This window comes from Lutra lutra, chromosome 9 (assembly GCF_902655055.1).
Source record: "Lutra lutra chromosome 9, mLutLut1.2, whole genome shotgun sequence".
Lineage (NCBI taxonomy): Eukaryota > Metazoa > Chordata > Mammalia > Carnivora > Mustelidae > Lutra > Lutra lutra.
In genome coordinates this window covers 31369277-31440574 of record NC_062286.1, presented here as the reverse complement: position 1 = coordinate 31440574, position 71298 = coordinate 31369277, and the positions used below count along the sequence as shown (strand labels likewise).

Here is a 71298-nt window from a genome sequence, read left to right as displayed (position 1 = left end):
TGATGTTACCCCTTTTAAAGAACTCTACCACAGGCCAAACTCCGAACACAATCATTGTCCCATAGCTTGGCACAGTGTTCGTGTTTGTTGAAGGCCCATTAACTAGAACACTTCTGTTCTGCTTAATGAAAGCTCATTTCTGAGAGACAACAGAGTGTGTTTTATCATAAACTGAGTGCTATTTAAGCACTTCCTGAGCTCAAAGAAATGCAGTACAGGATTGTGGCTTGAGGGTCAGATGTGAAAATTATAGTTAGCTTGGGTCAACATGGCTACTCTTTCTGGTGGACTATTTCTGGTTGCCAATCATGTTTGCGCACAGACACAGAGACGGCAAAAAGGACTCCAGAATTTCGGCCCAATGACTGTTAAACTAGCTCCTTAATTGGAAAATGGCAGAGGAAAAGAAATAAATTTAACTTGCCTTTCTGATAGGAACTGGTAACCAAATGGCCGCAAATGATTAGTAAAAATCTATTGCTACTTACACCAGGACAAGTGGGTGTTCGCGGTAAACCAGGAGGCATGGCCGCCCACCAGCAGCTGCTCTCGCACATCCCACAAGCAGCAGCACAGCAGAATTGCCTGGGGGTAGGGGACAGATGGTGGCGGCATGGAACATGAGGATTCCTAGGCCCCATCCCCAGAGACTCTGACTCAGTAGGTTCGGAATGGGCCCAACAATTGGCCTTTTTCCTAACTGCCCAGGTTTATTTTCCTGTCTGCCTGCCTGCCTGCCTGCCTGCCTGCCTTCCTACCCTCCCTCCCTCCCTTCTTTCCTTCCTATCATCTATCTCTATCATCTATTTAAATTTCACTCAGTTAACATATAGTGCATATTGGTTTCTGGAGAATTCAGTGATGCATCACTTACATACAACACCCAGTGCTCATCACAGCAGGTGCCCTCCTTAATCCCCTTCACCCATCCAGCCCATCCCCCACCCACCTCCCTCCATCAACCCTCAGTTTGTTCTCTATTGTTAAGAGTCTTGTGGCTTATTTTCCTCCCTCCCCTCTCCTTCCTCTTACCTGATGTTCACCTGTTTTCTTTCTTAAATTCCACATATGAGTGATCATGTGGTATTTCTCTTTCTCTGACTGACTGATTTCACTTAGCATCATACTCTCATACTCTCTAGCTCCATCAATGTGATTGCCAAGGGCAAGATTTCACTCTTTTCGACGGCTGAGTACTATTCCATTGTGTATATATGCCACATCTTCTTTATCCCTTCATCAGTCGACGGACACTTGGGCTCTTTCCATAGTTTGGCTATTGCTGATAATGCTGCTCTAAGCACTGGGGTGCATGTGCCCCCTCCAAATCTGTATTTTTGTATCCTTTGGGTACAAGTCTAGTAGGGCAATTGCTGGGTCATAATGTAGCTCTATTTTTAACTTTCTGAGGAACTGCCATACTGTTCTCCAGAGTGTGCCCAGGTCATTCTGATGCTGGAACGGGTGAGGGAATCAAGCTTGCCCAAAGCCATTTCTGTTGAACCACCACTGAGCAGGGACTGGTTAATCTTTGTGGATATATTTAACTGAATCTTTCCTCCTTCCTTCCTCCCTTCCTCCCTCCCTCTCCTCTCCCTCCCTCCCTTTCTTTCTTTTCTTTCTTTCCTTCTTTCTTTCTTTCTTTCTTTCTTTCTTTCTTTCTTTCTTTATTTTTTCCTCCTCTCCTCTCCTTTCCTTTCTCTCTTTCTTCCCCTCTTTCTCCTTCCTTCCTTCCCTCCATCTCTCTCTCTCTCTTTCCCTCCCTCCTCCCCCTCCTCCCTCCTTTCCTCCTTCCATCCTACCTTCTTTCCTCTTCCTTCTTCCCTCACTCTCTTTCTTTCTTCCTTTCTTTCTCTCCCTTCCTCCTCTTCTGTTTTTCTAGTTAATCACTCAGAAATCCATCAAATGTCCCTTAAAGGAGATAGGAAAATGCAGTGGTTAAATGAATGGCTTTTGCAGTCTGATAGAAGTACTTTGAGTACCAGCTTTATTTAGCACTTACTAGCTGTACGATATTAGATATGTTTCTTAACATCTTTAAATCTATTTTCTTGTCGGTAAAATAGGAATGGATAATGATAGGGTTGTTATGAGGATGAAACAAGATGATACATTTACAGCACATAGAACGTCTCTATAAACTGTAGCTGTGACTATTATCACTCGTACTGTAATGAAGGGGCTGGGAATGCTCTGGGCTAACTCTGGAAGTTCTACATACGTATCACCTGCCTTTCAGCAAGAGGGTGTTTCCTGGGAAGCAAAAGGAGCTCCTCTTCCCTGACCCTCATGGTTGACTCATAAATGCTTGGAGAATAGCTTCTCACTGCACGTCTGTTCCCTGACAGCCCCGTAGAAGTCCGTAGAAGGGCCTGTGTCTTTGGGGATGGGAGACTTACACAGCGCAGCTGCCTCAGTCTTTTGCTCTGAAATCTCGGGTCCGGTTACCACAGAAGAAAGCTGAGGACAGAGACTAGAAGAAGGTTCTCCAGTCTTTGGAATTCAACTTGCCCTTTCTGGATACATTTTCCTTCTTATCCAAGGTAACTCGAAGGAGGCAGGGTTTTCTTGGCAACATAATTATTGCTACCTAATAAAGGAAGATTATTTCTTTTGAAAGATTCCTGCTGTTCTCCTAGCAGGCAGGAACTTCTGTCTCTGCAGCGGCTCTGTTCTGTTCTTATACTTCCTGGGTTTGGTTTTTCCATTCTGGGACAGGAAACAAAATATCCACAGGAAACAATCGGTAGTTCTCTCTCCATTTATACTCATTTGGTGGGGAAAGGGAAGAGGGTTGGCTTTTTTGGTTTTTGTTTTGTTTTGTTTGTTTTCTTTGTCTTTTGTACTTCCACTCTATAACATTTTTTGGAAAATGGTATAATGCCTTTATTTTTTGGAAAAGTGAAGAGGCATCATTTGACATACTGTCTGGTCCAATATTTGAAATAGGAACTGTCCCAAATACTCTGGAGGCTTCTGGTTACTGTGCTACTACCTCCCAAAAGTTCTGAGCAGCTTCTCCAAATACACATGGGGCATCAGAAAGTGTGCCCCTGGTATGTCCTACTTTACCCTGTGTAAGGCCCAGGGGCGATCTTGCCCTGAAACTAATGGAAATCGTTCTTCGGCACCCTTCACTTGCCAGGGCCTGGCCTTTTCTAAGGCACTAGGAGGGGGCCTAGTGATGATGGGTTCATACATTTTTGGATAAATAGCAAAAATAAGATTTTTTTTTTTTTTTTTTTTGTATTGTTTCCCAGTAAAAACTATCTCAGAAATTTTGTAAGCTGGATCCTTCCTGACCAGGGTCTCCTCTCTGTCCATGCCTGGTGGATTTCACGTTTATATAACCAGAGAGTAAACAGCTCCAACTCCAGGCCAGGGCACGCTGGAAAGCCAGGCATCACGTGGGCATGTCAGGAAAGCGGCGCATTCACCCCCGGAATCACTGCCAGATGCAGAGAAAACTGCAAGCAGGACCAGAGCCGCCCTGAGGAAAACAAGCTGTGGACTCGGTGTCTGGTGGCAAGAGTTCCCTCTTCAGGCAGCAAGTGTCACCGTTGCCTGTTTCCGTCTTTGAGAAACATTAATAGTCTCCATTAAATCCTCCCAATAAAAATACGGTTGCCTGGGTGCGGAGGCCTCCACCCCCGAGCCCTGAAGGGCGTGCGTCCTGCAGAGAGGGGGCCTTGGGGCGATGGTAGCCCAGCTGCTCTGCTGAGACACCACGTGACTTTGACAAGTTCTTGATCCCCTTGAGCCTCACCCGGTTTATTCTTTAAAACAGGGTGTTCGATTAGGCAGCCTTGCTCCAAAACTTGAATGATGTTATGGTGCAAGGGGTTGAATTTAAATGATTTCTGTAGTGATACAACAGTATTTCCATGGGAAAATCTGAGGCACGTGTTGGGAGGGAGATTGACATATGGAGAAAAATTGGACCATATGGGATTAGGAAATTAAAAATTATCTCCTCCTGCTCAGTAGATGTGCCAAATATGAGCCTCTCATCCTAAGAACTGTCTTCCTTTTAGCAAATGGAAAGGAGACATCATGAGCATTTCCAAAATTAAAAGAATATTCATGTCATGTCAAATGTGTGATGTGTGTAGGCAGTGATGAGTTAGGTTCTAGGAAGGAAATTTGTATTTCAGGCAACGTCTTCGTTATTTAAGAGATTACAACTAAGCAAGACTAGCCCAGACACAACCATTAGCAAACAAAGCTGGTGAGCTAGAACCATAACCCGTGATTCATGTTGGGCTAATTTCGTAAATTATGGTACATCAATTCTATGGAATACTATGCAGTCATCAAATAAAAGGAATGACACATTTATCCATATTAACTTGGAAAGGTGTCGACGACATATTGTTAAGTGCAAATAAACAAGTGGTAGAATAATATGAAGAGCAGGATCATGTTTTTGTAAAAAGCAAAAGTGAGACTATAAGGCAACTCCGTATGAGCATAGAATAGCATGGAATGATCTATACTGATACGCTAATGTCAGTTACTTTAAGAGGGTGGGATTGGGCAGAGGAGGAAGAAAGGAATTTTAAAAAGTCTTTCTGTCATTTAATTTGTTTAAATTGTTTCGGTGAGTGGGTATTAGAATCTTTAAAAGTGTTTTTGTAAAATGCGAAAATCGCCTGACCTTTGTCTGCAGATCTGTGGATGTCCGTTGGGTCATGCAATGGTTACAGCTTTCATTCTGCAGTAGCCCCAGCTCCCACCAGGTCGCCCCCAGTGATTCCAGAGCCAGCCCTCTCCGGTTTTGGGGGGCGTGTTAGCACACCATCCAGACAGAGGTCCCCCCCGCCAGCCCTGCCCAGGAAATGCTGTCTGTGCTCAGGGCTTGGCCACGCTACCCGGTAGCAGCGTGTTCCCTCAGATTCCCAAAGTGCCAGCAGCCCTCGGTTCTTCGAGAAGGAGGAACACCTTTCCTCCCTTCCCCCCTCCCCCATCACACTCTGCTGGGTGGTCACAGGGTGGGCCTGCTTGGGCTGCCTGTGCCCATCAACTCTTCCACGCGGGTCCCACTCCTCTCCGGAAACGCCTGCAGCCCTGTGCTGGGGTTCAGCCTCCGTGGGCCCACAGACACACAGTGAGTGCTGAGTTGTATGGAAGAGGCAGAAATTCGGTGAAGGGAGAAAACCAGGGTCCAAACAGGGCCGTGGGGGAGAGGACATCAAAGGTGTAACCTGTAACACCAGCAAGACGGAGAAGGGGGAGGGAGAGAAGAGAAAAGCCGCTGGCCTCCCGCGATGGACTGGTCTGTGGTCCTCTCTTGTCGATTTCGCACTACACCGGCGGCAGACAAGGCCACTCTGTGGCTGTGGGGGATCCAGACTAAAGCAAGACCCATCTGTCATCATGTCTGACCCTAATCAGTGGCACGAAATCGTCCAGATCACGAAAATGAAATGACCACCTACCATTCCCTTATTCCTGGGTAATTGGAGTGACTGTGGCTTCTTTCTCCAAGGTCGCTGTAGGCTCACTCTCTCCTGCCACCTTGTAGGTAAGAGTTAAGGTTCCCATCACAGGAGCACCTCTGCTTCCCGCCGACACCCAATCCAGAGCGGAGCCCCACTTCCCATCCCTGCCCAGAATCACCGCCACAACCACAGATCCTCCCGTGAGCTCCCTGGGACACCCTCTCGCCGAGGCCCTGCATCTCCTTCAGTACAGCAAGCCCCTGACCCCACAGCTGACTGGAGGTGTGTTTGGGGGGCTTTCGGCTGGCGGACGCTGAAGAAGGGCAGGCTCCAGGGGGGCGTGGGGCGTGCGATCGAAGGCTGAGGCCTCCGAGGCTTCCCCCGCCATTTCCTTTCCCACTTGTGATACGCTCCCGTACACATTTGCACACTCAGTATTTATTCGTTGCCTGAAGGAGCCACGGGTGTGAGAGCCTTTCAGAGAACGATCTGACTGGGGAAACGAGAAGGTTAGGTGGGGACAGAAGAAGACGTGTCTGAATTCCAGGTGCTTCACCAATCTGTGTTCTACCCTCCTGGGGGTGGTTGGTGTTGACCATGTGGAGTGTAGAATCAGCCCCGGCTCTGCGGCTTGCCAGGCGTGTGACCTGGAGCAAGTTTCTTAACGTCTCTGAGCTGCTGAGTCTGCGTCTCATGAATGAAGATGAGACCACTGACGCGAGGCTTGGGTAGCATGTGTAAACCCCTGGTACGCAGGGCAGCGGGTACTCGCCGAAGATGCCACTTGTTCCCTTCCCAGTCAGCAGCGGACAGCCACTGTGGATTCCTGAAAGAGGAGCAGCCCCCGGACAGTCGGCATCCTAGGAAGACAGCCTGATGGTGGCGTGCGAGACGACCGGAGTGGAGAGGCTGTAGGCAGACCTCAGAGAGGCTGGGGCGCTCCGCCTCCCGCTGCAGACACTGCATTGCATTCTCACAAGCAACACAACTGTCCTGGAGGGACGTGGGCAAAGAACGAGGGGTGGGGACCGGCCACGCAGCGTGTCGTCCAGCAAGCCTTAGTGGCATAGGGTAGAAAGGAGAAATGTTCACTTCAGGCACACTTCTAGAAAGGCAGCCAAACTCTGGACTGGCTGGAACAGCAAGAGGAACGGACTCCCTCAGAGGGCCGCAGTCAGCGACGACATGCCCCTTTCTAACAGTAAGCCACAGGCCGTAACATCTTCCAGGTGGGGCTTGTCGCTGGTCGCGCAGAGAGCCTGCTTCAAAGAGGGAGGATGACGCCGAGCTCTGAAGGCCGGCTTGGGCTTTCCTCTGCGTGTTACTTCTTGAGTGACCCAGGCGGACCGTTCCACCCTGGCCCCAGGGCACATAAGTCCAAGGAGGAGAAAACGGATGATTGATGGCAAGAGCCGCAATCGGCAAGCACGCTCTCCTCACTAGTTTCACCTCTAGGAGCTCTTTGATTTTATAGCTAATAGTACCCCAAGCATACCTCAAGCTGGCACATTCCTAACTGAGCAAGGAACTTTGGGACCTGAAGCATTTGTATTAAAAAAGCCAAACAAGGGTGCCTGGGTGGCTCAGAGGGTTAAGCCTCTGCCTTCGGCTCAGGTCATGATCCCAGGGTCCTGGGATCGAGCCCCGAGTTGGGCTCTCTGCTCAGCGGGGAGCCTGCTTCCCTTCCTCTCTCTCTCTCTCTGTCTGCCTCTCTGCCTGCTTGTGATCTCTGTCAAATACATAAATAAAATCTTAAAAAAAAAATCCAAACAAAACACGATGTGTGAAGGATGTAAAAAAAAAAAAATAATGGCAGCACGTGAGTTAGCTGCAGATGGGGTAAGAGCCAAGTCAAGGTGAAACCAAGTTGCCCCAATGGTCTGAGTCATCAAGTAAATCAGCGTTTATGGGGCAGCTACTTTCTGTGAGGTTGGGCTCTGAGGAACCTGAAGACAAATGGGCTAATCTCCTCCTCCAAAGAGTTGCTCATCGAGTGGAGAAGCAACAAGTGTATCAACCAGTGGAATGCAAGGGCGCAGGAAATGTGCCCAAGCCGTCAAGGTCAAGTGAAGAAGTGGATGATTACATCTTACTAGAAGGATCAAGATTTTATTGTGTGTGTGTATGTATGTGTGTATTTATTTATTTATTTTCAAAGATTTCATTTATTTATTTGACAGAGATCACAGTAGGCAGAGGGGCAGGCAGAGAGAGAGAGAGAGGGGGGAAGCAGGACCCCTCCAAGCAGGGAGCCCGATGCGGGGCTCGATCCCAGGACCCTGGGATCATGACCTGAGCCGAAGGCAGAGGCTTTAACCTGCTGAGCCACGCAGACGCCCTAGTATGTGGAGCCCTAGTATGTGGAGCCTTTAAAGTAGGCTCCACGTCCAGCACGGAGCTCAACACAGAGCTTGAAGTCACCACCCTGAGATTAAGACTTGAGCTGAGACCAAGAGTTAGGTGCTGACCGAGCCACCCAGACACCCCGAAGGATCAAGATTTTGAAAGAAGAAAGGGATTCTGAGGAATTCTTGATTTCGGTTTCAGACCATCTGCCAACAGCCATGGACATAATGGTCCCCTCCTAGCCTCTCTCCTGGAAGCATGGGACAGTCCTGGTTCCTACAAGACTGTACTGCCCTGGACTTTCGTGCCTCTGGCTTGCAGGCATGACAGAAGGAAGGATTCAGGGGAGAGTCAACTGCTGCTCAGCTCCGTGGATCCCTAAGGACTCTCATCCTCAAGGTGCAGAGGCCCTAGGCATTGGAGACCTAGCCTTGTGGGGCTCTTGGAATCCTAACCCAGACACCGGAGAATAAGGATCAGCAAAAGGCATAATTGTGCTAGATAGCTCAGCCAGCTTGCTAAAAGAGAATGGAGGAAACTGGGAATTATATACCTAGGTCTAGACAGTCTCTCTGCTTGATATAACTTAGTTACATTTTTTTTCCTGTTTTGAGAATGAGAGGAAGACAGATGCCTACTTTATAAATATAACAAGAGAAAAGCACCAAGATGTGTACACCAGTGTTGATTCAGTGAGAGAATCCACTTAGCTCATTAAACTACAAATTAGAATACTGTGCGTGTGTCTGTGTGTGTGTGTATTCCTGGATTCGTTTGCATTTTTGTCTTAGGGCCCTCCTTTGTAAAATGGTTATAATCCCAACTTCATAGGGTCGTGAGGAATTGTCTTTTCTTGTGAAAGTCCCTTATTAATAGCACTATAAATATTACAAAGTCTGAGACCCCCTGATGTTGGCCACTGTTATTAATTATACTGGAAATAGGATAACCCTTTCCATAGAAGCTCAAAACTATCCCACAGCGCAGTGTGCTCCTGCCTCCCATCACTGTCTGTCACTCAGGCAGTAATGACAGTAGAGCTGAATTTCAAAAGGACACAGGATACGAGATCTTATTATGTGTTTGGCTTCCATCTTTTTTCTGTCTCAAAGGGCTCTCAATGTAAGGAATATGAGGCAGGTGTGTATGGACCTATGTATCTTACATCAATAGTTTAAAATGTTAACATAGTTCCAAATGCCTTGAGAAAAAAAAAATTGGTTAAATTTTCTTTGTGAAAGTGGCAGTGTAAGGAACACTCTAGGCAGATAATGGTTTACCCCCTGAAGTGTTGGGTGTGTATCTTAAAACCTTCACGTGTCTGGAGAAGTGTTTTCCTTTTTGAAATGGATCATATCCTGCTCTGAGTGCAGGAATCTGACTTTGTAATTAGGAGAAATCTCCTTCCCAGCCATTCAGCCTGGGCTGGGTTTCCATGGATAAAAGATCAGCCTCTCGGTTCTCTCTGGGAGGAAGCCAGTGGCTGGAGGCAACGTTCCTTCCTTAGAACACGTCTGTTGCGAAGTGGAAATACTTTTCCAGCAAAAAAAAAAAAAAAAAAAAAAAAACAACTGTTGCTCCAAATTTTTCATTACTGATTCAGTATTCAGTTCCAATTTTTGTGTCAAACGCTGCTGTGGAAAAGATACTCAGTGTCATGGGAAATCGTGGACTGATGAATACAACAGATTATTCACAGAGGCAATATGAAATAAACACTGAGCTTTAAAAATTACTTTGCAATAGTCAAGTGTGTAGGAATGAAGTAATATGAGATCTGGGGTTTGCTTTAGAATAACCCAGCTGATAGGGGGAGGGGGCACGGGGTATAGACTAAACAGAATTGGCCATGTGTTGATAATTATTGAAACGAGGTGATGGGTCCATGGGAGTTCATTGTATTATTTTCACTAGTTTTAGAAATATTTGAAAATCTCCATATAAAAAGATAACAAAAAAGCCCAAATGTGTAACTTTCTCTTGTTTGAATGAAAGATGTTTTTTTTTAAAATTAGTTATTCATAGATGTTGCATACTGGAATATACGTGTAGCTAACAGGGGTCCTCACTAGGTTAAGCATTTATATACTACTACATATATCACTATAACTTTATATAGATTACTATATATAATAATGTAATTTATAGATATACCTACTTATACATGTACATATATAATTTAATATGTACATACATTTAACACACACATACATATGTAGTGTATCAATTCATTTAATTCCTGTTCACAACTCCATGTGTAGGTTCTATATAAATTATCTGCATTTGCACTTGAGGCCGAGGGATATGGAGATTAGTGCACGAGGTCATTAAGTATGATTCGAACGCTTTTAGACTTCGGAATCCACGGTCCTTCTTAAACAGAGCCCTCCCCTGCTGTCAGTAACCACGCTGTTCTGTACTATTACATTGTCGCCAACAACTTTCCTTATCACGGTTTATTTTTTATTTTTAAATTGATGCTAGGGTGGTGGGTGGGGTGGAAAGTTTTTTTAAGAGACTGTTCAGTAATCCCGCTGAAACTGCCTGCCCCCCTTAGCCTCAGGCACGGAGCTGGTGTGACGGAGGAGTGAGGTCGGGCGCGTTAACTCAGAGCGGTCCTCGGTCCTTGGTTCTCTGGACCACAGGGGCTCAGGCCACCATGGAGCCGCGCCCTGGCCGCCGAGTGGCGCCACCTGGTGGCCAGAAGCCCCGCAGCGGGCGTCACCGCGGCCGAGGGTCTTCGCCGCCATGAGCCGGCGGACCCGGCGCTGCAGCCCAGAGTGGGAGGAGGCAGGCCCTTCCCCCGGGACGAGGTAGAGGCGTGACACGCTCAGAACAATTGCGCCTTTGACCTTGCCGGGAGCCTCTTGTCCGGCAGAGCCCGCCTCGGGAGGGCGAGCTGGGGCCCCGGGGACCGGAGAGACTGAGTGAGGGCTCCCTCCAGGGGCCCGCCTTCCCTGTCCCAGCCAGCGCTCATCCAGAGCCTGGAGAAAGTGGGCGTTGAGAAGGGGGTGGTTTTGCCTAAGGACTCTTAAAATGAGCTCTTTAACATTTTCAAGTACTTAAGATTCACGTATTTATGTACATAGACATATGTATATTTCTTTGTATCCTCACCTCTTTGCAGAAACGGTATTAAGGCTAGAGAATCATGTCATACGAGGTTATTTTTTTCCTCACCACAGTCATCCTAGGCTTGTGAAGAGCACAGACCTGCCGCTAGAGCCAAGACCCAGCGAGCAAGGCCACCCCAGGGCATTTGGCCAGGCTTGAGGACCTCAGCCCAAGTTCTGAGCCCTGTACCGCCTGCAGACGAGCCCCGCCCCCGCCCCGGTTGCTGGAGGAAGACGGCACAGCTCTAGAGCCAGAGTATGTGGGCACCCTGGCAGAGGGCACAGTGCTCCGTAGGGCGCAGCTCTCTGGGCACCAACTCTCCCTCCTTCATGAACCTGCAAAGATCAGGGATCAGTGAGGTCCAAACAGGCGAGTCCGCAGGACTTCATGGGCTTCCTGGACCCAAAGGCGGTCTCCGAGGCACGTGCTATGTTTTCCGTGGCCTGCGCTGCGGGCTAAGCCTGTCCTGAAGGGAGAGGGAACTCCTCGCTGGATGTTCTTCAGCTCTCAGGGCACCTTCTATTACGTGAAGCAGCTTCTGGATGCTACAGAGTGGGGCAGCCCCTCAGAGAAAAAGGCCTCATCAGTCATCCAGAGCCGCCCAAATTACTGCAGCAGAGGCCCAGGTCCATGGAAGCCTGCCCTGGCCAGGGACTAGATTGGCCAACTGGTCTACTTTGTGAATGCGGCAGGGCACACCACACTAGGAAAAGGCAGGGTCCTAACTGAAGGGCGAGGTCATTCATTATTAAGGCTACTCTAGTGAGGAGGGACATTTTTCAAATCTGATTCCATGACCTGAGCAGCATAAACGTGGGCAGACAGCAGAGGGGGTGCTGGCACTCTGTCTAGAGATGGAAGATGTGGAGATTGCCCATGCGGGGCCTCCTGGGGGCTGGGCTGGAGGATGGTGCCCTCCTTGTAGAAATGAGGAAAGCAAAGAGGGTATTCGAACACTTGTGTCAGATCCTCTGGGCAAGTGTATGGGTCTCTCAGATGGCGAAGGAGCTGGGTTAGAAGCTGAGGACAAATTAGCTAGGTTGGAGGCAATGTCCATACTGGCAAGGCCATTTATCTTCGGAGAGCCAAGAGAAAATCAATGGATGAGGGAAGGGGGGTGGTGTTCACATTTAGATTCCAGCTGTAAGAGAAGGCTTTGGCCTGGGCACTGGGGCAGTGTTGACGTGGTGACGGAAGCGAGAGAACCTAAAGGTTACTGAAGACTAGGGGCTCCTCAGTCATCCTGTCCTCTTTGACGTCTTCTTCTGATGCCAAAACTTGCAGGATCTAGGGTTAGTTTTACATACGAAAAAGTTGTTCCTCATAATGCATGATTTCAGTAAGAGCCAAGAGTGAAACCAGTTCAAAAGGTGACTGCAAGGTTTGCTTGCGGGACCAGCAGCAAGCACCTGGGCTGAGGACTGGAATCATCCACTGTAGTTACTCACTCCTGGTTGGTTGGTGGCTCCTCTGTTGTGTAGGAAGGAGGTGGAGATGGCTGGGTCTTGGCCATACCTTTTCCCTAGAAGTAAGTCCAGGCCAAAGGCAGGTGAAAAGCTTCTCTGGCCCCCTTTATCTGGCCTTTTGACTTGGCTGATGAGAAGGCCTGAGTAAAGGACCACAGCCCTTCTGGACCTGGAGTACAGCTGCCAGTCAGCCACTCGGTATCTCCTTTGCCTGGCTTCCCCTTGGGCCCTAAGGGCACGTTCTCCTCTCTGCCCACAAAGGAGGCAAACCCTCGTCCTTTTGATAAGACTAGAGGCTCGTGCTTCCGGGAGATAGAGAGGCTAACAGGGAGAGGGAAAGAAGCCAAAACAATGTTCAATTCTGTACCCTTTTCCAGTTCTAGCTTCCTCCTCTTCCGGGGCAGATTAAAGGAGTTTCAAGCTTCCCCTTGAGGCTAAAGTATGCCATGACTCTGGTCAAACCATCTTTCTAAAAAAAAAATGCATCGTACATTAGCGGAAAGTTAACAGGGAATTGTGGACAACAGGCTTGGGAACCAAGAAACAGTTGGCAGAAACTAAGGATGTTTGTTTTAGAAGATATGCAAGGACCAGTCCCTCTTTAAATATTTTGAATGTGGGGGTGCCTGGGTGGCTTAGTCGGTTGAGCCATGATCTCAGGGTTGTGGGATCGAGCTCCACATTGGGCTTGGTTCTTGATGTGGAGTCTGCTTGAGAGTCTCTCCCTCTCCCTCTCCTTCTGCCCCTCTACCTGCTCTTGCTCTCTCTCTCTCTTTGTCTCTCTCTCAAATAAACAAATAAAATCTTAAAAAAAAAAGATAAAAAATAATTTGGAATGTGGAAGAGAAGGTATTTATCTGTGGAGGATAAGAGGGCAAAATTGGGACCAAGGAATAAGTAGGAAAGGGATTTCTGCCTCAGTATTAAAATTACTCCACTCCCACTTCCAGACATTCGAGAAGGTGCCCTGGGAAGGAACATCCTGGCTGGAAAGCTGCGCATTCCTGCAATCCCTCGTTACAGGCTTTCCAGTACAGTCCTATTTTCAATATTCATCCGTGATGGTGATTATAAATGATGCCATGTCCTGGAGACTCTAGTATGCCCACACGCACTCCACACCCTCTTGAAGGCATCTTGCCTCTGGAAATGGAATAAGGATGTTTGTCTAATAGATCTTGACTTGTGGTTTGCAAACCATGGGCGAGGGGCCATTAGAGTTTGCTCTAATTCTGAAGGTCTGTAACTCCACATTTATCACAGGAGATCAAGTAACCACTTTAGATTACCTAGTGAAACAGTGACCGAGTGGGATCTAGAACCAAGGATCCGACTCCTCTCTGGGTGCTGTTTGAGACTTTCACAAATTCTGACTCGAAGGAGACTGGCTTCCCTTGATAAGATAAAAGAATCATCTCTGGGATTGGAATCAGCTTTCCTTATTTAGCTGTGCCCGCTGCATTCTTCAGGTCTTCCCTTTGTCCTCCCCTCCCTTTAACACATCCCCACAGTGCCGGCTTTCCTCTGCTCCCCAGGATGCCCCTGGTACGGTAGGAGATGGAACAGAGCTCACTCCAGAGTGGAGCCGGGGTTTCTCCAGAGAAGAGCTCACATCTCTGTGTCTGTCCGCCTTGGGCAGGGACCAACCCTGGTGTCATCCAGTGCACCCCCCCAACCCTCCCCTTTGTGTATGGGGAGAGTCTGTTCTTGCTTTAGAGGCTGGAAGTCCTTGCACGCAAGCAACACCTACTTGTTACTCTAAATCTCCAGGCAGCTAATAAGGTGTTACGCCCTGTGCACATTTGGTACACACGTGGTATTTGCTCCTCTTCTCCCACATGTAATTTCAAGATTCCATCATCTGGGGAGGCCGTTCCACCTGTCACTCCTCTTCCAAGCTCCGCCTTGAGAGATAAGGCTTCCGAAGGGAAGTGCATCTTCCCGCAAACGGCTCTGTTTTAAACTCACTATGTTTATTCGACTACCTAGATACCATGGTGATCGGCGCTATAGAAACAGAAAGATCGGGGAGGTGAAACAGAGAAAGGGAGCACCCCAAACACCAGGGGGCTGGAAGCAGTGTTTTGTACACTGGTGTTTATTTGGAGCTGGCAGGGTTATTTATCATGTCCTCTGTGCACAGATCTGTCCCCTGGGAACGTGCGTGTCGGCTGCTTCCTTACCCACTTATATTTTCTGGGCCTTGACAGGAGAGACGCTGCCTTCGGCATCACTGTCACGACTTCTTACATGGGTCTGTCACTCGATGGTTCGCAGTGCACGTTCTGGCCCATTACTTCCCTCCTTTGATCCTAGGACAGCGCAGATTGCATTTACCCTATTTCTTGATGAATTGCGGATTCAAGGACTAACTTGTGCAAAGTCACACGGCGAGTGAAGTGGACAGAGCTAGTGTGCACCTGCTTCTGAGAGTGCTCCCCTTCCGCTAAGGTCGGGCTGCGCGGGAGGGCGGGGGGGGGCCCGGGGGCGAGCTCGGGGCAGGCTGGACGGAGGCAGTGCGCTGTGGGCCGAGTCCCTCCAGGTAGAATGAGCTGCGCCAAGGAGTCCGAGTCGCAGAGAAATGGGGCGCTCCTGCATGGAGCCCACAACAAAATGTGATTGGCTGCAGAAGAAATTTTGCTAATTTGATGTCTGGAGACAAAAGAAAGCGCAGGCCGGGGTGCCTGGGTGGCGCAGTCTAATAAGTGACAGAGACTCTTGATTTCGGCTCAGGTTGGGTCTCCGGGTTGTGAGATGGAACCCCGCTCCTCTCCCTCTGCCCCTACCCCCACTTGTGTGTTCTCAATCTCTCTCTCTCTCAAATACATACATACATACATACATAAAACCTTTAAAAAACAAAAACAAAAAAACCTCTAGACTCTAGATCTCCCCCAAACCCCCAAATCCCCAAACCCCAAAAAACCTCCACTCTAGATTGTGGGATTATGAATGTCTTCTATTTTCTTTCCTATATGAACAGATATGCCCTGTTCCATTCTCCTGTACTCAGAAAGACCTTCTTTTCATGTTAGAAGCTTCAGAAGATTGGAATGTGTGTTCCTGAGAGGATATAATGCAGGTCCAATGGGAATACTTTTTTGGAGACATTTGTCCATAATTCATGGGCAAACAGGGAGGATTTGAGGGCTTACCATACATACCCACCAGGGAACACCAGGAAGAGCACAGCCATCTGAATAGACATGTCTAAAAGTCAAGTCTGCTATCCTGGAGGGACTGTAAGGGCCTACTTAGCCAGAGAGAGCCATTTTGTTGTTTATGCAGTAAACTTAGATTGACCCTGCCCCTCCCAGAGGAACTTACTTAAAAGCAAGTCTGGGAAACCAGTCCCAGGTAGCAAAGCCCAGATACAAGGGAAGGTCAGGCCAGGTGGAGACATCCAATCAGTGGGGCGCACATGTATCTACTAGGGTAAATTGAAATTCAATTGGCCACCCGTGTGTGACCTAGCATGACTGTGCAGTTTTCTCTGTGTGTTGCAATCTCATTGGCCACCTGTGTGTGGCCAGGCCCAACCACATGGCCTTTGCTCTATAAAAGTCTGTGGGGCACCTGGGTGGCTCAGTGGTTTAAGCCTCTGCCTTCCGCTCAAGTCATGATCTCAGGGTTCTGGGATTGAGCCCTGCATGGGGCTCTCTGCTCAGCAGGGAGCCTGCTTCCCTTCCTCTCTCTCTGCCTGCCTCTCTGCCTACTTGTGATCTCTCTCTGTCAAATAAATAAATTCTTTAAAAAAAAAAAAGTTAGTCTGTGAGGCTGGGAGGGGTCTCTTCTTTGTAAGAGATGGCCCTGACCGGTCGTTTGATTCTCGATGCTTGGCACGAAATGAAGCTTTGCTTGACCTTTGCTTTGTATCAGTCTCGATCCTTTGATTACGGACCTAACAGGGACTAGGGACCATTTAAAAGCCAAATGAATGGTGCAGACAGGCAAGGTGAATAGTTCATAGGAGGGAGAGATCTCAGGGCCGGGGGTTGTGGGGGGCTGGGGAGGTGGCAACCTGAGAGTCTTCGCGGAGGAAGAGTCTTCCAGTAGGCGCTTGGACAATGAATAGGATTTAGAATGACAGGGAGAGAAGAGAGGCACAGCCAGGCAAGGACAGTATGGTGAGTAGAGGCGAGGGAGAGGCCTGTAGGGTGCCCAGGGCACCAGGTGGGCAAGGCTAATCAAGGAGAGTCTTCCTTGAGCATCTGACACAGTCGACCTCGATTGGGGAGGACTGTCAAGGTTTGGATTTGATCTTGCTCTGAATCATCCCGTTCTGGGCCGGAGCGCATGGTGGGAGGACCCTTGATTCCGCACGTGGACCCTGCCAGCTCTCCAGGATGGGAACGTAGCAGCTGCCTGACCGGGCCCGCAGAGGGCCAGCACCTGGTCTCCCTGAGCGCAAAGCTCCCCGCTCTTCGAAGTTTCAGAATAAGCAATGGAATTTATGTTGGGGGGATCAGGGGGAGGGACAGCCAAGTGTGATGGCTGAAAACAGCCACCTCCCTGCCTGTCAGACACTAGAGTTTTATTCCTTTGAGTGTTAAGGTTAATAATAATAATAATAATAATAAGTTTCCCCCAATTTTCAGTTTGATTTTGTGCATGTGTGTATGTTTGGCGGGGCGGAGTGGGGGGAGGCTCTTGTGGCTCTCCTTCTTCTGTGACTCTCTGAAACTACTTCTAGGCCTCATATCCATGTCCCTTCCTCTGGGCTGGCCCCTGGATTACCAAGGGAGCCCTTCGCCATGCCCTCTCCAACTTTCGGGGCAGGACAATACTGCCAGGTCATCTCGCAAAGAGATTTCTTTAACCTCCTGAGAGAACCCATTCTTGAGTCCGACAATTCCTATTTATGTCTAACCTGAGGCTTTCATGTTGCCGAAATAGAAAACATCCAAGTACCACCTTCTTTCCCTTGAACCAGACTCTCCTGTTGTTCCCCCGGAAGGCCCCGCGGTGTGATGAGCCTCAAGTCAGATGAGCCTTGCCTCTGTCACTACCAGCTGGGGGACCTGATGCAAGCTCGGAGCCCGTGTCTGTACCTTTGCCTGGTGAGGACTGATAGTCAGCAAAGTGCATGGCTTGTCAGCGGAACATGGCAAAAGTAGTTTCTTTGATATTTTCAAAAGCCTCTGTTGGTGTAACCCTCAGCCTTCTGTGTGTTCAGCCCCTGAGCTTATCCGTCCGTTTCCAACACTTTAATCCCCCGCTCTTTGAGTATGTTTCTGTCCCCTAAGGTCCTGAGCTCGCCCAGAAGGGTCTTTTGAGCCTGCACAGAGGAAGCAGTCCTCTCCAGGCAAGGTTTTTACACACCAAGAGCTGACTTTTAGGCCCAAGAAGGCTGCCACAGGGAGCCAGTACGCCCTGGATGCTGCCTGCAGGACAGGAGCAGACACGGACGGGGGCCTGTGTTTGCGATCTTGTCCTCAGTTACCCGAAACCAGTCTCCTTGGGAATTAACAAAAGGTGTCTCCAATTCCAGGGTGCGTATTTCTATCTGAAGTTGAGCCGTCTATCTTCTCCCTCCATGGACCTGTACCACATCCTCCCCGAAATAAGTGACCCAGCCTCCTTGTGGAATGACCTATAGAGAACACCTGCCTTCCTGGGTACAGGACGAGAACTGGGACAAGACACCAGGGAGAGACAAGGCTCTTGTGACTTAAACAGAGCTGGTCAGGAGCCAAGTCATTAATGTTCCTACTGACTTCCCTTTGGAGCTGTCAGGAGCTGTTTTTCTCTCGTCTTCACTCCTCTCTCTTGGGTCTGGCAATGACTTTGATCATCAAGATGGTGGTACACAAAAGCAGGTACCCCCACACTCCCAAGAACTGTATTTCAGGGACTCTTCCTTCCTTTGTCCTGGGGCAACCACCCTCACACCTGTCTTCGGGCCATCTTCTGCCCCCATCTCGTTTTCCTTGGAGCTGGTTTTGGCTGTGGTGCTACCTGCACAACTACACAACCATCTCACACCAACGTGTTAACAAACTAACGTAATGAGAGACCGGAGGTATTCCTGACTCCCCATTGAGTTCCTTATGTAGTTCCAGGCAACCCATCCCTGACTTGGTGATTCTGATGTTGGAAATTTCTTAGAAAGCAGGAGTTGCTTTTGAGCCAATGGGTCATTCAAGTTACCTCCTTATGGAGAACCAAGTTCTCCATAAATTAAAGATGAAATTATGAGATGACCGTCATGCTCATAAGCAAGAAACAGAATGTTGTGCCCTGGTGATCTGGACCAGCCCTGTAATCAAGGGTGATATAATCAAAAGGATCTACTGCCTATTTGGTGACATTATTTTATGCTTTCTTCCAGCCCTCATTGCAACTTGCCATGGGGAAAGCATATCTTTCTTTCTTTCTTTTTTTTCTTTTAAAGCGGATTCCTCAGTGAGCCGGGAGCCCAATTTGGGACCCGATCCCAGGACTCCAGGATCATGATCTGAGCTGAAGGCAGTCACTTAACTGACTGAGCCACCCAGGCACCCAGGAAGAATATCTTTCAACGTGAATTTTTTATGATAATGGATAGCTTCTCATAAGTCATGATTTCTTTCTCCAAACTATAGAGTCGTGGTTTTCAGACCATATATGGTCTGGGAACCAGCAGCATCAGCATCACAGGTCAGATTGTTAGAAAGGCAAATGCTGGGTGCCTGGGTGGCTCAGTGGGTTAAACCTATGCCTTCGGCTCAGGTCATGATCTCAGGGTCCGGGAATCGAGTCCCGCATCGGGCTCTCTGCTCAGCAGGGGGCATGCTTCCCTCTCTCTCTCTCTGCCTGCCTCTCTGCTTACTTGTGATCTCTCTCTGTCAAATAAATAAAAATCTTCAAAAAAAAAAAAAAAAAAGAAAGAAAGAAAGGCAAATGCTCAGGTCCCGCTGCAGACTGTGGAATTGGAAATTCGGAGGGGGGCCCAGCCAATCCCGCCAGGGAATCCTGATGCTCGCTGAAGTCTGACAACCACCAGTAGAGAGTCACCCATTAACTGATTCTTAGTCTGTTACCTGCTCTAGCTTAGAGCACTGGTCCAACCCTCTCCAGGAGGCTTCCCAGAGAAAATAAAGTTCTTGTCAACCTTGTCTCTTCCCTAATCAACTTAACTTGTTTTGCCTGGAGTAGTGAGGTGAGAGCTCGCTCCATCCAGTTGAGGGCTGCAAGCCAAGAGTGCACCTGGAATTAAGTCCAGCTGAGTTCACACTGAGTCAAAACGGAGACACGAGCACCCATTGTGCCCAGGAGGGCAGCTGGATGCCATCATCCCAGGAGTGGGTTTCTTCCTGATCTGCCCCTCTCCATTCATTGATGCGGATAAGAAGAGCTGTAGAGGGGCGCCTGGGTGGCTCAGTGGGTTAAGCCGCTGCCTTCGGCTCAGGTCATGATCTCAGGGTCCTGGGATCGAGTCCCACATCGGGCTCTCTGCTTAGCAAGAAGCCTGCTTCCCTCTCTCTCTCTGCCTTCCTCTCCGTCTACTTGTGATCTCTCTCTGTCAAATAAATAAAATCTAAAAAAAAAAAAAAAAAAAAAAAAAAAGAAGAGCTGTAGAAACGTTATTTATTGGTGTGTGTTGCCTGGTTTTTAAAGTAAGTCATGAACAGGACTTGTAATCATAGGGACGGTCTACAAGCACACAGCCTTTCTCTTCGGTAAGAGGGGATCAATTAGATATTATATTGGAATGCTTTCTTCCAAAAGAAGGTATCTATTTATTTCTTAATTTTTAATTTTATTTATTTATTTATTTTTTTAAAAATTTATTTGAGAGAGAGAGAGAACAGAGAGAAGGGCAGGCAGAGCGAGAAGCAGACTCCTTGCTGAGCGAGAAGCCCAACATAAGACTCGATCCCAGGATCTTGGGATCATGACCTGCACTGAAGGCAGATGCCCAACCAACTGAGCCACCCAGTTTTTTTAGTATTTTTATTTTTATTTTTAAAGGTTTTATTTAGTTATTAGAGAGAGGGAGAGCAAGTGTGTGCATGTGCACAAGCTAGGGGGAGGGGCAGAAGGACAGGGCAAAGCCGACTCCCTGCTGAGCAGCAGCCTGACAAGGACTTGATTTGAGGACCCTGATCCTGACCTGAGCCGAAGACAGATACTTAATGACTGAGCCACCCAGGAGCCCCTAAAGGAGGTGTTTAGAATCATAAACTAGTGCCCACTGACAGAGAGCGTCTTGTCAGCGTGACCACACCGGCCCATCAAGCCTGGAGAAACACTAACTACCTCACGCACCGGCGACTCCTGACTCTTCAGGAGAGGTACCGATTGCCTAGTTACAGGTGGGAAAACTATGACTCAAAATGTTGGGTCAACTGCCTCTTACCAAGGGACAGAATTGGTGCTTGAACTAAGCAGCGTCAGAAGCCCCCAGGTTTAACCACCATGAGCCTAATGAGCCAGAATCTTCCTTCTTCGTTTTCCATGAAATCTCAGCTTCTCTGCTCAACTCCATCTTCTTGTCCCTCTCCCCGGCTTCATCTCCCTCTTCTTCCTGAGTTTGCCAACAGTCTTTTCTCCATCCTGATGGAATGCTTTGCTTTTGGGAGTCTCTATGGGCTGCTCTCTGTTTGATCCATCCATAATTAACCCTAAAAATGATCAGAGGCAGAAATTTGTATTTAAAAACATTTCTTGGAATTCTCTTGGGCTTAAAACAAACACAATAGGTTTTGACTAATACTTATTTGCTGAATGTCAGACCCCCACGTGGATCTCTCTTAGAGGTCAATGGTGGTGGGCAATGGTGCGTGTTGGAAGTAAACCAATGGTTGCTGGAGCCCCAGAGAAGAATTCTCAAGAGCGTTTGGATGAGTGGACATGCCCCACCCCCAGGGGGTTTGCATCTGAATCTGAGCCTGGCTGTGTCGTCTATTCTCTCCCACTCTGATTCTTAATCCCCCAGGGCAGGAGCTAGGACACTGGTCTTTTCGAAAGGGACACAGTAATACCTAAGGTTAGGCCAGTTTGGGAAATGCTGGCCAGAAGGAGTACACTCTGGTTCTTTTTTTTTTTTTTTTTTTTACAGATTTTATTATTTATGTATCAGAGAGAGGGAGAGAGAGCACAAACAGGGGTAGCAGCAGGCAGAGGGAGAAGCAAACTCCCTGCTGAGCAGGGAGCCCAATGTGGGACTCGATCCCAGGACCCTGGAATCATGACCTGAGCCAAAGCAGACGCATAACTCACTGAGCCACCCAGGTGTCCCAAACTCTGGTTCTTTTATTGCATCTCCAATCACCTATTTCAGAAGCTCCCTCTGGAGATCCCGAGGCTGGGCTCCTGGGACCAAAACTTGAGGCCACTGCTCCCTGAGCGAATGCCCTCAAACCCCCAGCATGCATCAGAATCCTCCCACAGCTTGTTAAAACACAGGCTGAGGGCCCCACTCCCAGGGTTGCTGATCTAGCCGGTTGGGGAATTTGCATTTCTAATAATCCCCTAGGGGACACTGACGCTGCTTGCCTGGAGACCACACTTTGAGAACTGCTTTGCTAGATCCTTCCATTGCATGGAAGAATAAACTGGCCCTCAGCCCAGACCAGAGAGACCTTTCTTTACTTCAAGCTAAGATGTATAACGGAAGTGCCATCTGACATGGCCAGGCCTCCTCATAAATCACCGGGCTCCTTTAGTCCAGAGCTCTGCTCTCGCTTCGTCCAGCAAATGCTCTATTTGCTGTTCACACCAGCTGTTGGGAAACTCAGGCTCTAGGATTCCCGGACCCAGACGCTGCGTACAACCCAGACACCGACTTTGTGAATGACCACAAGGAAGTCATTTATCTTTCCCTGGCCTGATGTCCCCCTCATTCTGACAAAGGTGACATCTTGAGAAGATGAAATGAGAGAATAAATTCAAACCCATTAAGACATGTTTAAAGCTCAAGTTACAAATGCTGGCCATCACCCTCAGTAATGACTGGAGAGACAAAGAGAGTGGCTGCCGGGTCTTGGTTTTTCACTAACTGGGGTGACCTGGAGCCAGTGGTGTCCATCCGTCAATGGCAAGGGATTGACCTGGGGGGTCTCAGATGTCACGTGTAGCTGGAGGATGGCTGGGTTTGACTCCCAGCCCCAGCACCCGGGATCGGCTTCATCCTTATGCTGGTTTATACAGACTCTCTTTCTCCCCTTCTTCACATCATAATGCAGGTTTGGGGCACCAAATCATGTCCATTTAGTGTACCTGGGATGCTTGGAGCAGGTGGATAGAAAAAGCATCAGGCTCATTTAACACAGAACAAGGCCAAGCGAAAGCAAATTGCAAGCAAAACATGGCCGTGGACCTCGGCAGAGTGATCGGACTTATCTTGACCTCAGCAAAACCTCCAACGTGCAGGTGAACACAGAACAAAAGGAACCAGGCAGGAGATGGGTGAGTGAGTAGGACTCCTTGCTCTCTTGACACAGGCGGGAGGTTCACGGGGCTCTGCGGCCCCAGCCAGCCTGCGGACCGAGGCGGGGCAGGAGGCAGAATCCCTGTTTCCCTGGCAGGAAGCTCTGGCCCTAGTCCCCGGGACGGGACTGAGCTTGGAATCAGCTCCTTCATGAAACGTGGAAGGTCAAGAGAACAAGGGTCTCTTCTGAGTGAACCCAAAGAAGTCCTTGGTTCACCAGCAGCTCCTCGGTGAAGGCAGAAACCCCGGCTCGCGCTCAGGGTGGAGGGAAACGAAACAGAGGGCTCTCCTGGAGCTCACGGGAGCTAGACCCGGAATGCAATCTCTGCCAATGTTGCCTTTTACTTGTAGTTTGCAAGTTGCATTTAAAAATTATCTACTGATTGCTTTGACATTCATTCTCACCCGTGTGTTTGTTTAGACGTTCTTCTGTTTGAAAGGAGAAAACAGGGGAGCCGGGGTGGCTCAGTCAGTTAAGCATCTGCCTTCAGCTCAGGTCCTGATCCCAGGGTCCTGGGGTCGAGCCCCGCATCGGGCTCTCTGCTCAGCAGGGAACCTGCTTCTCCCTCTCCCTCTGTCCGCCGCCGAATGAATAAACAAAATCTTTAAAAAAAGAAAAAAAAAATAGAGAGCAAAGTCCCAAGGCCATTGTCTCTGAGGGAGTGGCAGGCTTGCAGACAACAAAGGCTGAGGGTGGGCGCTGGGGGCTGCTGCATCAGCCTTCATCTGGGGAGCAATTTTTGTTGTTGAGGAACAGTAGGACAATTCGCGAGATGTCATCAGAATACACAGAATATAAACAGCTATGAGGACGAATTTTTGCAGTATTTAGGGACTGACTGATAGTAAGAACACTCAGCTGTGGTCACTAGAGAGACAGCTGGTGTGGAATTTTACAGTAATTGTCCATGTACTTGACCACACCCCGCTGTCTGCACCCAGATTATTAGGTAGAGTTGGGCGGGGCCCATCTTTGTCTTTTCCTGGATACTATCTCACCTTTATTAAGGTTTGGCATTTAGTAATTATCCATTGAATTAAACTATTGAAAGCAGTTGATGCAACTGCAAATTATTATTACAGATACCCCAGTTGTTGAATTACTTGTACAATCGAATCCACTTAAAAATGTCCTCTTCGGTGGTTTCACCTTAAATCCATTTTGTCACAAAGCAGGGATACGTAGGTTACTAAATGAGAGAAACAAGGAGCAAATGTGTGAATAAGCCAATGATCAAAACAGTGAATGGAACAGACAAATAAGAAACACAGACATCGGGAGCCTCGTGACTTGGCCTGATGGATTGAGGCCACGGGCAGCCCTCACTCTAGAGCGGTGGAGGCCTGTTGTCCAGCCCAATTTGGTTGGGGACCCAAGGAACGAGACTGGGCTTGTCAGCTCCATTCACACAGGAGCCACGGGGTGCTGCTCTGCCTTGAGGCCCAGGCCGTAGCGTGGAACCAGACCCAAGGCAAGCGAATCCTGACAGATGATGGTGTGAGCCGTGTTTGCCTTCTCAGGGCTCCTCCTTGTGGAGCAATTTCTCTCCTTCCTACAAGGCCTGAACCATCCATGCTGCATGTCCCTGGAGCATATCCCTGCTTGGGTCTCTCACAGGACTGACAAGGTCCCATGTATCAGCAGTTCCCTTGACTTAGTTCATCACAGGTTCTCCCCCGTGGTATTCTACTCAGGTCTGTGGACAGTGGGGAGGTCCCAGTTAACCTAGTCAAAGGGAATAGGCCCTTAGGAGGTGTAAGTCATGGTGTAAGTGTCAGGTATAACTCAAAACCAGAGGAGAAGGAGTTTCTGGAAAGATGGGCCACCAGTTCCTTCCTTCTACAGGGTAGTTATTTATGTGTTAGATACCAGGCCAGGGGCCCTAGAAGGCCAAACAGACACAGATGGACACACACACACACACACACACACACACACACACTTTCTCCCTCCAGAAACTTGCAGATGAATGGAGGAAGCCACACAAATGCACAGAAATTATAATAGAGTCAGTATATAAAAACAATCATTTTTAGTTTAAATAATGATTTGCTGATTCTTATAAAAAGCTGCCCTTGCCCCTCTTTTCTTCCCACTAACCTCTCTTTCCTGTCTACCTTTGTCTGATTGCCTGTCCCAGCTCAGGGACTTTATACAGAATAGCAGTTCCCCTGAAAAACAAGAATAAGAAAAACAATAGCTTTTCAGTCAACTCTTGCTGGCAGGAAAACACCAGAGATGGGGAGGGTCATGTGAGTCGGTGAACTGTTGCTTCTGGCAATTGAAATACTTAATTTGTCATCTGAAAAGGAGAAGTCAGGACTGGCCTGGAGCTTAGCTAAAAGCTGTGGGGTTACCTGAGGTCTGGAACTAGGCTGCCAGGAAAGGAGAAGGGAAATGACCCAGTGGGGCCGGGGTCAGGAAAGTCTTCCACAAAGCCTGCAGCTTACCTCACTTCTTCCGTATCCTGCCTCCGACTTAGGGAGGTCATGCTGCTTCTCTGGACCTCGATTTCTTCATTTGCAGCACAGCCGTAACATCAACTCGGTGTACCTCACAGAGTTGGCCTAAGGATAAAATGGGTTAACATATGCATGTGACCACCATTCCGAGCACACATCGGAGGTAGTGGCTGCTCATTTCAGGGGAACTCGTGTTTCTTAGTCTGTCAGAAAAGAGGTGAGATTGGCAAATACCCAATACTCCATTAAACCAGAGAAGTGATCTAGATTTTTCCTCACAAACCATCCAAGGACTCAAACATGTTTATCAGGCATCCGCTCTGGTGTGATTTACATAATTTAATTTAATCAATCATCTCACCAACCCCATGAACAAAATATTTCCTTCTTCTTTAGGCAGAGGGAGAAACCAAAGCTCAGAAGAGTTGAATATACCATGTTTGAGACCACATGGAGATTCTAACTCAGATCTGTCTGACTCAAAGCATATGCATTTTTTACTGTGCCTTACTGGCTCACAGCTTTGATAGATATGGGAATAAAATCTCGGCCTTCACAGGAAGTCACCAAGACCTTGTACACCCAAGTAGGCCACAGAGAAATGAGAGAAGAGATAATGGTATCTCTGAAAAAGTCACCTCACCTCAGGACTGTTTTGTGGAGACCGCTGAGGGCTGATGAGAGGCCTCAGGTCCACTAAATAGGTTTTGCCTTTTCATCCTCTCTCTGTCTCTTTCTGTCTCTGTCTATCTCCAGTATCTACTTCAGATGACCCCAAAGCCAGTGGTCCACAGAACATATCTTCCTGGCCTCACATAGTTCTCTCAAAGTTGCCCAACTGCCCTCCAGCAGCCAGGCCAGATGGGCACTAGAGGGGGAACCTACTTTGGAAACATCTTGAGAGCTCAGTGGGGGTGGGCTGGGCGAGGGGCAGGCTTCACTCTATCTTCCTCTCTCCATGCAGTTCTGACTCCTCCTCCTGGCCTGCTTTCTGATGTCCCCAAGGCCTTTACAAGTAGGGAGAGTGGAAGGACAGAGTGGATGTGGCCAATCAAGAAACGACATCTATTAATCAGGTCATCCAGGCAGCCCCTTGTCTAACCCGGCTGGCTCTGAGCCTTTTGCCTGGGGATTGTTCTGTTTTGTAACCGTGAAGCTGACCTCAAGCTAGGCCACTCTGTCCAGGTCCTTGTTTGATCTAAACAAGCACAATAGTGATCTCACCAGAGAGTCCTGTCTCATGGGCAGGTCTCCAGAAGGGGGCGCTGCTGTTTAGACAGGAGAGTCAGCAGAGCGCCTCTCCCCTGCTAGGTCACCAAGGGTAAGGGCCTGTGGGTGGATTTTCCTTGGGTACAGAAGATCCAGATTTTCTAGAGATGTGTAAAAATGGGACTCAGACAACTTGTAAGAAAAGCATCAAGTCTGCTAAATAGAAGAGGATTATACAAAAACCATTTTGCATTTTTATGACCAATCACTGTGAGAAAACATAAGCTTTTAGATAAAGAAGATGTGGTATACACACACACACACACACACACACACGCACACACCCATATCCATACACAATGGACGTATGTATGTTCAATGGAGTAAACACACACACACACACACACACACACACACACTGAAATATTACTCAGCCATCAGAAAGGATGAATACTTACCATTTACCTTGACGTTGGAACTGGAGCATATTATGCAGAGAGAAATAAGCCCATCAGAGAAAGACAATTATCATATGGTTTCACTCATATAAGAATATGAGAATGGAATATAAGAAAGAGCACAGAAGATAATAGAGGGAGGGAGGGAAGACTGAATGGAAAGAAATTAAGTGAGGAAGATAAACCATGAGAGACTCTTAACTCTTGGAAACAAACTGAGGGTTGCTGGAGGGGATGTGGGTGGGGGGATGGGGTAACTGGGTGGTGGGCATTAAGGAAGGCACGAAATGTGATGAGCTCTGGGTGTTATATGCAACTAATGAATTACTGAACTGTACATCTGAAACCAATGATGTACTATACATTGGCTAATTGAATTTAAATTTTAAAAAAGTAAAAAAAAAAAAAAAGAAAAAGAAAACACAAGATTTTAAAGCTAACATCTAAAAAAGAAACAAAAGCTATAAGGACCAGAAATAAATCTAATAAAATGTATGCGTGATCTTTATGAAGCAAAAGATAAAGCCTCACTTATTTAGGTATTCTTCAATAGATGAATAAGGTTTTCATGATGCAAAGGTTCACCATCATTTCAATTTTTCCTATATCAGTTTATAAACTCTACGTGACATCAAACCAAACCAAGCCAGGGATTTTTAAATTTTATTTAATTAATTAATTAATTAATTAATTTTTTAAGCCAGGGATTTGTGTGTGTGTGTGTATAACCAGAGGAGATTATTCTAACCTTGCTGTGAAAAAGCAAAGGATCAAAAGAGTCATAAAATTTTGAAGAAATCAGGGTGAGTGACTTTCCTTACAAGATTCTCAGACTTTCTAAATTAAGGCAATGTGGTATTGGCCCAGAAAGAGATAAATAGAACCAATGGAACAGAAAAGGCATTCCCCAGACAGGTCACCCTGGGAATTTGGTTATCCATACAGAAACACAAAATCAAAAAGAACCCATTAAATTTTATGTGAAAAATTTGAAAAGCAGAACTTTTGGACTTCTAGAAGCAAATACAGAAAACTTTCAAGATCACAGTGTAGGCAATACTATCTGAAAATACAAAAAGAACAAACCATAAAGAAAAGTAGCAGTAAATTTGACTGCATCAAAAATGTAAAGCCTCTGGGGTGCCTGGGTGGCTCAGTGGGTTAAACCTCTGCCTTCGGCTCGGGTCATGATCTCAGGGTCCTGGGATCAAGTCCTGAATCGGGCTCTCTGCTCAGCAGGGAGCCTGCTTCCGCCTCTCTACCTACTTGTGATCTCTCGCTCGCTCTCTCTCTCTCTCTCTCTCTGTAAAATAAATAAATAAATAAATTCTTAAAAAAAAAAAAGAAAGAAAAACATCTGAGTTGTTTCTAATTAAAAAAAAAAAAAGTAAAACCTCTTTTCATCAAAAGATGCCATAAGGGAAAAATAAAAACTAGACAAGCACGAAGTAGGAGAAGATCTTGGCAGTGTGGCAGCTGTAGGACTGCGCTGCTCAGTCTCCCTTCTAGAGAGAAGCACCTGCCAGGTGTGTGACTGGAAGACAGCCTGTAGCTGTTGTCCCCTTCAGAGCCACCACAGGGTTCAAGTTGAGGCCATGCTCTCCCTGGTCTGATCCTCACCGAAGACTGAGCATGGCTGGACAACCAGAGCTAAGCCATTCCTGCCCAATGTTGGACTCTTCAAAGGCAAACTTCTAGGGCTCAGTAACTGGGCAGAGATTTTTCAGAGCTGCCCTACAGTGGAGGCTCTTCGTACCCAATCCTTCTTTCTTCTCTCTTCTCCTTTCCAGATGGCAAGATCTGCACTGGCATCTAAAGGCTCTCCCCACCCATTCCTACCCCCATCCCATTACCCTTCAGAAGCATTAGCTCCCACAATTGCAGTCTGCTTCTTAGAGGACTTAAACAGACATAGCCTATAAATGACAAAGGACTGGTACCCAGAATGTGTATGAAAACCAAAGTATATATTGCTAAGATAAAAACAAACAACTCGGGGTGCCTGGGTGGCTTAGTGGGTTAAAGCCTCTGCCTTCGGCTCAGGTCGTGATCCCAGGGTCCTGGGATCGAGCCCCGAATCGGGCTCTCTGCTCAGCAGGGAGCCTGCTTCCTCCTCTCTCTCTGTCTGCTTCTCTGCCTACTTCTGACCTCTGTCTGCCAAATAAATAAATAAAATCTTTAAAACAAACAAACAAACAAAAAACCCCAAACAACTCAATAGAAAATCAGGCAAAAAATAAGAACAGGCAGTTCACAAAAGAATTCTAAAAGAGCAATATATACAAGAAAAGATACATGATCTTACTCATAGTAGGGGAAATGTAAATTACAGCAACCCAGATACCATCTTATATCTATAAGACTGGTGAAACCCCAAAACATTTACAAACTACTGGGGGATATATGGAGCCACAGGAACACGTACTGTTGGTGAGAGGGTGACTAGATGCCGCCATTTTGGATCGTAGCTTAGTAATTGTAGCACTCCTTTAGTAAAGATAAGCAAGTACTCACCCATCAATTCCTCATAAAAGACTCTCCTGTGTGTGCATAAGGAGACTTATAGAAGAATATATTGCAGAATTATTTGAAAGAGGAAAAGAACTCAGGACAACCTAAATGTCCATCAAGAAAAAAAATGCATGAACACGTCATGGGATAGACAGGCTACGACAGAGTATTGTAGAGCTCTGAAAATAAATAAACCAAAGCAAAAACTTCCATATGGAATGGAAGTGAAAAGTTGCATTTGCGCTGTGAAAAGTTCTAATAATATTTATTTTAAGAAAGTTTAAGAAAAACAACCAGAGAAAGAGAGTGAGAAAAAGAGACACTTGTTTATCCTCTAGTCTATAAACAAGTTGACAAGTACTTTTGACATAATTTGTCTGGGCCACACTCACTCTCGAAGGAGGCTGTGATTTTGTAAGTTTTTTCATCTATAAAAAGCAGACGGAAAAGGGCTGTTGTTAACCATTTTTTTTTTTCTCATCAACCGTGGAAATTGCTAAAGTTTTGGTGGTATTCTCTTAAAATGTCTATTCCCCCCTTGAAAGGGCCCGGCAGTCAGGGCATACACATGGGAGGGGAGAGGTGTGGGGAAGGGCCTACAGTGGGGGGCAGAGGTGAGGTTGGTGTGGGAGGGCTGTGGGCCCCCAGATGTGCATCCCCACTGGGGAGCTGCAGTACTGTCCCTGCCTTGGGCTGACAGAAGCAGATAGTCCAGCTGCCGTCTCATGTGTGTTGTCCTGGAATTCTTACTATGTCACAGGAATCCAGCTCTGGCCAGCGATGAAATTACAGACACCAGTGTCCAGCCTTGCCTAGGTGACCCAAGAGGGGAAACCTCTTTTCTGGATCCTGGCTTTGGAAAAACCTCCCAGACTTCTTTGCCAGGGCCCTGTCCCTAGTTGCCTTCCTGATCTGGGACCGGCTGACAAGCCCTGAGCTGTTCACGGGCGCCTCTGTGTCCATAGGAAAGTGGCCCTCCATGGACGTTGCCACCGCACCTTCCGATTGAGTCAACGGTAGGTAATGCAGGGGTCCCCCTTGACCTGTGGTCTCAGTGGCCAGAGGTCAACCTCAGTCTGAAAGCAGATGATCTCTTTCTGCCCTATTGATAGAAGATCGGTAGTTGCCTATCACTTCGCCATAATGCCTACATCGTTCGCCTTGCTGGGTCTCATCACATGGGTACTTTATCATCTCACACCATCACAGGAAGAGAAGAGCAAGTACAGTATAGTAAGATCTCTTCAGAGAGAGAGATCACATTTGCAGAACGTTTATTCCGTATACTGTTACGATTGTTTTATTTTATTGTTAATTATTGTTGTTCCTCTCTTACTGTGCCTGATTTAGAAATCAAGCTTTGTCATAGGTATGTATGTAGAGGGAAAAGCATAGCATACATAGGCCTCAGTGTTATCCGAGGTTTTAGGCGTCCCCGGGGGCCTGGGAATGTATCCCGAGAACCAAGAGAGCTGCCAAAAGCACTAAGGGTGAGTGGGATCTGGGGTAGGGCCGTCCATGAGCTGACCAGATCGGGTCTGGTACCCAAAGACTTTTCGACCAAAGCGGGTGTTATTTATTTTATTTTTTAAAAATCTGATTCAGAAATATTTATTGAGCCTTGCAACGTATTTGGGGGAAAACATGGAATAAGATTCTGACCTTGTCCCCAAGGCACACAAAACTCAGAGAACACAGACTAAGGGGGCAGGCAGTTATAAGCAGATGAAGGAAGGGCTGAGGCGGATGACAGAGGGACTCCGCGTGCCCCCTGGAGCCCCATCACCTAACATTGGAAGTCCGAGAAGGCTTCTGGGGAGATGATGGAACCACGGAGTCTGAAGGGCTGCCACCTGGCCAGGTGCTCTGTGTGGGGGTTGGGGGCCAGTGATTGTGACTCTTAGGACAATACAGAGAGACGCTTCTAGACAGAGAAGAGAGCCAGGAAAAACTTGGTGGCAAGAGCGATGTCAAAAGGAAATTGCATGACCAAGAATGGTACAGAGGGGGAAACCCTGGGGCCAGGGGGATCAGTAGAGCCTGGGAAGGAAGGCATCCTTTCCCACAAGGGGTCTATGGGAAGAGGCATCCTTCCCTTCCCTCTGGAAGAGCCGTGAGGTGGGCAAAATAATGGCCCAGATGGCAGAAAAAAAGAGTTTACTTCCTAATCCTGGACTCCATGACTGTGTTACGTTGAAGGGACTTTGCAGGTGTGGTTACATTAAAGATCTTGAGATGGGGAGATTAATCTGGGTCAGCTGGGTGGGCCTTAGATGTAAACTAACAAGAGTCCTTAGAAGATGGATGAAGGCAGAAGGTCAAAGTCAGAAGGAGGTTCAAAGATGCTGCGCTGCTGACTTTCACAATGGAGGAAGGGGCCAAGAGCCAAGGGACGCAGCAGCTTCTGGAAGCTGAAACACATCAAGGGGATGGATTCCCTCTAAAGCCTCCGGAAGGAACGCAGCTCTGCCCCCACCTTGATGTGAGCCCAGTGAGACTTAGTTTAGGCTTGTCACCTGCAGGAACTGTAGGATAATAAATTTGTGTTGTTTCAAGCTACTAAGTTTGTAGGGATTTGTGACAGCAGCAACTGGAAACTGATATGAGATGAACAGATTCTAGATTGATTTAGTAAATAATTTGCTTAGAGAGAGGAGGTGGGAGAGAGGCCTCGTGGGGTTTCTGGGTGCGAGTTAGGGAGGAGGGGAGGTGGGCACATTTTGGTGTTGGACACATTAGGTTTGAGTGCCCGTGGGGGGTTCAAGGTAAAGATGTCCAGTGAGCAGCTGTCCTCTTGGGTACAAATGGCCAGATTTCTGTTCTGTACTCCGGCTTCTCCCTTTTACCTGTGTTCATGCCCTCCCAGACATAGCAGGCCTCGTCCAAGGGCTTAAAAAATGTTCCTGGGCTCCAGCTCCCATTCTGCTGGGACCGTATCCAAGTCCCAGCAGTGACCCGGCCATCTGGGCTAGCGGGAGGCCCTAATCAGCGTCCCCTGGGCCCATGAAGGCCTCAGTGCCAGCTGGCCATTGGAGCCATCTCCCTGGACTCCCTTCCCCCCACCCTTCTCTGCCCCTTCAGTCCTGATCTGTTTTTACCCTCGCTTTTTCTCTGCTTTTCCCGCTCAGATTTGGGCTCTGCGAGCAGGCAGTCAGCCTTCCTGACTCTGCTCTTGGCATTTGAATCTTAGCTTAATGCTGCTGCTTCAGGATCGGAGGCCCCCAGCCCTGCTCCCCAGTTTTTGCACATACTGTTCTCTCTGCTTGGAACGCATTTCTGGAAGAAACCACTGGATCTGCTTGACTCAACTTTCAAAGCACTTTTGCAGGCTTTTAGTACACCGATGATCGTTTCATTTTATGTAGCACATGGATTGTAGACCACATGGATGGTAAAAGACTGTTTACTGGCCTGCATCCCTCTTGACCACAAACTACTGGTGAAGAGGGACCTTGGTTTATTTATTTCAGGATCCCCCACACCTAATAAGGTAGGTGGTTCAATCAATGTTTTCGTTGAAAGGAAGCAAACCCTTCTAGATTGCCTCTTTATGCCGTCACTCTGATAGCGAGGCGAGCTTGCACCAGCAGGCAGGGTTTTTCCTGACTCGAGTGCACTAATTAGCAACAGGTGAGTAGCCGAGCTCTAATCCATGTGCGTCACTTACATAACAGAGCCTTCTCCTCCCGTGTTAGCTGTCTCCGGTGGTCGGTGGGTGGTCGCAAAAGCTCTGGTTCCCTTCTCATCGCTGCCTGCCAGAGGCTGCAGGCAGCACAGAGATCTTGTCCCCCGCCCCGGACAGATACCTGTCTTTGGCCTCCCTTCTCTTGTTTGACAATGTGAGCCAGGCAGGAAGGCATGGCCTCTGTCTTGGAATGCTTTGGCACGTCTGGAACCCAGAGGAGAGAGTCACGTGGAATAGGTGGCGGCGGGGAGGGACAGGATAGAACCAGAAGGTGACGGACTGTAGGGAGTCTCCAGTGCTATAAATTTCCATTTTCCCTAGGAGCGGGGCAGGGAGTCGGTGTTGAGAAATGCTAGAATAATTGACCTTGAAAATGAAAAGGAAATGGGAAGCATATGAGCAGTCTTAGCGGTTACTCACCTGTCACGTGCGGCCCTCCGAGCTCTTATTTCCAAAGAGCAGGACGAGCTGGTGCAGGTCTTAAGGACACTTCTCAGTTGCCTTGCCAGTTCAGGCGGCTCTGTTTGGACGGGAGGGATCCAAGTACAGCTGGAGCCTGGTGCCCCTGCCTCTCTTTCTCTTTTTTAACTTTATTTTTATTTAAAAATTTTTTAACTTGAATTCAATGTAGTTAACATATAGTGTATTATTAGTTTCAGGGGTAGAATTTAGTGATTCATCAGTTGCATATGACACCCAATGCTCATCACATCCAGGGCCCTCGTTAATGCCCATCCCCCACCCATCTCCCCTCCAGCAACCCTCAGTTTGTTTCCTAGAGTTAAGAGTCTCTTCTGGTTGTCCCTTGTATCTTTTTGTTCACTTTGTGCACTTCCCCCAGCCTAGGAAGGAAGGTCGATCAAATTACATCCTGGCCCTGTCCTACCTCCTCCTTACCGCCAAGGTTAAAAGAGTTAACTCAGTGCTGTGCATCGTAACCCAGGAAACAATGGGCTCCATGTGCTAGAAACCCTATACATCTCTGCAAAGGACTTTTAAATACAAAAGGCAAACATCGATTGATAAGTAGCAAAGGGTGAAATATTTAATACTTTTGTGGTTCAATGCGTCTGCCATTCTACTGAAGTGGTAGGGCTGGGATAAGCCTGCATGGGCACCACCATCCACAGAAGGGCTTGTAAAACCCAGGCTGCTGGCTGTAGCCCCAAGGTCTCTCCTGCCTTAGGTCTGGAGTCAGGTAGAGCGTTTGCATTTCTAACAAGTTCCCCGGTGACATTGCTGTCCCTAGTAGAGGGACCCTTGCTTTAAGAACCACTATTTTTTTAAGAGCTAAAGAAACTTATTTAGAGAGAAATTAACAACAACAACAAAGAATAAATAGGAACAAAAGGTAGTATGAAAACTGGTGTCAGGGAGGTCACCAATGCAAGACCTCTGGACACTTCTTTGCCCCCCACGTGGCAGGTCGTCCTCTTCCAGATTCATTGAAGGTTGAGGAGAAATGGCTTTTCCAAAGGGGGTGCCCTGGGATTCATAGCTTCTCCCCTTTTTGGCTCCTGTGATCCACCCCCCCAACAACAGCATCTACCCATCCAACCTCTTGGTGCACAACTAAGCGGAGACGAATGTTGGGGCACAGTACCTTGAAGACGATGGGATCTGGTGGTTAGAAGGCACCGCTTGTGTTAACCAAAAATACTACCGAGTTGTCTCCAAATCTTTCAGGTTTCCTGCTCTTCTCTGCTCCCCCAGCCTTGGCTTTGAGTCTAATGTCTTTGAAGGCAGACATGGAAGGCCCGTGTTTCTCTGTGAATAATCTCCTTTCCCCAAGAACACAAGTGGTTCTCTGTAGAAACTCAGTTACTGCTTTTGTCCTTAGTTTCCCAGATGAGTCAAGATAATTTTGTGTTTGACTCCATATCTACCCTCTGATTTCATCCTGCTATCATTCTCCCATGGGCTCCAACAGCCTCAGCCCCCTTCTGTGAGCCTCCCAGAGCTGGACTCTGCCACCTCTGCCTGGGAGAGACTAAAGCTTCTGGCTGGGCTTCCCCCAGAGAATTCTGATCCTTCCCAACTGCCTCCGCTGGCTTCCCTCTTCTCCCATGGGAAAGAGCTCTCACTTTCTCGGCAATGACACCACTCAAATGTACCTCCTCCCCCACCCTCACTGCCCTAGGCTGGGTTGCAAATTTGGTGGAGGGAGGAGGGTGGAGGGTGGAGGGAGAAGGGTGGAGGGGTGAAGTAGGGGGTGGGAGGATGGGAAAGGTGGAGATCATTTGCTCATGATATATTTATCATGGGGAAAATCAGATCTGTGTTCTCCTTCCCTTACACTTAAAAAAAAAAAAATGCAGTTTGATGTCATTTTTACTTGTGGTGGGTTCCTTGATTGGTTCTGTATTCATGGTCTCTAAAAGGTCTTAACTGGGCTCTGACCACTGCCTTGGAACCATTCTATCTGTGACCAGAAGTATGTTTTAGTGAGAGAAACTCACGCACTAATAACAGCTGCATACCTCGTGTAGACTTCACTTCAGAAAATATCTTGCATTTAAGCAAAAGTGTGTTTGAGGCTAAAAAGGTAAAATCTGCAAAACCTTTTGGTCTCCACAGAGAAAACCTCACTGCCTGCCCCCCCTCACTCAACATAGAAAGAGGAATTCTCTCCGAGAGGGAAATGACAGGAGTCCCCTGACAGGGCCTGCCCAGCTGTAACTCCACGCAGGGCTCGGGGACATACTGTCTTCTAACCCACAGGCTTTCTGGGACCGCGTCCTGGTGTCCTTGCTAAGCCTGGAGGAAGGCACCAAGGTATTGCTTGTTAGGACTCGGTTGTGAAGCAGGTGTGGAAGGCAGGGCAGTGGAGTTCAGGTTTGGCTTGAGATCTGACCCCAGGACAAAGATCTTTGTGCCATCTGAGTAAATATGAAGACCGGCTCACTGTTCTGTGCTGGTCTCGGCTCACGTCCAAACCCAGAGCCAGAGCTGTCCTTCCTGCTGGGCATGAACGAGGTCACGGATGGACGCTGCAGAGGGTGGGAAGCCAGCCAGAAGCTAACCAAACACATACAAGTCTCAAAATGTGGTGGCCACCCTGTCCCTCACCCGTCCTCCTGCTCTGGAGGGGACCTTCTCAGGCTCACCTGGATGACCATCTCCGGTGGTCTGAATTAGGACCACGGCAGCAATAACAGAGCAATGCATGGCAGAGACCCCCCCCCCTTTGCCCTGTAGAGTGGTTGGCAGGGCCCAGGTGCCCAGGGATTGGATCTTCCTCAAGTCACTTCCTCAGAATGGCAGCATGAGGCCATAGCAGACTGCGTGCCTGCCTCCCCCCACCCCAACCCTCCCATGCCTTCCCTCCACCCCCCCACCCACCAATGGGGTCAGTACTGCTGCTCCCAATAAAGAACTTTGCTGAGAAGAGTCCACTGCTTTCTGGAGTAAGACTCCTTTTGAAATTTCTACCTCATTGTGAAGTCAAAGAGTGGTTGTTTCTGGGTGTGTGTGTGTGGGGGGGTGGTGTCTGTAATGAGGAAAATTACAGGCAAAGGTAAGGTTGAGGAATCATTTCTTTAAAGGTATTAATGGCAAACATAATTCTCTGTTTCTTTACAGTGAGCGCCCTGAGTTGTTGTTCTCTCTGATTCTGTGCCGTGGGTGTGCTGAGCACCCCCTCTTTGGTTAGGTGCGCATCTGGGAAATCATGGAGTGACAGGTTCTTCCTGGACACCACACGTGAAGCCATCCAAATGATTGTGGGTCAGGTCCCTATGCTTGGGACTGAGGCTTGGGCAGGAGGGAGTTGTATGAGGTCCCACAGTAGGAGTGCGGAATAGAAGACCAGGTACCTGCTTGGAGGGAGGCATTATGCCAGACCCGCCATGTTTTCCTCCCCAAGGCCCAAGCAGGGCTTCATTCCCAGGTGCACAGGAGGGTGGTGGGGGCCCGCCAAATGGGCTTCTGGCCTGAAGAATGTGTTCTTCTTAATAATACAACACATTAATTGTGCATTTACTCTATGCCATGCACTGTTCTAAGTACTTGACATGCATTAGCTTAATAGCCCTATGAAGCAAGAGCTGCTATAATCACCTCCATTTTACAGATGGGAAAACTGAGGTACACAGAGACTAAGTAGGTCTCATAGGAAGTACCAGAGCCACTGCTCTTAATTTCCGCCTTCTGCTGGCTCATGCTCTTTACTGTCTGAGTATTAAGGACAGCACTTTACCTGGCACATTATGTGTAACTTCATGGACATGATCACATTTAATTTCTTTCTACAACAGCCTTTGGAGGCAGGTAGATTGAATAATATTGTTCTCACCAGAGGCGGAGGAGACTGAGGCAGAAGTTAACCACCTTCCTCAAGGTCACCTTACTAGTTAGTAATAAATGAACTACTCAGGGCTTCTGATTTTGAAGAAACGTTTGCTGCACTGACCCACCAGGAGTTAACGATCAGTGCTGGATCGTAGAGGGGCAGTCTGCCCAACACAAAAACAAGGTGCCAGGCGATATGCCACCCAGGACTTCCCCATCGGGAGTGGCTTACAGAATAGAATGGAATAATCACCTCTAGGTGCTTTCAGGCTACAAGGGCAAGACAGGCGTGCCTCTCCTTAGGTGATGGGTGTGAATCCTACACCCATAGGGGGAAGTGAGGAGTCTTGGAAAGCCATCTCAACAGTGCTGAGCTGTGGTTTGTCCCAGGCCTCCCAGAGCTGACCCATGGGGTCACGGTGGCACGTTCTTTGTAAGAACCTCACATTCATCCTCCTGAGACAAGAATATCTGAGAATGGTGACCTTCAATTAGGAGGGCCCCTTTCGGATGAGTCCCCCTGCCGCCTCCTTGCTGGCTAGCCTCATTCGGTCCAGGGTGGGGATTGCTTTTGGCATCTTCTCTGTTCCAGGTGGTTCCTGGTGGGCGGGTTTGCAAGACTGATCTCATTCAGCATGCAGGGCACTATCCAGGGTAATGACACCAAAAGAGCCTCCTGGGCCCCTTACCTCGAGGGGAGGCGAAGGGCTGACTATGAGTGGCTATGAGTGGCCTGTCAAACACAAAGGTAAGGCAAGTAGACACCTTACAGACAGCCTTTTAATTTTTTGGAAAGCCAAGTTTGGAGAGGCCAGACATTTGCTCAGGGCCCCTGGAAGGGTTCACTGCGGAGCTGGAAGCAGAGCCCAGTGGCAATGGCTCTAGGTCCAGCCCACTTCCCACTGCTCCCTGGACATGTCAAGGAGGAGCCATGTCTGCTCAGCTGGGTGCTCCCTGAGTGCTGCACAGCAGTTAAAAGAAAAAAAAAATCAGGACTTTCTTGGGTACGAACATTTCCCAATCCTCTCTCCCCCCACAAACCCTTGCTGTCTTCATTTGATGCAGACCCGGTATAGACAGGGTGAGTAGGCATGAGGAAACCCCACAGGCCAGAGCCAGGAATCTGTCTGCAAGGCAGAGAGAGGCAGGAAGCGCCGAGCAGGTGGACAGGCATCCGACACCACGTGTCTTCAAGGTGGCGGCACGTCTGTCCCACGCAGCCCAGCCTTCCTGGCACCAGCTGCCTCCCCCTCCCCCACCCCTACCCCCAGAGGGATGATTCAGCCAGAGGGCACACTAAAACCTGTCAGCCATGGGACACCAAGTAAACAGCCCCTAGGAATTTCTCTTACTTGAATTTCAACTCATTTACTTGGGAGCATCTGTCCTCTCTGGTTGTGGGTGGGGGAAGGCTAAGATTACCGTGTCCTCTGCCTAAAGGAGCCGGCGGGGTCTAGATTGCTGAGGTCCCCAAACCCCGTTCCCAGGATGTTTGCAGGGGCTACTGCCAGTACAGAGGGTGGGGAAAGGGGAAACTGAGGAGGACGCTTATTCCTGGCCACTGGTTGCTCAGCTTATCAGTGGGTTCAGCCAATGTTTTGTTTCAGGTGAAGATTCTGTTGCTGAAACTTTTTGAGAGGCAGGGATCCAGTGGGGAGATGTGGGAGGGGAGAAGGCAAGGCTATAGGCTCACAGCTCCAACAGCTTGGGAGTGAGCTCCGTCAAGTCTGCTCAGCCCGAGCGCCTGAGAGGCTCACTGGGTTGGGCATCTGCCTTTAGCGCAGGTCATGATCCCAGGGTCCTGGGATCGAGTCCTGTGTCAGGCTCCCTGCTCAAGTGGGGAGGCTGCTTCTCCTTCTCCCTCCCCTTCTGCCTGCTGCTCTGCCTACTTGTGCTCCTTCTCGCTCTCAAATAAACGAATAAATAAAATCTTAAAAAAAAAAAAAAAAAGCCTGCTCTCCCCAAGAGCCAGACCTCGGCTATTTCCACTCCAAGGAAGGCTCACCGGGCTCTAGTCTCTCCTCCCCTGCAAAAATGGTCAGGGAGGCTACACTTCTTTGGAAACACTGCCAGGCTTCTACCTGTGCTCTCAGGCCGGCCCCTCACTGCCCACCAGGGTCTCCCACTCGCCCACCCTAGAGTCTTTCTCAGGGGAGCCCAAAGGTGTGATGCTAACTGAAACGATAAAAAGGATGATTAAAGACCAAGGTTCTTTTATATTATAAATTGGCAGGGAAGAAGAAAGACTGGGGGTGGGATGGGAAAGAAGGCAGGAAGGGAGATGAGGACTCCTGAGCCTGGAAACCCGCTCGGGGCTACTTTTAGCAAATAATATTTACTTTCTAGTCAACAAGCTTCATAGATCCCGGAGGAAGGGATGCGGAGACTTTGAGGCAGCTCCTGCTGGCTCTGGTTAGGTAAAGTACACTAATTAGGATGGGGTGGGAAGCCAGAAAAAACGTAATTACTCATCTGATCCCAAATGAAGCTCATTGACTCCTTGGGAAACTTGCCCCCGGAACACACCCTGTTGGAAAGGTCAAGACTGTCAGATGAAAACTGCAGGCCGATCTGGAGTGTCCTCTGACATTCAACTGGGGACTGACAGGTCTCCAGAAAAGGCCGGGCACCTTTGCTGACTGCTGAATTCCCAGCTCAAGCTCGCTCTCCAAATTCCATGACGAGCGGAATTCTCCACCTCCCCCAAGTGCCTTCGTGCTGTTCTGTGCACTTACCTAGAAAGAAATGACGACTTTCAAAGCCACGTGCCCTGTGTAGTAGGTGGATCTCAGGGGGTGGGGGAGTGGTGATGACGGAAGGTGGATCTCAGGGGGCTGCGGGAGTGGTGATGACGGAGCGGAGGAAGAGGGAAAAATAATAAGGTTATATACAGGTTAGCAAATCCAGATTTTTTTAAAAAGGAGGTTTGGGAGAGTACCTCCACTCCAAAAATAGAGATTATAGAACACAAAAACAGGCCGAAACGTTCCATTGAGATTCTTAGGAACAGAGGGATTTCAGCTCAAGGGGATGAGAGCCTAGTAATTCTACTCCCTTACCCCCATGACTAAAAATAAGGATGAGTAAAGAATGGAATCCTAGTTCCCTGGCATCCCAGACAGCCAGGCCTTGTCCCTGGACTTGTAAGTCAAGCAAGCAGGCACACGAGAGAAATAGTTGCCTTTGTAAGTATTTTGACTGTTATCTACCCATTGTTTAGTCAGTAAGGTTGAGGACCACAGGGCACCCATGGATTCCCGTTGGGTCCTTCTCTGGCCAGCTGTTTCCTGGGTGGGTCAGAGCCCGTGCTTGAAATGACTCCGAAGTCAGCTGGCCTCTCTCAGACCGCGTGTCCTTGCATCTTCCATCGCTTGGAGTGACTTGCATGTCCTCCAGAATTTCTCAGGCTGCATCTCCAAATGCCTTCTGCACGATTTGAAATGCCATTCTTATCTCACAACCTGCTCTCTCCAACCAGGATTCCTCCCAGGGCACTGAGTGCATTTCCACCAGGCGCTCACATAGCCACAGCTGTGAGAGCGGATAAAGCCGGGTGGACAGGTGAAGCTGTCACTGCGGCAACTTCTCAGACATGGCAAGAGAACCCAAAGAATGTCTCCGTTATGGGGGGCCAGTCCGTGGGACATATGTTTCCTTAGGGGCAAGGCTCAGAGATGTCAAGGCCAGGACTCTGGCCAAACGGGTTGGCAAAAGGCTGACTTCGGGAGAAGGAAAGATGAGGGACACAGATACCTCCTGAATGTCCTGAGCTGAGCCAGCACGAGGCAGATTCACACAAGACAGATCTAAATTCCCTTTGGGATTCTCCTAATTAAATTCTCTGAGACTTTGAAATTACAGCAAGTATAGAGTATAAATTACTCTGCATTTTGTTTGCCTTCTATTAGGCTCATACAGTTTTCGATCGTCTTTGGCTCACCGTCGTTGGCTATAACTGAATCCCACGAAAGGTAAGGACATTTTTATTAACTCTCCCAGAACCCCATGCAGGGATCTAAACACACACACACACACACACACACACACACACACACACACACACTCTGCAGGACTTTACTATGATCCAGGTTGAGCCAATATTTCTGTTGTCCTAGGAAAAAGAAGGAGATGAGGCATTAATGGTATCTGTATTTACCTGACTTAGTACAGACTTTTTTCAGGGTGTGCCTCTGGCCCTGGAAACTGGGAAATCAAAACTTAGAAGGAAAGAGAAAGATAAGTGACCCTGCCATCTAGAAATCTGAGATAGGCGGCACAGAGCGAAAGGGTGTTACTGGTGTCTCCAAGGCCCCTCCTCCTTGGCTCCAATCTTCCCAAAGAACCTGGGAGAGCAGGATTCTGCTCCATCCCTACCATAAACCTGAGATACCTGTGGGTGCACTGACCCCATGGGCTGCTCCAGGAGAAAACAGTGAGGGCTGTGGGTTGGATAACAAGGATGTTCATGAGATACGGAGTGGTGAGAAAAGCCTGATGTAGAATCTGGGCCCCACCTTTAACCAGCTATGAGATCTTGTCTACGCGCCTTAAACTCTCTGGGCCTCAGTTTCCTCGTGTGGTATGATGATCAGAATCATCTAATGTGACCGTGGGTTCTCATTCTGGATTGCCTGGACACTGAGATTGCGGGGACCAGGTGGGAGGCTCTCACTGTCTCCCCATAGGGGGCACCACATCTCAGCTTAGCCCAAGGGCCCACTCATTTTTTCCTGACAAAAGGAACTCTAATATCCCACGGACCCCAAGATCTGGGCAGTTGGCCTTCTCAGACAACTCCTAGAAACAGCTGGCAAAACCAGACGGCCTGGCCACACTGTCAGCTTTCATAAGCTTGGACCATTGGGGAGGATGGGCGGACCCAAGGGACGGCTGCCTTTGCTCATTTTGTAGATCCTAGCTTCATTCACTGGCCCTCTCCCTGATACAGCACATTCCCTAGCTCATGCCTTATGACAGCATGGAGTTTGTCTCAGACCCTGGTAACAAGGAGTCATCTTGTGTGACGTCTTGTTTGCAGAAACACTCTTACTAACTTAAGGTTAGTAACACTCACCTTAAAGGACTGTGGTAAAAAAATCATTCGCAGAGTCAGGTCCAGAGGCAACGGCCTGAATAAAGGCATGAAGTTGTCCCCTGGGCTTGCGTCTTTAGGACATTTAAATATGGAGATCATTGCCCAAAATGAGGTGAATATTGAGAGATTTCACCTAAAACGCTCCACTGAGTGAAGTTTGCTTCGTTCACCTCCATTTCCCATGTGCCCTTTAGAGGTGTGTAGGCTCCTGACTCCTGGATGCAGCAAACCGGCTTCCCTGACTGATTTTTATGTTAGATTGGGTTCGTTCTCCGAACCCAGTGAGAGAATGACCCGCCCCAGCATCTGAGGTGGACGGTTATGTGTGTGGCCGTGGCGGTGGTTGTGGGTCCTGGCGTGAGAACCAGAATAGGGATGTGGAAGCATAAACATTACTTGGGTTTTCACATCTCAGCCTCTGCATCCTCACAGGAGAGAGCACTCTCCAGCCTTTTGAGATCTCTATTCCCCAACCACACCCATCCCAGAAGCCAACCTTTCCAAGGGTTAGTCCCCTCTGCTGCCAAAGCAGGAGAAACATTTACACCAACAGTGAGCGTTCAAGACCCGTCCTACCCGGTTGGCGGGGGGATGTCGCTGCTTGGGTCTTCAGTGGCCGGATAAAGTGACCACAATCGTGGGAGAGCTCACTGTCTGCAACAGATCTGGGGTTTCCTCAGAAACTGCTGAGGACTGCAGCCCCGCAGACTGGCCTGGGCGTCAGGGAAAAGAAAGTCCAGAGGGAGACCCTAGCTGAAAATATCACACCTCTTGTTCAGTTCAGTTATGGACTGGGCTTGGTTTTGTTTTGTTTTGTTTGTCTTTGAATTTTATACCACTCTGAATGTGCCCCAGAATGAACAATTAGAGTTTTTTCATTTAGAAAAAAAAAGTTTTCTTGAGCCATAATTCACATATTATATAATTCACTCATTTAAAGTACAATCCAACATGGGTTTTTTTTTTTTTTTTGGATGTATTACCATGTTAATTTAAAAAATGGTGGCAAAATAATTGTAACATAAAATGTGCAGTTTTTAAGTATAAATTCAGGGGCACTGATAACATTCACAACGTGACATGTTGTGCAACCATCACTCCTATTTCCAAAAGGTTTCCATTCCCACAAACAGAAACTCTGTCACTCTGTAACCAACTCCCCGCTTGCCCCTCTTCCCAGCCCATGGTGGCCTCTAACGTGCTTTCCGTCTCCATGAATTTGCTTATTCCGGACAGCTCGTGTAAGTGGAGTCATGCTGTATTCGTCTTTTCTGTGTCTGGCTTATTTCGCTCAACTTCACACTTTGAAGGTTCGTCCATGGGGAGGCAGGCATCAGAGCTCCATTCCTGTTTCAGGCTGAATGATAGTCCATCACACACACACACACACCATGGTTTGTTTTTCTAATCATCTAGTGGTGGACACCTGGGTTGTTTCCTTTTTGGCTATTATGAATAATCCTGCCAGGAACATCGGGGAGCAAGAATCTCTTCAAGTCCCGAGTTTTCAGTTCCTTTGGGTATAGATCCAGCCGTGAAACACCGTCGGCTTTTAACTCCTCCCCCACCCCGGGTGCTCACACCAAGCCAGAAAGTGAACTCTGATCCTAAAAATAGACAGAGATTCAGATGTTCTAGGGCAAGCTCACTGCAATGCGACCACATAGCAGTGCCCGTGTCAATCCTTTGTCTTTTCAAAGCCGCAAATGGTATCCCTCCCTCTGTGTGCAAATCGCCCAGCCTCTGTGGAGGGCAGTGTCAGGGGAGGGCAGATACTCTCAAGGTTCTCCTGCAGCGAGAGCAGAAAAAGAGAAGTCACTCCATTGCCCTTGAGGACAGCGGTCCATTTAGGAGGAAGGAGAGATGAAATTGGCATATTGAGTCTTTTCGGGGGGCCAGATGCTGGGGTAGGGGATGTTGGCTTATTTTATCCTCTGGAGTATCCTTGCTCCCATCTAGCTCAGAGGAGGTAACTCAATGACTCAATGACTCAGTGGCAGAAACGGACAATGCAGAACTTCAAAAACCCAAGCAGGTGACACATCCTGAATGAGGATCCCATAAACATGCTGTGGGAGCTCAGGACAGGGAGAACCCACTGCTGCTGGGGGGTTCCGGGGTGTTTTCATGGAGAAGGTGAGCCATGAATCTGGACCATGAAGGATAATTTTATTTGTACAGGAAGATGGGGCAGGGAAGGGAAGCGATAGGAATTGAGATGCGGTTGAGAAGTATGGAAATTTGTTCGCAATTTTTTCTGTTATATCTGGTTGAATCCCCCAGTCCAGCAGCTGCTGTCTGAGATTCAGGTCTGCAGGGGTCTCCTGGGAGGCAGATTCTGAGAAGGCGGGTAGTGAGCTGGGCATTTACTGGGGATTGCTGCTGGGGTCCACACCAGGGGGTGGGAGCAGGAGTGGCCAGAGGGGGAGGAGGGCCTGCGATGCCTGCCAATGAGGGTGGGCCCTTCCTTTGTCCCAAGTGAACAAAGGAGCGTGGCCTTTCTTTCCTGCATTGGTCAGTCATTGGATACGGTCTGCCCTCGGAAGAAGCATGACCTTGGATGAGGCCGTAATCTTCAACCAATATAATCCTCAAACACGGTGGACAGCTGAGGCCTATCAGCTGACAACCTTTGCGGCATCTGGCGGGATCAGGTTTCCATTCCCAGAGGGGGATCTGGTGGCAGAGCATAGGGTCCCCATACACAGACTCCCCGAGGGTCCCCTTGCCCTGTTGTGTGCTCAAGGCTGAGGACCATCAGATTCCTTGGGCCTCTCGTCTCTCCTCACTTAGGCGATGGTTGAAACAATAAATCAGCTTGAGTGTGTTGAGCAGATGTCTAACATCTTCCATATTAGACAGGGAGATGAATGTATACATTGTTATTAATTAGTTTATTTGATTGATGAAAAGGAATAAGTTTATTCATCCAAAATGCAGAATTTTAAATCTATATGTAATATAGATTTGAAACAGAATAACACATTCTGATATTATTATTCCTTCTAAATGGGATTTCCAAGGAAAACGTGCAGAACCTGTCATCTTTCAGAGCAAAATGAACACCTCCCCCCCTGCCAGCCCACTGGGGATTCAGAGACGGGAGTGGTTTTTATATCAGTGAAGATAAGCGAAGGCTGCAGCTGTCCGCGCTGTAACCCTCGCTCCAGCTGCTCACATCTCTCCATTGTCTCTGGACTTTCTCACTCCAGTGTGAGTAGTTAACTCTTAAGGAGCTGGGGTACTGATCTCAGTAAACCGGTGGCTGCCTCCACGTTCAGGGGAGTGAATGATCAAAATGGGTCTTGAATAACGTTCCTGTGTGTTCCCTCCACCCACCCAAATGATAATTAAAATGAACTTAAACAAAAAGAGAAGATACTGGCTCATGTACCTGAAAAGCCCAGAAGGCTTCAGGAATGTCTGAACCCAGGGGTTCAAAAAATGTCATCAGATCCCAGCTTCTCTCCATCTCTTGGCTTTGCCTTGTCTTGGTTGGCTCCATTCTCAGATGGGCTTTTCTCCTGCCATGAGCTCCAGAATTTTCAGGTTCATGTTCAGCTGGAAAGAGTGAGCCTCTTTCCCAGGAGCTTGGGCAAAAGTCCCGAGGTTTGATCAACTTGAACAGTCCTAAGGCATGGGTCTGCTTAAGCCAATTACTGTGGCCAGGAGAATGAGTTATGCTGATTTTCCTGTCCTGCTCCTCTAGAATCAGGGTTAGAACCCACCCCCTGCCCCGCCCTTGAATATATGGATTGATACAATGAAACTTAGCAGCTAAAGCCCAAAGAAGAGTGTGGTAGACACAGTCGGTTGCTCTGGCTGATTAGGTGGGATTGGAACTCAGTGTCTTCCTTCCTTCCCCTGGTGTACCTCTCTGTATCACAGGTGATTAAGAGCGAATAAGGACATTTCCCAGACTCTCTTGCAGCTATAATTTCTGCTGTGATTTGATTCCACCTGTTGAATGCTTTCCTAAGAATCTTGCCAACCCTATAGATGTCTCCTCCGTGCTACTGCCTTGCAGGCCCACCCCCTACTTTTTTCTTGCTGGCAGTGCCCACTCCCACTAGAGACTCTGAGAACCCTTCTCAGTCTCTTTGCAGCTGCGTGTTGGGTGTGTATGTGAGGAAGGGAGGACTCCTGGACAAGTTTTCTACCCTCATGACAGAAATGCCCTGGAGAGAGTTAAGAAAAATCTTCCCTCTGGCTTTTGGATGTGGTTGGGAGAAAATGTGCTGTGTGGTGCCGAAGCATCCTTTTTGTAACCCTGTGGCAATAAGCCTGAGGACATAAACTGACTCATGTGCCACTAAATTAACAAATCTTGGAATTGGAAATTGCATGAGAATTTTCTTAAAAAAATTTTTTTTAAGATTTTATTTATTTATTTGACAGAGATCACAAGTAGGCAGAGGGACAGGCAGAGAGAAAAGGGGAAGCAGGCTCCCTGCTCAGCAGAGAGCCCAATGCGGGACTCGATCCCAGGACCCTGAGATCATGACCTGAGCCAAAGGGAGAGGCTTAACCCACTGAGCCACCCAGGCGCCCCTGCATGAGAATTTTCTATTGTTTAAGCCACTTTCAGCTGGATTGTGTGATTATCTGCAGCTGGAAGTGGAGAAAGAGAGAGAGGAGAGACGGAAGCAGGGGAGAGGATAAATTCTAATTCGGCTAATGTCTCTTGTGGAATTAACAGCGACTTTGGGTGTAGGCAGGAAACCACAGTCTTCATTTTTGGGAGATACAAACACTCATCTTTTGGCTTCCCTGGTGCTGAGTCCATGAAGCTTGGCAGAGGGGAGAGGCCGCAATTGCTAGGCTGGTTGGCGTGTGTGGTGTCACCTCCTGCCTCCCATTCTCATTCTCAGTTTATAAAATAATATAGTTCTTCTCCATGCTCCCCCAAGGCTTCTTGTGCCTATTTTTATGTGATCTTCACAAAAAATCTTCAAGGCGGTAGGGCCAATGTTATTCGTTCTGCATTTCTGATGACAAAACTGGGACAGGGACTTAAATGGCTCCGCCAACCTCGCACAGCTGATTAGGAGAGACACAGATTTCCTGACCCTTGTTCTAGTTTTGTTTCTGCTACACTATATTGCTGCCTCTAAACTTTGGCAAAATGATTTTGTGTGGGCGGGGGAAAACAACTGAAGTGTCCAGCCCCAAACAGCCTGCAGGTTCAACCTCTGCTCCCAGAGGGCAAAGGGTCTCACTAGTCTCCCTGGGACCCTATCATGCTCTTGGCCTTCTGTGGCTCAGCAGAGGCGGGGGACCTCTTGCAAAGCTGTCCTTTGGCTCATGCCTGAGTGAGGGGGAGAAACCGCGAGCTCACCCAAGTTGGGGGTGTTTGGGGTGAGTTTGATATCAATAAGGATCATCACACAGAAATGAAGACAAGAGCCACCCTGGGTCAGGACTCACAGAGGAGGGGCTGGAGGGTGGGTCTGGATCCTGTCTGGCTCGGTGTACCTTGCTGTGGGCCTGGTGACGGGCATTTCGGGTTCCTTCACGGGACTCGGCTGCCCTCTGGGCTTGTTTTCCTGTCCTGCCATGGGCTTCCTCATTGTTTCTGTCCTGGGTCACTTCCTTCTCGACTCTGGCCACACGTAACCTCTTTGGCCTCCTCTACATCGCTAGGAGGAAGGGAATGTAATAGAGTAGGGATGAAGGCAGCTCCGGGTGACAAATGAAGCTCTTGCGGCAAAACCCAGGTGGGCGAGGCTGCTTGGGCCACCACTGGCGCTGCTGGGAGAGAGATGGGGTGGCCCTGCCATCTGTTACCCAGGGGAGTGGGTCCTGGGTCCCTGGCCAGCTGGAGCCATGCTGGTGCTGGAGGGGATGGCCAGAGCTCAGGGTCACATGGTGAAAACACCCAGGGGCCAGGGCCCAGCCCTGTGTCAGAGGACAGTTTCTGTAGAAGGGGCTCAACAGTGGAATTCCCTGAGTGGCTATGCCTTTGCCAGACTCAAGAATGAGCTTTGAACATGGGTTTGGTTTCTCAGACCGCTGCCCTGTGCCTCAGGGAGGGCGACACAAGCTTCTCTCCACTTGGGCCTGCCCTCGCTCTCCTTACGTGCCCCGGGCTGACCTGTATGAGGGCCTGGGCCACAGGTGAGGCCATGTGTTTGGGAATTTTATGGATGACCCCACTGTGGTTTTAACTTCATCTGTCAGAGGGGAGACAAATCAGAAGGAGGGCTTGCTAACTCTCCTTCTAAATCACTTCCAGCCTTTCCTAGTTCCAGGCAGCTCCACATTCCACATTTTCCTTCCTGGTCTCCAAACCTCTCCATGCTTGAGCTCCTCTTCCGACGACAGGCCAGTGTGTGGCTGAGCATAGAGATTGTGGGGGACCCCCTCTTCCCTTCCGGTGTTGGCCCCACAAAGTCAGAGGCGGCTATAGACAAACTGTGAACCCAAATGAACATGAAACCTAATCGGGTTTGGCCCCTAGATGGAATTAGACTATTTTTAGACAAACTATTTTTTTTTTTTTTTTTTAGATTTTATTTATTTCTTTGACAGAGAGAGATCACAAGCAGGCAGAGAGGCAGGCAGAGAGAGAGGAAGGGAAGCAGGCTCCCTGCTGAGCAGAGAGCCCGATGCGGGACTCGATCCCAGGACCCTGAGATCATGACCTGAGCCGAAGGCAGCGGCTTAACCCACTGAGCCACCCAGGCGCCCCAAGAGACAAACTATTTTAATAGCCTCCCCACCTGCTTTAAGTTCAGACTTTTCACACCTCCCTGAAACTTTCATTTGTCAATAATCTGTTTCGTTTAATTCCGAACTGCCGCTCAAGGCGTGATGTGAGCACCTGGCCCCTGAGTGCCTGTGGGACGAGCTGTGACACATGGGCCAGCTCTCCAGCGGATGGGGTCCCGGGGTCCATGAGAGAGTGGCTCATTGACTTTGCTAAACCTCCTCTTTTATATCATTGTGCTCAATACTACGTCCAGATGTCAAACTAAGGTGGGGATGTTGGTACTCAGTAAATGCTTTCTGAATAAATAAATTACTAAAAAATGGGGAATAGCTTTAGTTGAGGCTCTCTGTGGCACCTTGTCTCCCCCTTTCTGGATTCCCCTTTCTTCCACTGATGGCCTCCACCTTTGGAGGCCACAGTGTCCTCACAGGGCCCCCCCCCCCAGTAACCCCAAGCTCCCCCCAACCCCTTTGGTCTGCCCTCCAGGATCCTATTCTGGGAGATTGGAATGGTTAACTCAAAGGAAAGAATCCTCCTAATGGTAGACCTCCAGACATTGGCAAATGGGTCAGAGAACAATGTTTGGTGGGGATGAGGTGGGAGTGGGGACAGCCAGGAAATGTTTCTGGAATCCCAGCTCTGTAAAGCTGGCTATCTGAAATGCAAAACTCAGTTAGTGGAAGCAGTGGTGCTTGTTCTTATTCAACCCTTTCTGTGGATGAGCTAAGTGAAAGGAACAATACACAGCCGGAGAGCTGTCCCTCACGAGAGCACAAGAACCAGAAGATACCCAGTCACTGGATTCCAATTTAGACTACAGGGCATGACTGCAAAGTTTAAAAACATATGTTCTAGGATGTACAAGTTCACACGAAGGCTATCCTTTAATGGGAGCAGGTCACTTGTTTCTGTGATTTGTTTGTTGTTTGTTTTTTAACAAAAACCAACCTGCATGGAGAATTGCCTTCAAGTCAGCCTGGCAGACACACCAGAAGAGTATTCTCTTAAATTTTTGTTAAAAAAATAAAAAAGGAGCATGATTATGACCCTTAAGCATTATTCTTTGCAACAAATGACTTTTAAAAATAGTTTTATTGGGATATAAGTGATGTACAATAAACTACACATATTTAAGTGTGTATTTTGATGAGTTTTGACATGAAACCCATCACCACAACTGAGACACGAATGCCTCCATCACCCCCAAAACTTCCCTTGTGTTGTCCCTTTGTATTCCATCTCTCTTTCCTATGCACCCTTCCCTGTCCCAGGCAACCACTGGTATTTGGTGGTAAATAAGCGTCTTTTTTAAAAATTAGATTTTCCCTAAAAGGCGGAGAATTTTCTAGCTCTGGGGCTGTGGTCATGATGGGAGGTCCCCAAAAGAAGTCCAGGGCAGCTCTCAGCAGGTGCACAACTGTGGGAATAACACGCAGCCTTCAAGGAAGGTACTATTTGTTTGGATATGTAAATCCTGGTACGGCTTTCGAAGAGTTAACCACATTTTTTTTTACATTTTATCTTGTATCTGGCGACAGTCTGTAGTTGGAATCTACTCACCCGAATTAACTGGCCAGTGGTACAATTACACATTCAAGCCGTCAACTGGGAAAGTAACAGTCCTTGCTTCTTACGCCAAAATGGTGTCATTTGAGGAATTCCAAACAGCCTTCAGGACATAGTTTTTCTTTTCTGGCTCTGTCTTCTATGAGGGAATTGCTCCCTGAACTTGTTTCTCATGCCTTGATACTGCATTCAACCCCGGTTCGTGTCCACGCTATGCTCGAAATAGTGGCAAGCCCATCCCACCCTTTCCGTGTCTTCTGTCCGTCTCTTAGGGGACCTCCTGCCTTCCTCACCCGAGTTACTCAGGGCCCGTTGGCCCCTTCAGCCTCTTCTCTGATTCTCCAGCTTCCAGTCTTCTCCCTCTTTCACTCTCTGTGTATCAGTGGATCTTTATGAAAGGCGAATTCGTTCAAATCATTCTTCTGCTTCAAATATTTAACTTTGCGCCTTTATAATGTGGCTCCCATCTACCTGTCAGTTCACGTCCCCACCTCCCCCAACTCAGCCTGCTTTTTTGGGACTGCAACCAGGAAGGATTTTAATAGAGCTCCAGAGAGGAGAGGGGCACCCACGTGTGCTCCCATTTCTACCCCCATTTCCCGAGACTCACTTTCTAACCATACCAATTTGGGAACCCCAGAATGTGCTATCTGCTCTCCTCCCCAGCCTGTTATTTCCTGTGCTTGAACTCCCCTTTCTTCCTCTTCTAGAAGACTTTGCATGCTTTCTCTCCTCAGCAACTATAACTACCCTGACCATTGTGGATAGCGATTTTTTGATTGGACACTAATCAGGAGGGCAGGGACCATCTGTGTCTTTCATTACAGGATGCCTGCATGGCGCACTCATGTTTGTGAATGGAATGAACCAACACATCTTGTCTTATCCCTAAATCAACATCTGATAACCTTTAGGACTATGTCACTAGTGAGGAGGATTTAATAAGTCAGACGTTCATAGCTGATGGAAAGTATTTGTAGCCTGATACTAAAATGCTGTTCACTTACCATTTTTTTTTCTCTGCCCAACTCCCTTCTCCCAGAGACTTAGTCTCACTCCCTTACTTCCTTTAGGTCTCTGTTTTTTTTTTTTTTAAAGATTTTATTTATTTATTTGACAGAGATCATAAGTAGGCAGAGAGTCAGGCAGAGAGAAAGGGGGAAGCAGACTCCCCGCAGAACAAAGAGACCGATGCGGGGCTCGATCCCAGGACCCCGGGATCATGACCCGAGCCGAAGGCAGAGGCTTCAACCCACTGAGCCACCCAGGCACCCCAAGGTCTGTGTATTTTGAATAGAAAGGCCTGATGACTTCCTATAAAAGAGCGATGACCCACTCCCAACAATCCCTATTTTCCTATATCTCACTTACCCCACCCTTCATACCTATTACCATTTGACATACATGTACTTACGTGTGTATTCCTTTACGGTCTACTTGTTACCATTAGGATACAAATTTTCTTTTATTATTTATTTATTTATTTATTTATTTGACAGAGAGAGATCACAGGTAGGCAGAGAGGCAAGCAGAGAGAGAAGGGTCGGGTGGGGGGGGGGAGCAGTTTCCTGCTGAGCAGAGAGCCTGATGCGGGGCTAGATCCCAGGAACCTGAGATCATGACCTGAGCTGAAGGCAGAGGCTTAACCGCTGAGCCACCCAGGTGCCCTAAGATACAAATTTCTAAGGGCGAGAATTTTTCCATTTGATCCCCTGCTGCATCCCCAGGGTCCCCACAGTGTCCGCCCCTGCCACATAGTAGGGGCTTGTATGTATGTGTTCAAAGAACGAATATGCACAGAGAGCAACAGCACGTGTCTTTGGAGGATGGCGCTGTGTATTTCAGTGTCAACATGCTAGAATGAATGAAATACCAGCTTGCATGCGGGAACAGTGGCAAGCTGGGGTCATAGGGTGGTGTAGAGAGTTCCAAGAATGAAAACAGCCTCTTTCAGCCTCAAACAATATGAAAAATGTATTAAAAAAAAAAAGTTATCACCCTGTGTCTGGAATACTAATAATGTATGTGAAGAAACAAGATCAGAGCAAACAAAGAAAAGTGAATTCTAATAAATCAGAGAGAGAGAGAGAGAGAGAAAGAAAGTGAGAGGCTCGGCCACACCAACCTTTAGATGCCACCAGCAGATCTTCCGTGTTTGCTCTAAATTCTGTAAGTCAAGTGCACTGACCTATGAGAAGAGACAATGGCAAAGACAAACTGAAAGCTGGGGCTTTATTTTAAGAAGAAACCCCAGGGGTTATGGGCGATTTCACTGAGATTCAGCTCAGTCTCACAGGAGCTTTGAGCTGCCAATTCGTGGGCCCGAGTCTATCTTGGCTTTCCCTCCACCTGTCCACTGGGCTCAGGGCAAGCTGCTCCCTCCTTCTGGGCCTGGGCCTCCACCAGCAGGGGAATTCGGGAGCTGCAGAAAACCCACCTCCAAGGTCTCATCCACCTATAAAGTTCTGCAATCCCGAGTCTTGATAGGGTTTTCAATTTGTCCTCATTAATGCAGAGATTCAATTAACCAGGACAGTAAATTCCCTGAGCATTCTGCTTAATTGGATTTTTACTAAAATAGCCTCAAATTTTGTTTACTGCATTAAAGAAAAAAAAAGTTTTGTTTTTGTTTTTTTTTTTGTTTTTTTTGTTTTTTTTTGCATTATTTTACATCGGCCATTCCCTGAGCCGGAACACCCTCCCCTCTACCCTGGACGAGCCTGGGCACCGCTCCCTTGGGCATTATGGTCAGTGGAGGAAGCAGAGGAAGAGGCAGGTGCAGAGAGAACGCAGAGCGACCACGGAATCACTCCAATTGCTGGTCTGCAGTTTGGGAGTCAGGACTGGGCTGGAGATGGGGGGTGCTTTACACGGGACGTGATAGAAATGTTTGGGTTTAGATTGGACTGTGCTTTCTCGGTACCTGAAAATGATGCAATGAGTTCGTTGTGAAAGTGGCTGGGAAATGCACCGGCTTGAGCTGTCATTTGGGGCTGGGGGGAGGGCCCCCCCCCCCTCCCCGGTGAGGAGTCAAAATGTCGTGGTGGGAAAGAATAAAGTTGTTTTCCCCTTGTGCCCTGAGGATTCTGGCTCATGTGGTAGATCATTTACCCCAGGTATTTTTTATCTTTCCCTTCCAGTCAAATAACCTGTGAGGCTCATGAGAGGGCCTCCCTGTCCCCATGGATCCTGAAGTCCCTTTACCTCGTATGGCATGCAGGCCAGGGCTTTATGACACAGTGTCCTCTCAGCTACTGTTAGCTTCGTATTTGTGAGACCTGCCTGTCTGGGCGTGAAGGCGGCCACCATGCTAACTCGCTCACCATAAGGGGACGTGTGGGGACAGAATTCTGAGAACCGCTTGGTGAAGACCAAATTCTAAATGACCAGGTGGCTTTAGAGAACTGGCATAGCCCCTCTGGACCCCTGCTTTCTCTTTTTTTTTTTTTTTTTTTTTTAAGATTTTATTTATTTACTTGACAGACAAAGATCATGAGTAGGCAGAGAGGCAGGCAGGGGTGGGGAGGGAAGCAGGCTCCCCACCGAGCAGGAAGCCAGATGTGGGGCTCGATCCCAGGAACCTGAGATCATGACCTGAGCCAAAGGCAGAGGCTTTAACCCACTGAGCCACGCAAGTGCCCCTGACATTCTATTTTTGATATTTTCTGAGTTCCCTTCATTTTGTCTAGCTTAAATTTTGAGTAACTGGGAGATAAAATTCAAGACCAAGTCCCACCATACTTATACCTGATGTGTACCAGGTATTTTCCCAGATGTCAAGGGATGAATCCTCAAGCAAGTATTATTACCTCCAATAAAGATGCAATTTAAGAGCGGACCGAAGGTCATGGAGTATAAATGTTTGATCACCACCGTTGAATTACAGCTGTGGTTTGAATCCAGGCCTTCTGATTCCAAGGCTAGTGCTCTTTCTACTCTCAGCTTTTGTTAACTTACAGATTATTTGACTTATTTAATAGTGTTTTCAGTCAGGGCTTGAAGTTGAGAGTGAGGAAATGAGTGTTATTCTTTTTCAACTCCTGTAAAACATGTCCTCTCAGATACACGTTCATCTCTTCTTTCAATTACGGGAGGAAGAGAAAGCAAGGAGAGCGGGGAATGGAGATAATGCGGTTGACTCTCAAGTGGGAGAAGGAAACATAACTCCCAGGAGAAGCACAATTTTCTCTTCTAACCCCTAGTTTCCAGCTTCGACATCATTGGTCCCCAGCTGAGATGACCAGTCCTGAGCCAAAAAATATCATTCAGTAAATATCATTCACACATCACTATCAATGGCTAGCACTCCATGAGCTTGGTCCTCTCTACCATGCCCTGTAGCCATGGCACTGCTTGGGGGCTGGGCATAGAGAAGCAGAAAGGAAGAAAGAAAAAAACAACAAAGTGGTATGCTTTGCTCTCTGTCTCTGAGCACGAGGATTCCCTTTTGTCCCACCTCCCCCCCGACCCCGGTGGAGTACTCCCAGTCTGTGCCCCACTGTCTTCTGGGATTTGAGCTGCTCCGAGTGCAGGCAGGGAGACGGCTATTGGAGGAAAAACTACTGGCAAACTCACCCCTAGGTTCATGGTGCTTTGATCCCTGTCTTTTTCCCAGGTTCACCGGCTACGGTTTACTTCTCAGAGTTCTCAAACACCTGCTCCAGGCTTGTGGCAGGAGAGACAGAGTCATCCCAATCTGAGTCAAGAGAGGTGGGCTTTCCTGCTCCCCTGCATTCACTGGCTAAGGGACTCGGGGTCGGGGTTAAGTGGCCAGCCACTTTCACCTCTTCTGGCTGTGGGCAAAGGGGGTTTCCGCAGCCCGGGAGCAGCCCTGGAAAGAGAGAAAACACGGAAGGGTGGGGATGGAAGCCATCAGAAGAGACTCGAGAGAACCTTGGAGGAGAGGCATGCCAGTTTGGGCAGATCCCAGAGCAGACTGTGACCAGGTGACCCAAGGACCCACAGGATGCTCATCTACGGGTGAGGTGGGGGCACCCTGTTCTGATCCATCCACTCCAGACACCACAAGCGTGACTTAATTGTGCTCTGTGTCCACCTTCAGGTTGAATTGAGACAGATGAAATGCCCACAAAGGGCTTTCAATTTCTGTGGTAAAATGGTTTAAAAGCCCCCCTGGCTTTTAAAGCAATTATTTCTGGCTCAAATGTTCCCCAGGAGACGCCTGCTATTTCTTAGTGCTCTTTTGCTTTGAGCTTCTCCATCTCCTTATATCAACAGATCCCCGAGTGTCCCAGCCGCTGTCACACATTCTTCCTGGACGCTCCACATACGTGTGGGTTATATTTGGATATGGGGAAAGAGCCTTCCTGGTGGTGTCACACGGCTCCCTCAATGATGTACTACAGAGGAACCATCTGGTGAAGAAGACCTTGCATGCCTTGTGTGAGATCCGCGTTGAGACACGTGTGGTCATGAGCCAAGCAAAACCACCAAGCTGATCACTGAGCCGTGGTGGGAAAGATGGGAATGACCCTTACGGCAGTATGGTGACCTCAGACCTCCCCTTTGCTTGGAATTTTTTGTTTGGTTTGGTCTGGGTTTTGGTTTGGTGTTCGTACCAACACAAATCCAAAGGACTGACAACCTTCTTCAAATATATCCATGAAAACCAGCACTGCAGTCCAAAGGTCGATCTCAATTCCAGCTTTCCGAAGCTTCAGAGGGCTAAAGTATGCAGTGTTTATTTTCTTTCCAGATCTGGAAGCAGTTCTAGCCAGCTTGGGCAAAAAGGAGAAAACCAAAAACGAGGCTGAATAATTGCATGGAAAGGGCAGGACACAGCCAAGCCCAGCACGGCAGAGCCATGAGTGTGGCCAGCTTCTCGCTCCTCTTCTTGTTCCTACTCTTTTTCTCCATACCTCGACTCAGTTCTCTTTCGTTGCAGACCTGCTTCCTCCAGAGCTGGTAAAGGGGGAGGCTGACAACCCTGGTGAACAGCGTCATAGCTTCTGCATTGGAGATAGAGTGACCCTTTTCCTGGTTCCAGGATGGAAAGTGCTGGAAAGGTCTTTGATTATCCCAGCTTGCATGTCAGGGATTGCCCCCACCCCACTCCGACAAATCAACTGGGAGATAAGGTTCATGGAAGAACATGGAGGCTCCTAAGGTAGATGTGTGGGTGGGAAAGGGCAAACCATTCATTCATCCAGCCAGCCAGCCATCCATCCAGCCATCCAACCATCCATCCATCCAACAGAGTTTTGTTGAGCAAAACTTCGAGACTGACTGAGGGGTCAGAGTCTGCACTGACTGGGGAGAGGTGACCTAGAGGTTGGGAGATGAAGGTGAAGAAAAAAGGCAACGGGCACTTCACGCTCAGCAAAGTCCCAGATGTAAGAAGAAATGAGATGCTTGTGCCAGAACGTAGGTCAGCGACTCCTTCACAGCTGAGTCCTGCTCGGGGAAAACTGCTGGTCCCACGACAGACAAAGTGTCTAATAGCGTAGTTGTTTCATGTTCTGGTGCGAGTTCCCTTACTCGTGGTCAAGCAGGGCCAGTTCAAGCTCCAGCAGTGGGGCTGCAGATGACGCTCGGAGTAGCTGTGCCCGGGGAGATGCTCGCACATATTCTACAGGAGACATGTATGAGAATGTTCACAATAGCTTTGTTAGCTTATTGATTTATTTATTTTTAAAGATTTCATTTATTCACTTGAGAGAGAGTGCATGTGGGAGCACAGAAGCAGAGATGAGGGGTGGAGGGAGAGGGAGTCCTATGTGGGGCTCGATCCCAGGACCCCGGGATCATGACCTGAGCCAAAGGCAGACACTTAACCATCTGAGCCACCCAGATGCCCCAATAGCTTTGTTTGTAACTAAAAAAGGTAACAACCCAGACGTCCATAAACAAAAGAATTAAGAAGTGATCATGGTATAATCAGACAGTGGAATCCTATGTAGCTCAGATAATGAATAAAATCCAGCTACATATATAAACGTGGACGAACTTCAAAAATATCGACCATGGAGTAAAAACAACAAATTGAGGAGATTATCATTAGTATAGATTCATGAGATGAACTTCGAAACCAGGCACTAATAATATAATGGTTAGGGATCCCTTATAGATGGATTGAAACCTGGAAGAAAAGTTAGGGAGTGAATAATACATCTGTCAGGTCAATGGCTTGCCCAACCCCCGTCCAGGGGTGGAGAGTGGATTGGAAAGGGGCCCAGGGGGGTGCCTGGGTGGCTCAGTGGGTTGGGCCGCTGCCTTCGGCTCAGGTCATGATCCCAGGGTCCTGGGATCGAGCCCCACATCGGGCTCTCTGCTCAGCAGGGAGCCTGCTTCCCTCTCACTCTCTCTCCCTGCCTCTTCGCCTACTTGTGATCTCTCTCTATCAAATAAATAAATAAATAAAATCTTTAAAAAAAAAAAAAAAGAAAGAAAGGGGCCCAGGAACAGAAGGAGCTTCAGGGTATTGGCCGTATTTTCTTCCTTAAGCTGGGTGGTAATGTGTGGGTTCTTGGCCTTACTATTACTCTTTAAACTGTACATATAGGTCATGCACACTCTTTTGTAATTATGATTTATTGCACAGTGAAAATATTTAAAAATATATTTTGTCAAAGCTATAACTTCCCCCAACCCCACATCAATAACAGGTAGAAGTTAGTGCGGGTGAATGGTATGAGCCTCAAAGGAATGAGAACTTTTCCAAATGTGGTGCCTTGAAGATCTGGAAGCGCATCAGTGAGAGAGGAAGGTAAGCCACTCCCTGTCCACTTGCCGTGGGTACCAGCAGCTTGACTCAGGTGTGTCCCACTGTCCCAGGGACCTCCTGCTTACATGGCCTGGGGACCTCACCTTACCTACTTGATAACCCTTTCTTCCTCCACCACAATCCTCAGGATTTAGCCTGTTTTGCTTTCCTTTTCTCTGCATTCCTACGGCCACCAGCTGAGAAGGGTGCAAAATCCTAACTTTTCCATTTTTTTAAATTCCCTTCCCACCCCACCCCCAAGCCCCAAACAAGTGCACAGGTCCATTTGGAGTTAAAAGTGTGAAAGCCTGTTGGATAGTGCAGAAATCTTTTCTCATAGCACTCCCAAAGTTTGTTCACTCACCATCTGATTACCTTTTTAGGGAAGGTTTATCATTTGCCGGCTGAAGTTTATTTTACATTGTGTCTGGTTTGCAAACATATTCTTTGTTGACAGCTCTAGTTTGAAATGTTTGGGCTTACTTTGCTCTGGGGTAAAACACGCTGTCAAGTCTTTTTTAAACTGCTGGTCTTTCTGGCCCTGGACTCCGGCATCCAGTAACCTTAGAGACATAAAAGCTTTGAATTAGGAGGGACCCTGGACATCTCCCATTGGACTTCCCACCCGATGAAAGAATTTTTCCTGAAACATGCCAGATCACGGGCCTCTGAGAGCTTGCTTTTTAAGGGCATTGTTGAGAGTCCCATAAGTTACAAACTCCCTATCAAACTTAGCATCCATTTTCACTTTGTCGTCAAGAACCAGCAGTCAGCACGAGCATTTTGCAAGTTTGCTAATTAAATTAAATTGAACACAGACTCTTGCAAAACCGGTTTCCGAGACGTGGCAGGTCCTACACTGGTCACAGACACCTTTAATCTACTTCATATAATCACATCCTGGATTAGGAGGGACCAAGGAACAAGAGAGGAATTGGATCTATCCACACACTTGGAAATAGGGCAGAGAAGCCCGGGGATTTGGCTAATCGCTTGAGAGTCCTGCATGCATATTTCCCTCTGTCCCTTTGTCTCTGCTTCTTGCCTCCTTAAAGGTACAGAAGCAAATGCAGACGGTGACTTTCCTCAAAAAGGAAACTCATCACTAGCCCCCAAGGAGGGGAGCAGTTCTGTGCTCTGTCATCCCTTACTACCCTCTGTCTTCCCCACCGCCTGAGTTCCTGGCTGCCTTTTCCCATTAAGCTGGGCCCACCCCAGTTTTTGAGCCCACCTCAGGGACAGTGTGATGTGTGTTACTAGTTGCCTCTTCCACCTGTCTCCCTACCTTCGGTTCTGCTCTGCCAGGGCCTGGAACCAAGCTGTGACCCCAGGTGCGGTCACTGTTAAGTGGGTTTGGGCCCTGAGCCATGCTGGGACGTTGGTGGCCCAGGTCCTTCAGGGTAAGGAAGGAAGCCAGCCTGGAAAAGGCCAGAATTAACTATGGGACAGCAGGGTTGTTCTATACCGGAATCCCAGTCTCACACAAACTGGTGAGGGTTTCTGGGCTAAAGGAGGGAGCCGAAGATGTTCTTTAAAATTGGGGGGCAGGAAGCCCAAGGCTGGGTGGGGAGGGGACAGTTAAGGATGCTGACCCAGTCTGAACACAGAGCAGGCGAGATGCTGTGGGCATGGGAAGCACAGGCAAGGTTGAGAAATGCTGGGTGCGCCCTGGCTGGTGGAGTTCTGAGGGCCTCTGTGGCAGGAGGTCCGCTGACCTGGGGAACTGGACCCTTGACGGTGTTGCTGTCAGAGCCGGTGCAGGTGGGACTTGCGGGGCTGAGTTGTCAGGGACAGGGTCCAGCCCATGGGGCTCCAACCTGACCATTAGGGAGGCCAGGGTGCCCCTCCCCACCCCCCACCCCCCATCCCCAGGGAACCAGAGGTGGGAGCAGGGGTGGGTGGCTGGCTGACAGGGAGCTGGATTAGGAAACATAGAGATCATGCAGCAGATTATAAAAGTGAAGCACACCTGTGTTCAGTAGTCAATACAATACCGGGTGGTTGGTGTTATGCCCGAGTTTTTGCATCTGAGAGACCACCAAGGAGCCAAGCACCGATGCAGTCGCACAAGGGTTTATTTGACAAGCTTAAGCTTGGGCCCAAGTATACCTGACACAGCGGAGTAGGGACTTGGACCCCAAACCAGATTACAGTCAGAGTTTTTAAAGGCAGAGTAGGGGTGGACTCCACGGTGGGTGAGGACAAAGGGGGTTATGGATGATGTACGTCTCTAAGGAATCAAGGTCTCCAGGACCTTGAGGGGCTAGCTATTGTTGGGAGAGAGGTTATTTATTACCAATAATAAAAATCTTCTCGTGAGACCCTTTAGATGTATATCAGTGGGCCATATGCTTGGGAATGATTCTTGACACTATCTTGGAGGTTTAGAGATAAAGGAATTGTTAAAGTAGACTTACAGGATCCTGGTCAGACCTGTTGAGGTAGGGGGTTGGTCAGGCTAGGATTGTCCTTAGCAAAATCTCAAGGTGAGGGCAGTTAAGTCCCCAGGGGAGAGCCACTCTGTCTGTTTCAAGGGCTTGTCAGTAGGTGAGGAATTTTAATGATTTTCTTCTGCCTCTGTTTCCCACATCAGCTAAACTTGAAGTGGGATGGCCTTAATTTTCTCAGCCTCCACATTTCCCCCTGAGCAATTTTGACCCTTAAATCTTTAAGGTTGTTGAAGGTGGAAGGTCTCATCTTCTGTAACTTCTTCCTGCTCAATAGGGTTGTAGAGTTGTCCCTACCTACTCAGGTCAACACTGGTCAGTTGGGAAATGTGTAGAGGAGTTATGAAAGACAGAGGCAGCTGAGCCCAGGGGTTTAAATCAATCATTAAAGGAGAGAGGGACTGCTTAAAGTGCTAACCTGATGGCGCGCCTGGGTGGCTCAGTGGGTTAAGCCTCTGCCTTCGGCTCAGGTCATGATCTCAGAGTACTGGGATCGAGCCCCGCATTGGGCTCTCTGCTCAGCAAGGAGCCTGCTTCCCCCTCTCTCTCTGCCTGACTCTCTGCCTGCTTGTGATCTCTCTCTGTCAAATAAATAAATAAAATCTTTAAAAAAAATAAATAAAGTGCTAACCTGAGTAGGTCAGAACCCAAGAAATATTTTGTGATGATCTGGAACATCAAGATGGCTGCACTTATGTCAGGGCTAGACTCGAGGTGGGTATAGCCTTGTTTTTCTTGGCTTCCACAGTTGGCATGGGGGACGGGGGAGGGAAAGTCAATGCTGGGGGAGGGAAGGATGAGAGTTTGGCACAGATGCCCTTCTCTGGGCATTGTCTCTCAGGCCAGTGGGACAGTCAGCAGGCAGAGACCGAAGGGGTCATTTTCACAGGGTCTCAGGGAGACAGAGGCCATAGCTGTGTGCTTTGGGTTTAAAGCTAACTCCCAGGGACACCAAGTGGAGAGGAGACATCGTCCTCATGCCCACCTGTGCAGCAACGCATCTTTCTCGAGTGTTGAGGCTAACAGAAAGCATAACTGCATGTCGGTCCCTGCCCCCTTGATGTCATGGAAACAGCGCCTTTGGTAAGGACACAGATGTATTCCCAGAGGGCAGTGTGAGAACACAAGAATCTCCCTTGAAGGCTCTGGAACACCAGAGAATCATTGGTGGGGCTAGAGGGCCTGCATCATGTAGGTGGAGGCAGGAGCCACTGACGTTCCAGATACACCTGTGCCTTTCACCTGGTGGGTACCCACAGCCCAGGAAGACCTAGAAACACTCAGATCAGGGAGCAGAGCTGATGCTCCTAAACGCTAGATAAAGCAATGCAGCATTTTAATTTTCACCTTAACAGCTTTGACAAATTCCCTCCTTCTTTTAGATTCATAGAAGTTTTTTTTTTCTTTTTCTTTTTAATTTTTTATTTATTTGTTTTATTGAGAGAGAGTGAGAATGGGAGAGAAAGAGAGCATGAGAGGGAAGTGGTCAGAGGGAGAAGCAGACTCCCTGCCAAGCAGGGAGCCCGATGCGGGACTCGATCCCAGAACTCCAGGATCATGACCTAAGCCGAAGGCAGTCGCTTAACCAACTGAGCCACTCAGGCGCCCCAGATACATAAGGCTTTTAGGAGTCTGTAAATCACCTTATTTTTCTTCCGTTATTCCAAGGGTCAGCATGCTTTTTTTTTTTTTTCATTTTTTCTTTTTTGGTAAAGTGTCAGATAGTAAATATTTGCAGATTTGTGGGTCATCCAGTCTCTGTTACAGCCGCTCAGCTCTGCCACTGGAGCGCGGAGGCAGCCTCTGGAAGCTATGTCAATCGTCAATGGGACTGTGTTCCAATGAAACTTTACTTGTGAACACTGAAATTGGAACTTCATAAATTTTTTACAAGTTACAAAATGTCCGCCTTCTAATTGTTTCACTAATTTAAAAATGTACAAAGCGTTTTTAACTCGCAGGGTCCAAAGACAGGCTGTGGCCATAACACTATTTAATCCCTATGATGGTGGAAACTGGCTCATGATCGGGTCCCCAGTGCCTGGCACAGGGTCTGACCTATAGTAGGTTCTCAATAAGTATTTGTTGGAGGAGTGAACTCCTCTACTTTACATACAAGGAAATCATGGCTCAAAGAGGTTAATCGACTCTCTCAAGTGTGCGGTGAGCGCTCAGACTCATGAGACGTTTGGCTGGTTGGTTGCAGAGTTGGGTGGTTTTTCTATATCCTGTGCTCATTCCACTAAATCACAGCTTTAATCTTTGCCAAAAAAAATTATATATAATTAGTATATATTTATATATAATAAGTATATATAAAATATTTTATATATAAATAAATATATATTATATATTATATATATTTTTTGCTACATGGAAGTTCACAGAGTTTGGAAACTTTACTGGAACAGTAAACTAACCTGATAGATCCTGCAGTGTCGCCTTTCAACATGGTCAAGTTGCAGAAACTTGACTTCAATTCCTCAGCCCTTTTTTTTTTTTTTAAAGATTTTATTTATTTATCTGACAGACAGAGATCACAAGCAGGCAGAGAGGCAGGCAGAGAGAGAGGAGGAAGCAGGCTCCCCACCGAGCAGAGAGCCCGACGCGGGGCTCGATCCAGGACCCTGAGATCACGACCGGAGCCGAAGGCAGCGGCCCAACCCACTGAGCCACCCAGGCGCCCCAACCTTTTTCTTTTTTTAAAGTCTGGGGACCATGCCATGGCTAGCCTATCCTGGAAGATGGCTGTGAAGGATAACCATATTAAAAAGTCCCCAGGAGACCTGAGCCATATGTATATTCTTCAGACTGGGCATTTTCTTAGAATCACCCTGATGTTTTTGTTGGTGGTGTTTTCAACAATGGCTCTCTGTGAGCAGGGGGCTACACGCCCTAGAAAAATCTAGTCCCCGGTGGAAAAACTGGTTCTCCCTCAAAGTTAGTCTAAGTGAGTCTTTATCTGCACCCCCATCTCTGTCAACTCTTGCACTGTTTCAACTGAAGTCTCTGTCTTGATTACTACGCTTTCTTTTTTTCTCACTCCCAGGACTGGCTCCCACGCTCCTCATTGGCCTCAAGCAGGCCCAGCTCCGCGGGGGGTGTGGTTAACACAAACCACCCAGCATTCCATGCAGGTCAGGACACGTGCTCCTTCCCTGAAGACCTGCGCCCAGGTTTCGTTCTCAGCCAGTGGTTCGGGTGGATTGGTATCCTGCAGGCTCTGCTGGGGCTCTGTCCAGGGGCTGGGCACCACCGTGATGCCTCCCGTGGGTGCTGTCCTGTGCTGAGAAACAGGGGGCAGCAGCAGAAAAGAGACCAGAGTGAAAAGCTCTCGCCCCCCGCTCATCCCTATTTGCCAGAAACTCGCCCAGCCCAAGGGAGTGGCGTCTCGGGGTGGGCATTGGACAGCGCTCCCTGAATACTCTCCTTCAGAGGCCTCCATCTGACCGGTCTTGATTGCCCTCATAGGAGGAAGCATCATTTCCATTCCCCGTTTTTGTTTTTTATTTTTAATAAAAGTAATATACACTCAGGGTGGAAAGTTTGAACATACTGATGAGCATAATGAAAATAAAATCCACCTATAATCACTCTAGGCAGAGGTAACCACTAGCAAACACTGTAGAACAGATCCCTTAAGTCATTTTATATTTATAATTTTCTAAAGATACTACATCATACCATATCACCTGTTTGTCACCTGATTTACATTCTGTCACCTGATAATACAACATGAGCACATTTCCATGTCATTAAGTATCTTTCTACAATATGATTTTTCACTGTTACTTTGGGTTCCATGGTAAATGTGGCACAGTATATTTAACAAACATTCATTGTTCAACATTGAGACTTTTTCTGGTTTTTCATGCTGAGATGAACACCCTTAGTTATAAATGCTTTTATGCATCTCTTGCTGCTTCCTTAGGATTTATTTCTATAAGTGGAATTAATTAGGTCAAAGGCTGTGCACATTTTTAAAGCCCAGATTGCCTTCTAGAGATGATCCAATTTTTGTTTCTACCAATAGCACAAAAAGTCTGTGTTCCCCGGTGCCTGCCAACATATTTTGGATATTTAATAACTTTTAATTTGATGGGTGGAAAACAGTATTTCATGATTGCTTTCTTTTCTTGGACAACTGAATTCATCATTGTGTTCTTTAGCTATTTGAACACAAGCAGGGTTCCTCTTGGAAGGTGGGAATGTGCTCTGGTACCCAGCAGCAGGGGTTGTTTGAATAAAGTAACATTGAGCGGATGTGCAGCATACAAATGAGAAGCAAAGAGAGAATGAGGGAGAGGGTGGTGACCTTCTAGAACAGTCTCTAGTTATTTAAAGAAAACTCTCTTAACATGTGGGTGAGGGTAGTGAGTTTAAGGTGGTGATGTTCTCATTTCTTTTTTTTTTTTCTTTTATTTCAATCTCAAGTTTGTTTCTGAGTGGGTAATATCATCACATAGACAGAAATTCAAAAGATATAAAAGGGTGCACAGTGAGAAGGTCTTCACCCATGACCCAGCCAACAAGGTTGCCCCTCCCTAGAGGCAATTGTATTAACAGTTTTTACATATCTCACAACAGCCTTGGTCCCTGGACTAGCAGCAAAATAATCACTGGGGAACTTGTTAGAAATGCAAATTCTCATACCCCACCCCAAATGTACTGAAGAAGAAATTTTGTATGTTGGGGGGAGGCCCAGAAATCTGTGTTTTAACAAACTCCCTTGGTGATTCTTTTTTTTTTTAAATAATTTTTTTAAAATTTATTTTCAGCATAACAGTATTCATTGTTTTTGTACCACACCCAGTGGTCCATGCAATCCGTGCCCTCTCTAATACCCACCACCTGGTTCCCCCAACCTCCCACCCCCCCCACCTCTTCAAACCCTTCAGATTGTTTTTCAGAGTCCATAGTCTCTCATTGTTCACCTCCCTTTCCAATGTCCCCCAACTCCATTCTCCTAACTCCCCATGTCCTCCATGCTATTTGTTATGTTCCACTTGGTGATTCTAGTGAATGCTGAAGTTTATGAACTGGTGCTGAAGATCTACTATATATAGTAATCTTCAGTATTCAGTATATATATATATATTTTTTTTTTTTAAGATTTTATTTATTTATTTGACAGACAGAGATCACAAGTAGGCAGAGAGGCAGGCAGAGAGAGAGGAGGAAGCAGGCTCCCTGCTGAGTAGAGAGCCCAATGTGGGACTCAATCCCAGGACCGTGGAATCATGACCTGAGCCAAAGGCAGAGGCTTTAACCCACTAAGCCACCCAGGCGCCCCAGTATTCAGTATATATATTTGGTGTATCTTCAGTATTCTTATACTCTTCCTCTCTCTCTCTCTCTATATATATACTCATACACACACAAATATACATCAATTTCCTCTTTTTTAACATGTGTTTTACATTAATATTTTTGGAGATCACAGGTCCTTTTAAATTTTTTTTAATGCCATATATAATGTTTAGAGTTTTACAAATATTTTTAGGGAATTCACAGCCCTCTTTGGGTGTTCATGGACTTCATATTAAGGATTTCTATTGAGTAGGGAAAGATGGCCGATGAAGTGGGGGATAAGATGTATCAAGAAATATGGTGCATTCTTTTTTTTTTTTTTTAAGATTTTATTTATTTATTTTGACAGAGATCACAAATAACCAGAGAGGCAGGCAGAGAGAGAGGAGGAAGCACGCACCCTGCGGAGCAGAAAGCCCAGTGCGGGGCTCGATCCCAGAACGCTGGGATCAGGACCTGAGCTGAAGGCAGAGGCTTTAACCCACGGAGCCACCCAGGAGCCCCAAGATATGGTGCATTCTTCTTGGGAGGGCCATATTTGGTGAAGGCTGGTAACAAGAGAAAGGAGTGCGCAAAACAGGTTTAGAGTGAAGGGATTTCTTTTTTGAGGTGAAATTCACATAAATTCAGTGAACTATGTTAAAGCACACAATTCAGTGGCATTTATTCCATTACAATTCCATCTACAATGTTGTGCAACTGCCCTCTCCTTCTAGGTGTGAGAGAAACTTGCTCAAGGTTCCTGGAGAAGAGGACTTGGTAGAGCTAAGGGTGGAGTATGAGGCCAGGCACCAGAGAAGTAGAACCGGGCAGGTAAGAGCAGGGCGGGTACCTCATGGCAGGGGGTGCTAAGGTGGTCAGGGAATCAGAGGTGATGGAAGACCCAAGAAGAAGCACACAGGAGGCTGGTGAGGTGAAGGCCGAGATGAATTGATGCTGGAACTCGTGGATAGGTGGGGAGAAGGACCAGGTCAACTGAGAACCAAACGTACAGATGGGCGCGGAGCACTAAGGAACGTGCACACACACTGTGCGGAGTTGGAGAGACTTTATTGCAGCATTCCTAGTGGGGCAGTTAGTGTGGCAGCCGTACTGCCCTCCCACGACCAGTTTCAAGCCGGAAGAAAGGGAGCACAAAGGCGTTATTCCCTCCCACGCCTCTCTGTCATCCAGGAGCCCCGGAAGCTCCGTGGCAGATTACTCCTTACATCTCATTGGCCAGAACTGGGTCACATGCTTACCGTTAGACCAATCACCATTCACTCCGGAGGCCCTGCCCATTGTCTCTCGGACAAAGTGCATGTTCTGCTAACAAGGCAAAGAGGTGGATGGCGGATGGGTCGCTAACCACCCGCCTCCGCTGCAGATCTCTGGCGTCCCTCCTGGTCAGTGAGTCGAGGGGAGAAGGAAAGAAGAATAGGAATTTATCATGGAACTGGGGAGACGGGACCAAAAGGAAATATACACAAGGACATAGATAATAAAGAATAGGACAGCAAAGGGAACCGAAGAACGAAGGCGTGAAGTGCCCTCGAGTCACTGTGGTATGGGAGTTTGAATATTTAATCTGACGTTTATTGAGCCGCGTGACCTTGCCGAGTCTCTGAACCTAAGCCCATCCTCTCATGTGAAAAAGGGACTGTAAGATTTTACTCTTAGAAACTAATGTTGCAATAAGTGTTAGTAAGAGGGCATTTGGCCAGGAGAACTAAGTATATCAACGAAGTAGACATTTGTCTTACTTTTTGGATCACTTCATCATCTGAGGAATGTGACCCCACCATCCCACAGGAGATGATCAGCTATTGCTTTCCCAGGGTGTCTTGCTGTCAAGGAGCCGGCGTTGGAGCCGGTTGTAGCCAACACGACACCCTCCCTGCAGACTCTGAAGTTAATTGTGTAAGGAGCAAGTGCTGTGTGAACCCGTTTAAGCGAGAGCTGCAGCAGCCTGGTCCACTTTCTTTTTTTTTCTTTTTTAAATTTTCTTTTTCTTTTTTTTTTAATTTTTTTTTAATTTTATTTTTCTTAAATATATTCAATTATATATTCATTTAACCAAAATTTATTTATTTATTTATTTATTTATTTATTTATTTTTAAGATTTTATTTATTTATTTGACAGAGAGAGATCACAAGTAGACGGAGAGGCAGGCAGAGAGAGAGAGGGAGGCAGGCAGAGAGAGAGAGGGAAGCAGGCTTCTTGCTGAGCAGAGAGCCCGATGCGGGACTCGATCCCAGGACCCTGAGATCATGACCTGAGCCGAAGGCAGCGGCTCAACCCACTGAGCCACCCAGGCGCCCCTTAAATTTTCTTTTTTAAAATTTTTTTAAAATTTATTAATTTGAGAGACAGAGAGAGCACAGAGAGGCAGAGACAGAGGGAGAAGCAGGCTCCCCTCTGAACTGGGACCCCAATGTGGGCCCAGGACCCTGGGATCATGACCTGAGCTGAAGGCAGATGCTTAACAGGCTGAGCCACCCAGGTGCCTCCCTGGTCCACTTTCTAAGGTAGTGTGAATGAGCTGCCCAGGGCAGTGTCAGTGCCCAGTGCTGGGCATGTTGATTGGGGTGGGGGTGAACTGAGTGTCTGAACACAGGAGTGGCAAAAATGGGGGGTCTCTCTGGGACCACTTTTGTGGTGTGATCTGGGGTGATGTTCTAGCTGCTTCTTAGGCTTATTTTCTCTAACTATTCCAGAAAGTCTGTGAACTGCCTAACATTCTTCGATAAATATTTTTTCTACTTAAATTAGGCAGTTTGGGTTTCTGTTCAACTAAGAACTGCGACTTCTTGAGCCTCATCTCCCAGTGAAAATCAGAAAGTGGGGTGCCAGCCATTTTCCAGGGAGATCAAACCTTGGGCCAAGACTGACTCCTTGATGGAAGCAAGTCTAACTGGGAAGAAGAGGAGGAGAGCAGGGTCTGGCTTTTTTTTTTCTTTTTTTTTTTTTTTAACCAGTTTGGACTTAAGAAACAGAAGAAAACACCACTTATTCTGAGACTTTGAATCAGGCAGAGTGACTTTTCCCCCTAACACAGTGTTGGTTAAAATACTCTCTGGGAGAGCAGAGAAGGCAGAGAGTGACCCTACCTATCTGTGGAGAGGACACTTATGTTCCCTCAGAGACCAACGTTCCCTGGTAGGGTTGGCTTGGGGGCTGTAATTCATGCAAAGCACTTGGGTAGGCCTTGATTCAAACAAATACGTGCCTATGTGCCACCCACTGCTCTAGGTACTGGGAATCCAGTGAATGAGGGAGACAAAAATCCTGCCTTCTTGGAGCTTACAACCTAGTGGGAGAGACACTAAACACATAGATAAAAAATAATGTCAAAAGGTATTAAGTTCGGCAGAGAAAAATAAAGCAGGGACAGGAGCTAGGGGCTCCTGGCGGGGGGTAGGGGTGGGCAGGGCACGGGGATATAAATATAAATTGTATATTTAATTAGTGTGTCCAAGAAGGCTTCACTAAGTTGGGGGTCTGAAGGGAGTGAGGGACTTGGTAATGGCATCACTTATTACTCTAGGGGTGTTTCCCATGGCTGTCCTCTCCCACCCTCCCCTCCTCCCCTCTGAGAACACCTGTCAGAAACAAGCTTAATTGTGAGGACTACAGGCAGAATATCTGAAGGGAAACAAGCTTAATTGTGAGGACTACGGGCAGAATATCTGAAGGGAAACTCCGGACCGTGTGGGTGCTTCGTGCTCTGGTGAGCGGAGGTTAGGAGCTTCCTAGGGTGCCCTGGGCCACCAAGCTGAATGGGCTCGGCTGGACAGGGCTTCCCAGAGGAAATGACTTATACAAATGGGACGGGCAGCCACCCAGTCCTTCTCACTTGGCAGGCAAAACCTTGTTTTTGGGCTTTGGGGCTTTACTGAAGGCAGATCCCCTTCCTCATAAGAGAGGAAGTCCCATCTTTGCATGGGAGTGTTTCCTCCCCAAGCAGTGAATCTACACACGGCAGAGAGAAACCATGCCCTGGCTTACTGCTCTGTTAAATATAAACAAACCAAGCCCCACTCTAGATTCTCCATCTGGAATTCTGAGTCCCCCAGAGTCTTTACAAGGCAGGCTGAGCCTTTTGCTTCCTTTCCAACCAGACCAAACTCCTCTTTTGACTATAACCACCCTGGGCTATAATAACCGGCTCATTTTCATCCACCCCCCATCCCTCCTCCCCCTCCCTTCCCCAAGCGCTCATTATCATCATGATTCCTAGGAGACCGGAAGGGAGAAGCACAGTAGCTTTCCCTGGAATGCCAATGAAAGAGGAGAAAGAGAACTGTTGGGTTATTGGGTCTTGCAGCTTTTTATTGCTAAGGGACTCTGTGGCTTAGAAACTCTGTATTGTAGGTTTTGTTGTTATCAGGAGTGAAGCTTTTTACACACCGCTGTGCATGGGAACACGATCTGACCTATAGTACAACAAATCCAAAGTACCAAACAGCGATTTGTAACAAGATTTTAATGTATTTTCTCTCATTATCCAAGAGGAACCTTCCCCATGAGTGCTTGCTCTGCTCAGAGTCTGTGGCAGGGGCCAGAAGGAAGTCCAGGGAAAGAATATACCCCTGGATATGTCTTTTACTACATTACAGAGACTAATTTAATGTCTTCCCAGCCAAAGTTCTTCATTTCTTTGCCTTGCTCATGATTATTGCTGGGGGACTATGTGGCTTTTGAGAGCCTTTTGAAGGGAATAGAAATTGAGATGCAAATCAGTGGGATGTATCTTTTTTTACTATGCAAAATTCCTGTATGCAATCTAATCTGGTCCTGCAAAGCAGCAAGATCTAAAGATTTTGGATTTAATGCCTTTAAAAGTGATCAGTGGCAGGAATCGGGAAACAGTAAATATTAAACCCATGTCTCTCCTGTCTTAGACTCTACACTTCCCAGATACTGACACCCATAAGCGGCAGAAGTCATATTCAGCTGGTCAGTTGAAAAAAATATCCATGCATCCATGCACAAATATTTATTAACTGTCTAAAAACGTAGACTCTGCTGTCCACTGGGGCATAATCTGTGTCCTCAAAGAGCTCT

The 71298-nt window shown here is 47.8% G+C and overlaps 2 long non-coding RNA genes across 4 annotated transcripts; one reads left to right on the top strand and one right to left on the bottom strand.

Moving 5' to 3' along the window:
* Positions 1 to 20298: 20298 nt before the first annotated feature.
* LOC125109702 (uncharacterized) lies at positions 20299 to 35160 on the bottom strand. 3 transcript variants are annotated; one of them, XR_007130342.1, is made up of 7 exons: positions 34711 to 35160; positions 33528 to 33627; positions 33090 to 33424; positions 25233 to 25349; positions 24883 to 24953; positions 23187 to 23971; positions 20299 to 20973 (listed from the first exon to the last, which is right to left on the bottom strand). It is a non-coding gene; the product is annotated as an uncharacterized LOC125109702 (long non-coding RNA). The 3 variants fall into 3 exon arrangements; XR_007130343.1 differs by lacking the exon at positions 33090 to 33424 and having other exon boundaries at positions 23187 to 23384; positions 23886 to 23971; positions 34711 to 35157; XR_007130341.1 differs by lacking the exon at positions 33090 to 33424.
* On the top strand, positions 32551 to 66649 carry LOC125109704 (uncharacterized). The gene is made up of 4 exons (XR_007130344.1): positions 32551 to 32912; positions 56009 to 57158; positions 58396 to 58496; positions 66600 to 66649. It is a non-coding gene; the product is annotated as an uncharacterized LOC125109704 (long non-coding RNA).
* Positions 66650 to 71298: the final 4649 nt, after the last annotated feature.